Here is a 60965-nt window from a genome sequence, read left to right on the forward strand (position 1 = left end):
TTAAATATTATGTTTTATAGGTACATAGTTTATTATTTAAATTTACTATTTTTTGTTTATTAAATTAAAAAAAAGACTAACTAATACTACAACATTTAATAAAATAATTGGATTTGTTCCTTAGTTCGATAGATGGCAGCATTAGACATATTTATTTATTTGCTTTCAAGTACACATGAAATGCTAATCATTTATTTGCTTTCAAGTACACATGAAATGGTAACATGGATCCTTGTACGGATATCCCATTAACTCTCTCGCTATAAGTAATCATGTAAAGATTGTAAAGTATGCGTGTAGGAGGTGCAATGCAAGCACACATTACTCGCCCTTTGAGTTGATCAAAGGCGCCTGGACTTAAGGCATAATCTACACCAGAGAATTTTCGATGGGATTGGCAACCCCGGCGATGGCGGGGTGGTGTAGAGGTTGAAAACACGTGTTCGATTCCCGCCTTGGTCGCTTGGTGCCTATGGTACCTATTTCAGTTTTTAATTTATAGGAATATAAATAAAAAAATGATTTGTTCCTGATTTTAAATATAGATGGGTGAGTAAACCATTCAGCAAGTTAAAATTCAACAAACTGCCGTATTGGAAATAACCTGATTCACAATCTTTTGAACGATTTTAAAAATCCAACTTTAAAACAAGCATACTAGGTAAACTGTCATGATTTAAAAAAACATTATTTTAAAGTACATACATACGGTGCCACTTGATTAAACAACTGCGAAAAGCAGTATATGCCTAATAAGTATGTCAACATTTCAAAGGGCCTTATGTAATGAAAAAAACGTACAAAACACGTGCAAAAGAGGAAATTGCTTTCTTGTGTCTTATTGAATGTTATAAAAATGTGAGTGAGTTTAGTAAAACGTCCCACTTTGTCGGTTTTAGCAGGGACGGCTCACTCTGCGATTGTATCGCCGCGCTACAAGTACATGCTGGCGGCCGCGAGTTCGCGGCCTAATCAAGGGTGGCGCGTGTTCTCACGGAACGCACGTTCGCTCTTTCTATTGTTACTTTACGTCGCGAGTTTTTTTAAGGTTCATATGCGATGTCCACGTGTGGAATGGCTAATAATGCATAGTTAAATAGACATCATGAATAAAATAGGACAATCTTACACTGATCTTATTGATTAAGTCCCACGGAAAAGTTCAATAAGGCTTATGATGCTGAAGGCTTAAAGAGAAATATATAAATACTGTATATATACCTAGAAAGTACCCAAGACTTGAATATATAGTATAACATTTTATCTGAGAATTAATTCGTTTTAATCCATAGGCAACCCTATCATCCCACGCTGCGCACGTGCGGCTCGTTTCATTGTTAGAATTTTGTAGGCATTTAAAAAGGCGGCATTTCGTGGACATCAAAGCAGTGGGCCTTCTGTACTTGTACTATTATATATTCTGTGGTTCTAGTTACGGAGCTATGGGCAGTTTAGTGAAATATGGCAAAACCTACCGAAAATCGGTTTTCAATAAAAACTGATTAATAAGACTAATAAAGTTATTATTTTGATGCCGGTGCATAAATGTCAAATTTTAGCACCTTTTCAGGGCCTCAAAGTTTAGTGCCGACCCTCCCACTTTATCGGTTACATACAAAACCGTGGATATCATACTTGTTGACTGTTTTAGGGAAAAGTTCTTACTTTTTCAATGAGTAGTTGTAATATAACAAAACTTAGGCTATCTTTTGGTGAAAGAATTATGTCTGTACGCCCAATAGTTATTTTTTTAATGTATTCAAATATTGCAAAAGTGAAAAAGCGACAACTGCTTTACTTTGGGACGGCAAAAAACACACTTGTACTTTGAAGTTATGGAGTGATGGGTATCAAATAAATCGCCACACTTTAAGGATTTCAAATTAGTAAAAATCATGTATGTGACCTTGGCAATTTTAATACAAACAGTACTCTGAAGCTAAAAAGACAGAAATAGTTATATGGATCCCTTCAGACAAAAATATAACTTATTACATACTAGTGGCTCTGGGCTGAGCTGTGGGGCCGTTCAGGTATTAAGTAAGCATGGAGGGGTGGGGGTTTTTTGCTTTGCTTATTTTTAACATGGGAGGTAGGGGGGTGGGGTCTAGATGATGATTACGTAATATGTTTACATAAGCATGGGGATCGGGTAAGAGCTATGCTTACTTTTGCTGACTATGGTGTTGGAGGGGGGGGGGGGGGGGTGCTTTAAATAATTGTAATAAATCTACTTACGTCCTATTTGAAAGACTCCCGTAAACCTTCGCGATGTTATTAGAAAACGCAAAAGTGAAAACACTAAGTCCTTTATGAAAAAATCCAAAAACTGTCTCGACAATAACACTTTACTTTATCATAGAATCTGGTCACAAAATCCCATCAAAATAAATACAGAATAATAAACAGTTATATTTCGTCTATTTCGATATGAATAATACCCTAATACCTATTATAGAGTATACTGTATAGACTTTAAAAAACTCTTATTAATTAAAAATATATTATTATCAGAAACATTTTCATGGATACTAAACTCTCAGCGTGTGGCTACTAGACCGACAAAGTGGGTCACTAAACTTAAGTCGAAAATAAATTCAGTTCAAATTCGGTAAAAGTAGATCAAACAAACGACATTAGTATCAATGACTATTATGTTAATAATAAAAAACCTTTATTTAATATACCACACACATGTATTTCACTGAACAAGCACTAAAGTTTAGTAAACCGACAAAGTGAGACGCTTCCTACAGAAAATCACTAAACTTTATTTGCATAAAAAAGTACTTAATATTTGATGTTTTCATACTTTTTATGCTTGATCAGTGTGTTTTTAAGTAATCATAATTATGTTTTAAATTGATATACATAGGTAATTTGTATTTTTTTATAGTATAATTTTCAATTATATTTTTATTAACTTTTTAATTTAATGACTAACTAAGGGCATCCATAGAATTATTTCTACTTTTTTTAGCATGAGAATACATTTATAAATACAACTTTAATGATAAAACGGCATGTTGTGCTATAAATTTGGAAAAAATAGACATATTCACGTTTAGATATTTTTGTTTTGTTTTTATGTTTAAGTCTCCGTAACATTAAAACTATTATGATTACATACATGATTTAGGTAGTTTAGAAATCCCTAAAGTATGACGATTAATTTGATACCCACCACTCCATAACTTCACACTACAAGTGTGTTTTTTTTTACCATCACATACTTTAACCAACGTTTTCTCAATTCTCGGTTTTTCACTTTTGCAAACTTGAAGAATTAAAAAAAAACCTAGAGCACCTAGAGGCATGATTTTTTCACCAAAAGATAGCTTATGTTCCGTAATGTTAGGAACTAGTCGTAACTCCATATCGACAAAGTGGGATGTTTTGTCGTGCACGTAGTATCTTCTTAGTAGTTTGTGGTCGTGGCACTCGTGCACAAGCACAAATATTGATGACTCCCATGTTTTAGGTAAATACTTTAACTCTGGCAATAAATAATGTTGCCATAGGAAATTTTGTAATTAAAATGAAGTTCTTAACGTCTAATATATAATTTGTCTAAATTTGTGAAATGGGCATAATTATGCAATGCACATCTTCTACATAAAAAAGAATGTCAAGCCATCTTATACTAATATAATTTTAATACACAATAATACATCACATTTGTTATGAAGTTGTCACTTCACTCTGTCGTAGTAGTAGAAATTCTCATCTCATGGCAACACTTACTGTTTCGTTGAACGATGCGGTTAGGAGACGCTTTCTCAAGAATTATTAATTTTGTTTGATAATTACGCGCCTATTTTGGTGATAACGATTTCAGTGTTGTAAGAATTGTGTTAGTGGATTGTTTACAGTGAAAACCGTGAGTATTTTATTGCTTTTTACTAATTTACAACAAAAAAACTATCGTACGCCATTGCCGCCGCCCGCCATTCCTTCAATTATGTTTTTATCCAATTAATTCGTTGTAGTTTACCTTTATTGTTTTAAGCGACTAGTTAAATCTTATTAAACTTAATTGTATTATCTATTTTTATATCAATAAATACTATTTCAATGTTATGTGATATTATTTAGGTTAGGTATATCTACGAGTTGAAATCCAAACATTTCATTCGTATTACGGCAGCTCACATCGTTGAAGCGGATTTGAAATTCGATACTAAAGCCAACCTTGTAGTTTTGTGCATGTGGAGCTCTTATTTCGGCTTAGATACTCTATAATACCTAAATAAGCGGCGTGGTTTCTAAAATCAGTAGCTATAGATCTAGGAAGTAATTAATTTTCGAGTAGGAGTTTTTTTTACTGTTTCGCGGCCTTTAGATTCGCAAGCGACGTTGCTAAGATACATTAGTATTTAAATCCTGTGATAGGATTATCTGGGGGCACTTTTTTGCTATTACTAATGTGGCTTTGTCTTAATAGTCATTGTTTTTTTTAATGAAATAAATCATGAAGAAGGAATTTGAATGTTTATGGGTTACAAAGTTACCTGGAACTTACTATTGATTAATTTATTAAAGTGCAACTTTAAGCATGTTCTTTTTAAAGTTTAAAAAAGTTGAATAACAATAAAAAAATTAAATAAAGCCAACTAGATAGATTTTAGTTGGTTGACTGTATTTTTAGTTTAACAATGTGTACAAGAAAATATTACCAGGCATCCTGAAAAAAATACCATAAAAATCAACCAACAATAATCCAGAATTCATAATTTGAATTTTTATATAATCAGACCAGCTAATACTTTAACATAATGTCTAAAAACCAAATGTGACCTATGTTAATGGGTGGGCATGGCTCATAATTTCCCTAATAAAATTGTAAGACATGGAACTGATGCAGCGGCAGATAACGAAAATGTTCACTTATTTGGCTCATACATAAGGAGTGTACAAGTTTCTAATGGGTCGGCAACGCGCACGTGACACCCCTTGAGTTGCGTCCATAGGTTACGGTGACCGCTTTCCATCAGGCGGGCTGTATACCTGTTTGCCACCGACGTGGTATATAAAAAAAATACTTCTGTTCAATGACTCAAAAGCAGCTGACCTAGCTTAAGTCACAATTGTTGATGCTACATGGTGATCGTAATAAGAGATGCGCAAAACACTTTGGTGATCGTAATAAGAGATGCGCAAAACACTTTGGTGATCGTAATAAGAGATGCGCAAAACACTTAGGTGAAAAAATTTATTCATATCTTTCACTCGCATTGACACATCTCTAAGTCTGTCTCTCTTGTGCCACAGGGCGTTTTCCAAATTAAATCCCGAAAATCGAATTACACCTGATCTGCACGTGTTTGGGCTCATTCTACTCAGAATCACGAGCTAATTCGATCCCGACGATAAAAAAATGTGTCCCAAATTTTCCATACAAAATTCGAGTTTCCAATACGTCACGCTCGTAGTAAGTTCATACTAAAATCGTGACGTAAAAGGAAAAAATATTAGGACACTTTTTTTTATAACAGACAAAACAGCCAACGAGCTGAACAAAAAGCTCCTTCAAGAACAAGAAGAGAGTGAACAGGAGATTGAGCGTGTTGTAAGAACAAACACAACACTAAAAAATCAACTCGCCAACCAAGACATTGAGTATGAAGACTTGCAAGGGCAGCGCGATGAACTGCAGGCCATTGTCAACCGGTTCCAGCAATGCCAGGATATACACGAGCTGGCGTTACAACGCGTCCGGGACTTGCAACAGCAACTGGAGGAGTCGGAATCAAAACATATTTGCAAGTATTGCTCCGGCAACCCCGTGCCCGCTGACAATAATATGAGTATTTTTGCTGAATTAAATAGTTTTGATGTAGATTTAGTTCTTGATAGTACAGTGTCCTCTCCAATAATAGAAACTTTAGATATTAAAAATTCTGTGCAATTTGAGGACCACAGTGATGTTAGAGTTACATTGAAAGGTAACAATAAAATTAAAAAATACTTGAAATTGAACAGATTCATTAAGAAATCAAAGCTTTTGCTGAAACGTCATACTTCACTGTTTAAGACAGTGCAATCTAAATGTAAAAGTGTTTCCCTCAGCGAGGAACTTTTAAACTGTCAATATCAACTAGACAGGACAACTGAGGAGCTGAATCTCCGCTCCGATGAATTAAAAAAATTAGAATTAAAGTTGATAGACTTAACTAATAGGGATGAATTGTCAAGTAAAGCTTTACAGGAGTACATAGCCTTTATGAATAATGTTCTAGAACCGGGCAGCGGCTACAACCTGAGCTTCGAGTCACCACGGCCACCGACGCGCCCCGCCGCGCCGAGTTCGCCCGCGCTGCGTGCCGTCCTAGCCGCGCCGGGATCGCCCGCGCTGCGAGCGCTGTTCGCGTCGCGCCCGAGCCCCGCGCTCGAGCCCAGCAGAGACCTTCACCCCGTCTCGAGCTTCGGGGATCCTGCGCCAGTACCGGCTCAACCGCCATCGTCACCGCCGGGCGTCGTCGAGCGGGTTCCATCGCGACCGTCCATCGCCGGGCCGGCTCCATCGCCGCCGGCCCTCGTCTCGCCGGCCTCGTCGCCGCCCAGCCTAGCTACGCTGGCTCTGGCGCTGCTGACCTATGTCTCGCCCGCTCCGGCGCCGCCACCCCTCGTCTTGCCGCCGTCGCCCCGCCTCGCGCCGCCATCCTCCCCGCCGCCCCCGGCCGCCGCCGCGGCGTGCTCCCCGCCGCCGCCGCGCGCCGCCCGCGCCCGCGCCGTGCTGTACAGCGACGAGGCGGGCGCCGGGCTGGGCGCGCTGCTGGCGGAGCGCCTCCACCGGCGCGTCATCAACCACTGTCACCCGGGGGCCACCGTCGCGAGTTTGGTCGAGTGCATCTCTGCAGGCGAGTTTGACCGCGATTCGACGCTTATAGTTTTTGTAGGGAACAGTTTAGACTGTACTAAACGCGATATTTTAAATTTGTCCGCTACTCTGTCGGCGCTCGATCGGGGAGAGGTAGGGAAAATAATTATGTGTGCGCTCCCATACAGAAGGTCGAGAAAGGTGAATAAGAGAGTTTACCATTATAATTCTTTGTTGTACAATCTCTCAGTATATAGTAGTACGATTTCGTATTTTGATACGAATAAATTTATATATGATTTTGTAATGCCCTGTAACAGAACCTACCTACCGAAAAGATGTCTTGTGGATTGTGCTAACCTGTTAGCATATAATATTGAGGACTCCGTCGTATCTAGGGCGGCGTCTAGTAGTTTTACTTCGCGTAGCTCCTTATGTCTCGGTAGCGTGGGTTCCGAGACGGAGTCGCCTGGTGATTTGTATTTAAACTAACCGCTACGACAACGTCTGCACCGGCCGGCTCTGCTCGTATTGATGCTAGTATGCTTAGTGAAACCGAGTTATTAAATTTAGTTCACCAGAATATTCAAGGCTTTGCCAGCAAGGAACTCGAAATAGATTTGTTTTTACAGTCCTCGAATATTGACATTCTCTGTATAACCGAGCACTGGCTTAAAGGGCATGAATTTATGTTTAATTACAATAATCATAGTATAGTTAGTTATTTCTTCAGAAGATCCTGCATTCGCGGCGGGTCATTGATAATGGTTAAACATAGTATAAAAAGTAAAGAGCGTAGAGACATTGTTGACTTGTCTGTAGAACGCGTTATAGAACTTTCTTGTGTCGAGTTGGAACGATTTATTGTTGTATGCGTGTACAGGCCCCCATCGGCGGACTATAATGTATTTGAATCGGTTATAGATGAAGTCCTTAGTCGTGTTTTTAGAAGTCAGAAAACTATAGTTGTATGTGGCGATTTTAATATTAATTTGCTAGAAAATTCGCCTTTGTGTGGAAGGTTACTAAATACCTTTAAATCTTTTAATTTAGTAAATTTATTTTGTGAACCAACTAGAATCACGGCAACCAGTGCAACATGTATAGACAACATCTTCAGTAACGATATTGCGATTAGTAAATCTGTAATAAACACCTTGAGTTCTGACCACTGTGGACTAAAAGCCTCTTTTGGCGGGAAGATAGAGGATATTCCACAAGACACTGTGTGCAGACTGATTTCCGAAAGGCGCTTACAGTCATTCAATCGTAATATTAGGAACAACTTACCTTTTCTTTCATGTAACCGAGAGAACCCTGACTGTCTGAGTTCTGAGTTGTTTAACTGTATAAAAAAGGAATTTGATGCCTGCTTCATCCCCAAGAAGATGCAGGGCAAGGTCAAGGTTAAATTTAGCGACTGGGCTACGCCGGATATTCACGATAAGAGACGCCGGCTCTATGATTTGTATGATCTGCGAACAACTGATAAAAGGCCGGAATTTATAGAGTACGTAAAGAATTTCTCGAAATCTTTTAAAAGGATGTGTGTCGCCGCTAAAGCTGATTATTTATCCAAAAAGATCTTAAATTCCAGCGATAAAGTTAAAACTACATGGCAAGTGATCAGCAGTGAAACAGGAAAGCGTAAAATAAAAGAACGGCACTACAACCTACGAGTTGCTGATACTTTAGTAAGTTCCGACCGTGAAGTTGCAGATCACTTCGAGCGATTTTTCTCGAATATACCGGCAGAGACAACAAAGTCTCTTAACTCATCGCCAATTGTCGCTGAAGAAATGCTGCAAGCTAATGTAGAAGAATGTTCAGAAATATTCACATTTTCTTATGTTACTCCGACCATAGTTATTAAAACGTTCAGATCTTTAAATTTAAAGAAAACTGAAGATCTATGGGGCTTGTCAGTTAAAGTATTACACTCAATAGTAGAATCAATCGCACCCTATTTAGCTGAGATTTTCAACAGATGTATTGAAACTGGCATTTTTCCTGATATTATGAAACACAGCAAAATTATCCCGCTGTTTAAATCAGGAACGAAATCAGACCCGACCAACTTTAGACCTATTTCAATATTACCAGCGCTAAGTAAGGTCTTTGAGAAGCTTATTCTTAATCAACTGTTGTCTCACTTTAACAGAAATAAATTGCTTGACAATAATCAATTTGGTTTTACCAGAGGTCGTTCAACTACTGATGCCGGTGTGGTACTTCTAAAACACATCTTTGACGCCTGGGAAAGAGCTCAAGATGCTGTTGGAATTTTCTGTGATCTATCAAAGGCCTTTGATTGCGTTGATCACGAGAATTTAAAGAGAAAATTGAGCCACTATGGGGTTAAAGCTGCTGCCCTTGACCTTGTTTCATCGTACCTTTCCGACAGAACTCAGCGAGTTGTTATCAATGGGACTCAATCAGCAGGTTCACCGGTAGCACTTGGAGTGCCTCAAGGTTCAATTCTCGGTCCCTTCTTGTTCTTAGTATACATTAATGATCTACCGAAACTAGTGCAAGATAAACATGATATAGTGTTATTTGCTGACGACACTTCTCTTATATTCAAAGTTGACAGAAAGGAAAGCAGCTTCGATAACATCAACGATGCACTGTCTAGCATAACAGACTGGTTTACGGCGAATAACTTACTTCTAAACGCCAAGAAAACCAAGTGCATCAGATTTGCGCTTCCGAACGTTAAGCAGGTAAATAACAGTAAGATCCAAATGAAAGGTGAAACGCTGGAATTTGAAGATCGAACGGTTTTCCTTGGAGTCACTTTGGATTCAAAACTGCAATGGCATGCACATATAGCCACTTTAGCTGGCAAACTTAGTTCTGCAGCTTACGCAGTAAGGCGAATCAGACAACTAACAAACGTAGAGACGGCCAGGCTGGTATACTTTAGCTACTTCCACAGTGTTATGTCATATGGGATCCTGTTATGGGGAAAAGCTGCAGACATTCAGGCTATTTTTGTGCTGCAAAAACGAGCAGTCCGTTCAATCTACGGATTGGGCGGTCGAGCATCTTTAAGAGAAAAATTCAAAGAGGTGAACATTCTTACCGTTGCCTCTCAATACATATACGAAAATATTATGTATGTTCGGAAAAATATCCACGAATTCAAGCTTAACAGTGACATCCATAACTATAACACAAGGAACAAACATAAACTTGCTGTGACCGCCCACCGTCTCCGTAAGGTTGGTACGTCTTTCGTCGGGAACTGTACACGTTTTTATAACAAAGTACCAACCGATATAGTGGATTTGCCATTTGACAAATTTAAGGCACGCATTAAGCGTTTGTTGTTATGTAAGGCGTACTACACTGTGAAGGATTTTATAGATGATAGGGATGCCTTTAAGGTGGTTGCTTGTCAATAGATGAATGAAGTCGTATATATTTTTTCATTTTCTCTGCATTGTGTAATTAAGCATACTAGTGTTCAATTGACGTATGAGAACATATTCTCGTCTGATTATATTGTTTTTATTTAAGTTTAGTTGTGGACACTTGGAGACCTTATACATCTCCAAGATTATGTGTTTAATGTTTATCTTACTTTAATTTTATTGTATAAATCTATATTTCCTTCCTTTGTAACATACGAGCACAGAATATAGTGTCTTACAGCTATGTTTTATTATTTGAATATTTAATTTAGCCTGGCAGCTTGAACATGTCATGCACACTTAAAAGTCTTTGCTTCGGTGGCGTCGTTGATCGGGTCGCCACCTTCCCGAATAAAGGTTGAGGGAGGCGATGGCTGAGATACGCGTCATACTCGTGAACGGGTGCCGTCTGTGAAGACCGGTCTGTTTAAGCTTACTGGGGCTGTTATAACTTAGTAACTTTAATTCTAATTTTTATTAAATTAGGACACTTTGTTCGGTTGTCGTTTGTTTCCTTTCTTTTAGTGAATATTTTAAATATATGATTTTGACTCATGGAGACCATATACATCTCTAAGGAGAATTAGATTAAGTAGATATACATTTTATTTTTAGTTGTGACATTTAGAGTCATTTGCACCTCTAAAGTAATTTTAGACTTTTTTTTTTGTATTTGTACTTTTTATATTAAAATTTAGTGTAGTTCTTGGTTGTAATTCGACATTTAGAGACCTTCTACATCTCTAATTAATTGTATAGAGTTAACTTTAGTTAGAACTTAGAATTAGTATATAATAGTATCAATTGTAATTTTAACTCAATTTTAAATATTTTTTTAAATACCTATGTACTTGTGACGTGTAAAAGTGCCCCTGTGGCCTATTTGCTGAATAAATTATTTTGATTTTGATTTTGATTTTGATTTATCGTCGGGATCGAATCAGCTCGTGATTCTGAGTAGAATGAGCCCAGACACGTCCAGATCTGGTGAAATTCGATTTTCGGGATTTAATTTGGAAAACGCCCCACAACGTAATAGAGATCAGAGCAAGTTACAATATGCTTAAGGTGCATAAGTGATTGTGATTTTGGCTAGGTACCCCGGAATTCAAAACTCTGCCACAATCGACCCTAAAATTCACTCTTTACTTGCCCTAAAATATGCAAATACTCTTATCTTTACTATTATTACTACACTTTATAAAAGGCACTCCTTAAAGGAGCCCTAAATAACTTACACCCTTTTATCAGAGAGTGTAGTACGCTTATCAGTCACTAGTACCTGTTTATGTACTTAGTGATATAACTGCCTAAGGCACTGGTCCCACTAAAAGCGGTAAGCAATGAGCTATCGCGATAGAAATGAATAAAAGGTCCCCCGTGTAAATAAAAGAGACGTGATGATAGTGCGAGCGAGTTATAATTTGTCGTTAAGTGTTGAACTATAAATATCTCTCTCTCTCTCTTATTTACATGGGAGCGACTATCTTTTGTTTCTATTGCCAATAGCTTAATCGTTTTTGGAGGAACCAGTGCCTAAAGATTACTACTATTCACAATGACTTATCATTTGCCGTTGTAGACCAGTTGAATTGGGTCCCAAGTTTACACACAGTTTGAATGAATGAACGGGTCAAATATTAAGTATTCCGGAGAAGGCTGATAATTTGTTGTGTTGTGAATGTGTGTTATCTTTTGCAAACTGAGGTGTGATCTTTAATGAGGTTATCTCTTGTAGTCTGAATTATATTTAATTATGTCATTTATTGATAAAATATAGTAGGTGAGTAGGCTTTTTTAACTTAACAGATTTATGGCTAAGAACCTGCAAGATGGGTTAATTTTCTGTAGTATTAAAAGTGTGGCACTTTGCGCTGAAAGTGTTGAAAGTATGGTCGGCCAAGAAAGTGGTTTACCACTTTTCGAGTCTATTTTGAAGCACTTGTCGAAAAGTGATAAACCACTTTTTTGGCCGACTGTAACTTCTTTAGTATAGTGCATTTCATAAATAGGTACCAATTATTACTGTTAGCAATTTTTGAAGCCTTTTTTGATTGGGGCTTACTCACCATTATGACCCTTTTTACCCCTTATTAAAGAAAATACCTACATGGAAGGTTCATTTTTATCATCCTCTTAAAAATTTCACAAAATTATTTTGATTAATGAACAATTGATGAATCAAACATATGTCAATCAATCAAATGAATGGAATGTAGTAACTTCTAAAAAAATTTCAAGTAGATAATAAGTAGGTACTAAATAGGGGAAAAAAAAAGTTTTTTATTGTAAATATTATTTAATAAATTTAATTTCTTATTGACAATAATATTAATACCCAAACACATAGTGACATACCTTCACCAAACATACCACTTCATCACAACATAAATACCAACTTTAAATGTGACTGAATAAAGTTCACATTCGTCTAGTTACTTTACAAATCCTTTGTTAAGAGACTAGACACACTTCAGTGGGTTTCACGCATCAAGTGGTAGGGCCTGGCCTGTTCTCATTGCATACAAGCTTGTTAACCAGAATACGTGAAAATTCTACACTGAAACCCTTTATTTAGGTCAAAGAGGATCGAGTATTATAGAGAGTTACTGTCAAAGTAAAATGTGTAGGTCCTAATCACAGTGCATAGACTGCCATCTCTCGACAAATGCTTAAAACTTTTGAACCTCAGTTTTGACAATTTGGCCCATATTCTTAGCTTGATATTTGTTAAAATGTCAAATATTAATATTAGCGCTATCTAAAGGAGCGTACCCCAAAAGTGTATCGCCATTTCACCGTACCTTTTTCGGTATGGTTTTGAGGTACGTTTTTTTCTTAGACTTTATCTGTCTATACGGAGTTAAGTTACATATGTCTTGTCTTTGTTTAGGTGTAGCATGACAGGTAACTAACCAGAAAGATGTAAGAACTTAAAGGTCATTTTACCAATCATCTTTAGAAGCTTTAACAGAGATGAAGCCACTAGGAGAAGGCTTCAAACCAAGTATGAACTTAGGGTATATCACATTATACTGGTTGAATACAGACAGATGATCAGTCTTCTTTGTTTTGTAACGAAATGTTCTGCTTAAATGTTATGTTATGACTCTATAATAAAGAACCGAAGTATATTAATTACATATGGGTTGGGCTTTGGGCTATTTTTATGAGATAGATAAATAGGACAAAGACCAATTTTTATGCGCGTCATATTTATATCTAATTTTCGATTGACTTTCGTGTTTATATTTTAGCAGGCGTGAACTGATAGATAGATCATGTGTCGTTAATTTTAAGGTAATATAAATATTAATATTTAAATAGATACTGTTTCTAAAAGATATCCAGCACTTTTTACAGTGACGTATTTTGAGGTGACATGAAAATGGGGCATTATATTCTAGATTTTTTCATAAGTTCTGTGTTGTCATGTGGAGACGAGAGAACCAACTCGCTTTAACTAAGCACGTGAACGTATTCTACCAGTTTAGTGCTAAATAACCAACACAAAAGCATAAGACGTTAGTTCCTTGTGCCTCTAAAACTAGTATTTCAGTAGGCACACAGATTTCTCCACAAAGGTTCGCAAAGGTCAACCAACTCATACATAAAACATGCTATAGACTTGCAAATATCTCACACTAGGTATATTCGCAGTCTTCTGAAGAGATATTACCGTAAATACAGATGGACGTGTGGGTATTAAAAAAATCATAGGAAATCTTCGTTTTGAAAATCGAAAATTTTGATGCGACCAAAATTTATCCGCATTGAAGATTTAATAAGTTTTTAAAGCTTCATACGACTTAAATTGAACGGGATATAAAAAAAAAAAATTAAAAAAAAAACCGTGATTACCGTTTTGATTTTTATTGAGGTCCCGATATTTCGACGCAGTTGCATGCATCATAAAACTTACGGGACTTCAGAAATCTTTAACTCAAACTAGGTACTACTCGTATAGGTTTTCATTATTGTTTTAGAAAGTTATACGAAGTAATACTTAAACAGAACCCTTCTCTTTTTAGCTCGTTGTACTTCAATAGCTTTCGATTAGACTATAGCTTCTTGTAAAGTAATAATTCTAACATGTTTTAAGTTATAAATTGAAATAGATATCATACACGAAAGAAAAAACGACAAGGCCCACTGCCGCGTAAGCTGAAGACCCGGGTTCGATTCCCGGCTCGGCCACCAGTGGGCCTTGTCGTTTTTTCTTTCGTGTATGATATCTATTTCAATTTATAATTTATACTTGAAAAAAGAACAAATCAAAAAATATTCAATAAAATAATTTGATTTGTTCCCTAGTTGTATGTTTTAAGTTCGTATTTTCCTTTTAGAAATGGGTAGTAAAGTATTTATGAGTTTGAAGTACATTTGCAGCCTGCATAGGGTATTTTACTAGTCGTATTTCCTTATTCTTCGCCTACTATTCTTATTCCACAGTGCTGCAAATAATAGGCATAAGATAGAATAACTGCACTACACTGTATACCTTAGAGATAAATTAAGTTGACAGAGATTATGCAGTCTCGTTGTTGCAGACCGAGCCGTGCAAGTGTTATTTTAAATGTCAAAGTTCTTTGACATTATGAGTATGACGTTTTATTTAACTCTAGCATAGGTGATGATGTCAAAATTCGCTGTAAACTTGGCTTGGCACGACTCTAGGTATTCGCGATCTTTTAAACTTCTGAAGAGTCCAAGCGAGGAAACTTTTTAACACATGTCTGTGATGTCTGTGTCCTACCATTTTTTTCTTGAGAACTATTTTTAACCCCCGACGCAAAAACGAAGGTGTGTTAAGTTGATGATGTGTTTTTCTGTCTGTCTGTCTGTCCGTCTGTGTGTCTATCTGTTTGTCTGTCTGTGGCATCGTAGCTCCTGAACAGGTAAACCTATTTAGAAATCGAAATAAGATGTCCTAACCTATACCTAAACCTATTTAGATTTAGTTTTTTTGTTTGAAAGCTGAATTAGTCGGGAGTGTTCTTAGCCATGTTTCATGAAATCGGCCCTCTATGTCGCGATCGGAGGTTTTTTCAAAATTTAAATTTTGTGGTTAATTTAAATAATTTAACACAACAGAGGTCTGGCCTACAATTTTTGACCACCACACCACATTTTTTTACCACACAACGGTTCGGTAGATAAGTCTCTATACTCTACAGTTTACGATTCATATTTTACTATATTAGGAATTAATGTTATGAACATTAACGCACATATCGAAACTACTATTAGTTTGCAAACCACGTACTGTCAATACAGCACGTCTCAAATGTTTGAATAACGTGGCTAGCATGATTCTTCCTCCCTTATAATACTGGCCCATTGTTCTCCCAACGGTACCATCGTTTCTTCGTTTCAGCTTCAGAACGCATTAAATACGAACTACAGAGCCTCAATCATGAATTTTCGACGTGTTAAGTCGTTACTCGATAGCAAAAACTTTACTGAAGGTTCCGTCGATGAGATAGGCAGGCAAGCACGGTCGCGTGATAAGATAAACGATATATATTTCTAAGTTCGATATTAGTATTGTAGGAGGTAGGTCATAGCGAATGATATTCCGCTTTGTGTGGTAGGGCACAGCACAGCGGATATCATCTCGCTCGAATCTAGAACAGAGCCCAACTGGGGAAGTACCTCCGCCTTACAGAAGACCGCAGCCAAATAGCACTAGACCCTTCTCATACTGTTGTGTTCCTGCCGGTGAGTAAGGCTGCCAGAGCTCAACGAGGGTGCGGTGTGCTGGTGACGGAAGGATCTACGGAACTAATTTGTTCCGTCTATTGTCCTTTGAGTCGTCGGTAACCTGAACCCTCCTTGGAACTTGTACTCTTTTTTGCTGTGTACTTAACACAGCAAAATGGAGTGTACAAGCTTCTAATGGGTTGGCAACGCGCATGTGACGCTCCTTGAGTTGCAGGCGTTCATAGGTTACGGTGACCGCTTTCCATCAGGCGGACCGCTTGTTTGCCACCGACGTAGTAAAAGTATAAAGTTTATCTAACTAGTGTGCTACGTCCGTTTCTCTCTTTCTCAGCGAGAGTTCAACTCGTTTGATATGCCTAGGTTGAACTACACTACAACGCGATTGATAGACTGCACGTTTGGTTCACATTGGCGTCGCTGTGCGGGCACCATTATTGGTGAACGTGGCTTTTACAAGTCAATGTTTCCTAGTAGATCATGCTTGAGCTGCTAGTTTCCTGTGAACGGGCAGTGGGAGTGTTAGACCTTGAGGATTCTTAGGTCCACTAATATTGTGGTGAAGGGAGTTCAAACACAGTTTATTAGATAGTATATTGTGAACTTTATCACAAAGGAAAAAGGTATTTATGATCTTTGGAAAAATATGTAAGGTACAGCGGGATAATTACGACTGGGAGGGGGAGGGGGGGGGGGGGGGCAATACAACTGTAAATGAGCAAGTGTGTGTCTGTTTGTCCGTCTGTCACGATAAAATGGAGCGACGTATTGAAGTGATTTTTTAAGTGGAGATAGTTGAAGGGATGGAGAGTTACATACTTAAATAGCCTACTTTTTGTCTCTTTCTATGCCCCTCTTCCCTAAAATGGGGGGGTGGGAAATTTTTCGAGATATATTCCAATTGAACGCGAGCGAAGCCACGAGCAAAAGCTAGTAAAATATATAAATAATAATTACTTGTGCAGTAATAAAACATAGTAGAGGCTAAGGAAGGAAAAAATGTTTACCATGTGTTAAAGGATTGCTATCAGCACAATTTTGTCCTTGATTCGATTTGTAAACAAACATTTAATGCGCTATTTATGCGTTTTACTTATAAAATTATAAAATCATGATTCATAACATAATAGACCATAATATTTCGTCATCTTGTCCCGGCCGGCTTCGGCCTCAGCGACTGGCAATGCAATGAGTTGACATGCAGTGAGTGTGGTCGTACATTCTCTCATTCTCTGCGAAAATAGGCTACGTCAGCCATCTGAGACCTCATGACCGTCGCTCTCAATAACCAAACCCAGTCGCTGAGACCATAATATAACAATAAAACAACTAAGGTTTTAATGAAATGAAAAAGGTTTATTGCAGGCGTAATCCCATAGATTTGTTAGTAACACAAAAACTATCCCTACTCTATATCGCTTTAAATCCTTAAACTTGATTAACATTTGAGTAATCAAGGGCCCAACCAAGTAACTAAGGTATTGAGCTCGGCCACACAAGCGCGTTTTGATAACGTAAGCGGAGCGTCAGCGGAGCGCAACGATAGCGGTGCGCCGGACGAACGCTGGCGTTGCGCTCAGCGGACCGGCGGGAACTAACGAGCGCGGATTGCGAGCGGAATGCGCGCGGATTGCGAGCGGAATGCCCGCGGATTGCGAGCGGAACGTCCTCTATCATAGCGCTCCGCTATCGCTACGCTTAAATTAATTTCAAATCTCTACAAAAATATAACAAACGCAATATTTACTGTCGGACCATATCTTATCTAAAGATAATAAAAACTAATGTATTGGTCGATTGACTCGCTTGACATCTCTTTACTTGTCATTTCATTGCTCAATGACAGTCACGTCATGATATTAATATTCTGATTCTGACATGTTGTCGTAATTCTGATCTGTCAAAACTAAGGTACTCACTTGTTTTTGCGGGCAGAAAAAAGGAATATAGTAAAAACAGATCCCTTTGATGGCTTCTATGCTTAAAAAATGTTTGTTAAATCTTCGTGTGCTCCTTAAATTTAAGCATTCTATTTCGGATGATTCGTTTGCTTTACAGTCACCGGCATAAAGCAGCGATGATTTCTGTTACCTTGTCGCTTTTAGTTGTTTGACAATTTCGTAAGACATTTCAAACAAGACGTTAATGTGACAAGGTACAGAAATCATCACTTACTTATGCCGGTGACTACCCGGTAAATTTTATCCTTTGACTGTTTCGTTAAGCAATGTTGACTGTTATTCTGTAAATTAACTACATTCTTTGTCAACAGACAATTAACCCTTTGAACGACGCGGCGCGATATCGTGAGACTTATCAGAAGTTGATATTGGGCTGTCCGCGCGTCAATTGACGTCTTTGATGGTCAATGTGTTAACCAATTAGAATGAATATAGAGGATTTTCTAAAAATTCAGATTTCTAGTCAAGTTGCATTGGGCGCCATCTCTGGGCATAGGGTTAAAACATTTAGAAACTCCGTTTTGACAATGTGATGTGACCCGCCAGCCATCAAACGCACACCGCGTACATAGAGCATATTTTTTTTCTCTATGGTCCGTCCGATTAACTTTTATTTCAGTGCAGTAAAGTTTAAAACAGATAATTTAGCAGTTAAGATGGTATTGAACAAATGAACCGTATCCCTACGTGTATCGCTCTCCCTAAAATTAAAGCCACTAATGAAAGAGCTATTGTTGTGTTAGTGTAAAGTTCAGTGACTCGTGATATTTCAACTGATCATTGGACATCATAGTATTATAAGATTTATATGTCATGGGATTGGAAATAGTCAGACTCAGGCTAACTATCCACTTAGCCTGACAGAGAAGTGCCACCTTTAGGCCTGATTTAGACGGCGTGCGAACTCGCATGCGATTTTAGTTACATTGCGGGATGTTGAGGTTACAGACACTTTTGCACAGCCATCAAATACCGCAATGTAATAAAACTCGTATGCGAGTTCTCGTACCGTCTAAATGGGCCCTTAGGGTGGAAATAATTGTATCAGGTTTAGTGTTAATAGGTTCCAAGCAAACATTCGAGTTAGAATCCGAAGTTAACTCGAATTTTTCGAGTTAACTTCGGATGGAAAATACCTTATTGTACAGTCGACTACAAAGATGTAGTCTGTGGTGATGGTGATGTTTACATTCTTCTGCGGCTCAAGCCCATTCATTACTTTGTGCTAATGTTAAGAAATGTAATAATTCATTTGAATTTAGTCAAGTAGACTCTGTAAATATTGTTAAAACATTCAAGTCACTCAATTTAAAGAAAACGGAAGACTTATGGGGAACATCAGTTAAAGTAATTAGTCATGTCATAGATATAATAGCACCTTACTTGGCCGTAATATATAATATTTCAATTTCACAAGGCACCTTTCCAGATCTTATGAAATGTAGCAAAGTCATACCGCTTTTTAAATCGGGTGATTCGAGTGATATAACCAATTTCCGTCCCATATCAATACTTCCTGTACTAAGTAAAGTCTTTGAGAAGCTAATGTTAAATGATCTACTGGGACACTTCAACAGACATAGATTACTTACAAGCAAACAGTTCGGTTTCACAAGGGGCCGTTCCACGACCGATGCTGCTTCGGTACTCATTAAACATATATATAATTTTTGGGAAAATTCTTGTGATGCAATTGGCATATTTTGTGATCTTTCAAAAGCCTTTGATTGTGTGGATCATGGAACGCTCATTTTGAAATTAGAACACTATGGTTTGTCTATAAATGCCCTAAACTTTATGTCTTCTTACCTTAGCAATAGAACACAAACAGTAGTTGTTAACAAAACTCGCTCTAGCGGGACTGTAGTCCAATTAGGAGTGCCACAAGGCTCAATTTTAGGTCCATTCCTGTTTTTGGTTTATATAAATGATTTGCCATGTATAGTGAAAAACTTTTGTGAAATAGTACTTTTTGCTGATGATACATCACTGCTTTTTAATGTTGACCGAAAATCTACGGATTACAATGTAATTAATAGCACGTTAGCTGATGTACTGCAGTGGTTTACTGTCAACAATTTACTTCTTAATTCTAAGAAAACCAAATGTATTCGATTTTCTCTGCCGAATGTTAAACCAATCGATACAAAAATACTTTTGAATGATGAATGCTTAGAGATGGTAGATACAACACTGTTTCTTGGTTTAACATTGGACAAAAATCTACAATGGAGTCCTCATATAAAGAAACTAGCAAGCAAATTAAGTTCAGCCGCATACGCCGTTAGGAGAATCAGGCAACTGACTAATGTTGAGACAGCTCGCCTAGTGTATCATAGTTATTTTCACAGTGTAATGTCATACGGTATTCTGGTTTGGGGCAAAGCAGCTGACATACAGACTATCTTTGTATTACAAAAGAGAGCCATTCGTTCTATTTACAACTTAGGAACACGTGAATCAGTAAGAGAACTCTTCAAAGAAATTAATATCTTAACTGTAGCTTCCCAATACATTTATGATAGTATAATTTATGTTGTTAAGAATTTAGACTGTTTCACTAAGAATTCTGATATCCATAATTATAACACTAGAAACAAAAATAAGCTTGCCATAAAGAAGTTTCGTGTCCGTAAAGTACAGAAGTCATTTGTTGGGCAATGCATTCATTTTTATAATAAGTTACCTGACACTGCTTTGAGATTACCCCTCCCAGCTCTTAAGAACTACTTAAAAAAATCATTGATGTTAAAGGCTTATTACAGAGTCGAGGACTATTTGACAGACAAACATGCATGGCCCGAACCAGAAACTACAAAAAACGAATAGCAATTAAAATAATTGTATTATGTATAGAGGACACAGTTCAGATAAGAAAGCACATCAAATATTTTATATTTTATGTTGTGTAGGTAAATTACATATTTAATGATATTGAGATTCATATTATGTTTTTCTTCTATGACAATTTGATATGTTTTCTCTGAAGAAGAACGACGTATTATTAAGCAATAATATAATTTATTGAAATTGATTTCCATAGAGTACCTAGTCTGTTCATATTCTTTGATGAATACTTTTGCATGTTAAATTGTATGTTGTTATTTAATGCATGTTAATTATAAGATGTAATGTTTTGAAAAGAAGTTGCCCGCCGAGTTTATTGCCGGTCCCATAGTGGATACCCCCCTCCCAACTGAGGGGGGACTGAAATCTTCTCGAGGCTGAGGCGTAGGGTTAGAGCCGGCGTAGCTTTATTTGACGTTCATATGCGCATTGTAATATGCCTACTTGAAAAATAAATATTTCATTTTCATTTCATTTTCATTTTCAAGACATGTATCCATTTTTGCACCTTATTACATTGCAATAAGGTAAAAATGTGTATACATCTCTTTGTAGTCGACCGTACAAATAATAATTGGTTAAATAGGCATTCAAAAATATTTCGAATACCTACCTGAAACGGACTTTAGTATTTGTTTGAATACATCTGATTCTCTTCTCTCCCTTCCTTGCTACTAATGAAATAGCTGTAGAGAGCAAAGTGCATTGACCCGAAGTTCAGCCGACATGACGAATTGTTAAAATGGATGACTTTATCATTGTTGATTTATTATCTATTTATCTCTAGGAGGAACTAGTTTGTGTCGACATTGTAGCTTAGTATTGATAAAAGAGTGTGGGGAACTCCTTATTTTGAGCATGGCACGGGCACATGTCTGATGCGAAGAGATGAAAGTCATGTGACAAGAAAGTTGAAGAAGGTATTACGAATGAATACGGAAGGAAGAAACGGGAGTAGTTATAGTTTCGGAAACTAAGTCCACCTATTTCATTCATTAAAAAGAAAAAAATCATCATCGTGCAGTCAGCAGCAGAAGTTGCGTAGCGGGCAAGGTGTTCAAAATGAACTTGACACGATCTTACTTTTAAGACAATAAGAGCGTGTTAGGATCATTGTGAACACCTTGCCCGCTACCGAACTTCTGCTGTTGACTGTACCACGAACTCAGAAAATATAATAGTTAACCAGTTACTACACCGAATCTTATTAAAAATACATTAAGCTTCAATTACATGGTGATATTGCTCGCTTGTCAGAAATAAAAAGAATAGTAACGTATAAAAAGTTATTATGAAGAAGATGAGCTATCATGATACGATAAAAATGCCGAGTCATTAGGGCCTTCACACACTTCCAGAGCAGAAGGTTTAAAATATAATCTAGCTTGACCTCTGATGATTGATAGCATTGATACGAATATAAAGATCATAAAACCTGGATAAGACCTAAAAATATTTGAGAAATTGTATACGTCGCTACTTGTCAAAACAACCATCCATCTACTCTTGTCATGTTGACAGTCATATCTTTTACCAAGACGTGAGAATAAATAGCTAAAAATTTATAGCCAGATGGAACTATTGTTAGAATGACTCGGTTTTACATTAACTTCTTAAATTGCTTCTATTTCTGTAAGCCGTTCGGGTTTTGTGGTAAACAGTTGAATGTCACGGTCTTCCAATTTTTGATCATTTAAGTTTATACAAGTATATACAAGGTTTCAACAATAATCCAAGAGCAAAAAACACTGAGCTAGTGAAATTTTTAAAATGAAAATTAAAATTTTCTACACTTAACGTGCTTAGCTACTTTTTTATTTTTCGCTGACTGTATAAGAGTCACTTCAGCCACTATAGCCGAGTGTGTAAATTGTGTAATCCTATTATAATATTATCCCCTTTTTGAGAAGTATAATTTAGGTACTAGCTTTTGCCCGCGACTTCACTCGCGTTAGAAAGAGTCAAAAAGTAACCTATGTCAATTTCCATCCCTTCAACTATCTCCACTTAAAAAATCACGTCAATTCGTCGCACCGTTTTGTCGTCAAAGACGGACAAACAAACAGACACACACTTTCCCATTTATAAATTTTATAATATTAGTACGGATTTCCCTTTCTTTTCCTTTGGACCTTACATCATTTTCCTCAGTCTATTAAGCCTACCTACTCCCACCTAACTAATTAGTAACTAATTATAATAAGTTTGTTTTAGAACTTATTATAATTAGTAACTAATTATAATAAGTTTTGGGTGTTAATCACATTTCACAGTTTGTTTAATCCCTTTTAGTTACTATCTATCACAGTCGTTTTTTTGCCAGCCACAATTTTTTTCCTCGCTTACAGTTTTTGTCAATCCCACAAAAATGTTATTAATAATGAAAAATGGTTTGATAGGATTATAAATATGGAATATGTACCATTATGCTAAACAAAAAACTTCGCCATCGCCACTCCAAACAAAACCTTTCTATATAACAAACATACTTCATCCAATTGCCAAGTTCATTCTCAAGAGAGCCGCTTCACTCGAGAAATCTCGATTTCTAATAGGCTAAGCCTACTTGACAACCTGTCTTCCGTACTCGCTTCTATTTATATGTTCATAATACTATAGCCCTTGGCGATAATGTGCTTGCAGCTGGCTGTGGTACAAGTGATAAGAGGTGTTTCCATGAGCTACATACATACATACTATCACGCCTGTATCCCATGAAGGGGTAAGCAGAGCACATGAAACTACTCAAGTTTCAGTGCCACTCTTGGTAAAAAGGGGTTGAAAGAAATCGAAAATGTGACATTGCAGTGACAGGTTGCCAGCCTCTCGCCTACGTCACTATTTAACCCATTTTCCATGAGCTGTTAGGAATAATTTCCTATGAAGGGCCTAAATCTCTTCGAACGATCTTTATCTGTCTTTAGATCCTTTAGTTCCGTAGGATGGAATACATAACATACGGAAATTACGGAATAATGGCACTATCAGCTTCAAAAGTGCATGGAGAAATTATGAAGGAATTCATTGATAAATTCGCCTTGCACTTTTGCAGCGGATAGTACATTTCGTCACTACTTTTAAAAAAACTTGTATCTTCGTCTGTCAATGAAAAGAAAATTGTAGTAAGTATGTATGGAATGCATATAAACTTACAGCGTTTTAACTTTGAGAAACAGCGTGAGATACGAGATTTTTTTTAAAGTAGTGACGATTTAATGCATAAATATCATGTACAAACTGATTCAAATCAGTTATACTTGAATTGAATGAAGTTTGGAAAAAGCGTATGAGAACGGAGTCGGGAATTAATGATGGATATCGGAATCGGACCTTCCAGACTCTCAACAACTGAACTGAAGGAATTAAATGACCGAACTAGTTGAGCTGCTGTTCGGAGCAATCGCAAAGCGATTGAGTGACATAACTTGACATAAGTAATTCCACTGTTTTAAAGTTATCGCGTAGCTACACTGGGTTGCCCCCTCATTGCAAACAATAAAGGAAAGCAATTGTTTGCATAAAGTAAACCCGTCTAGCTACACTGTGAATGGGACTGGGCCGGACGCATGTGCCGCATGTCATAATTTCCAAACGACCTGTGTTCCAGTACCGAATGGACACCAAACATAGTGCGCCGTGACGGCAGACCGCGAAGGAGATGGCGATGGCGGCACGATCTTGACGTCTTTCGAAAAGATTGGCCAAACAAACAGTTACGCTTTGAAGAAAGAGAGGGAGGCCTTTGTCCAGCAGTGGGATAGAGCAGGCTAACAACTTAATAAATCGTTTGCATTGCAACTCACTTGTTCTGGCACTCAGTATCTGAAATAGCTCGCCGCCTCTACTCTAAACCTCCTCTACCACCATTAGTTGTCAATGTGTGCGTGGGAGTTCGTTCACCCGCGGCAACGAGTGTTACGAGTACGCACACTTCTACTAATTGTTTTTGTTATAAGCAACATGATAATACATCATTCTAATGGGTTATAAAAACTGGAGTGCTTGAAGAAGTTGAATTTAGATCGAGAAAAAATATTTTGGATAATTTCAAAAGAATTTGGAGCTAATTTTAATGTGCTATAGATTCATGGAATTTAATTTTAGAGAAAGTAGGGAAATTTCATTCATCCCTTTTTATTAAACTCTGGATTCTTCTGTGTAAATGAGGATGTATATTTTACTAGTTTTTATTAACTTACAATATTACTGTCGGTAAAACATTAGGATTACATTTACGTAATTGTTGCATCTTCTAGTCTATGTAGTTCACTTCACATTGAAATGATGTATTTGAGTCAAAGAGGATCAAATATTATAGAGAGTTACTGTCAAAGTAAAATGTGTAATCACAGTGCATAGACACTATAGACAGCCATCTCTCGACACAAGCTTATAACTTGAACCTCAGTTTTGACAATTTGGCCCATATTCTTAGCTTGATACGAGTATGTGTTAAAATGTCAAATATTAATACTAGCGCCATCTAGCCGAGCGTCCCCCAAAGGTGTATCGCCATCTAGGTCACCATACCTTTTTCTGTATGGTTTTGAGGTACGTTTTTTTTTCTTAGACTTTATCTGTCTATATGGAGTTACATATGTCTTTGATTTGAATTAAAAACGAAAACTTTTACCAATTTATTCTGAAATCAGACATAACAAAATATTTAAAATAATAATGTAGTCAGCGGATCCACGTTGAATTAGCTTCTTTTGATTGTTTTCTACATTCTTCGACAAGTGTCTTAATTACTTTCGTATCACATTTAAGTATCGCTGACATTAACCTTGACCAAAAAATCTGTTATCTTATACAGACACAGTTCGGTGCATTGTTTACATTCCTACGTTAATTTAAGACATTTTATTTTGTAACCTTTCTTTATTTCCTAAACATATATTATACTAGCTTTTGCCCGCGGCTTCGCTCGCGTTAGAAAGAGACAAAAAGTAGCCTATGTCACTCTCGATCCCTTCAACTATCTCTTGACTGATCTTTCAAAAGCCTTTGATTGTGTGGATCATGGAACGCTCATTTTGAAATTAGAACACTATGGTTTGTCTATAAATGCCCTAAACTTTATGTCTTCTTACCTTAGCAATAGAACACAAACAGTAGTTGTTAATAAAACTCGCTCTAGCGGGACTGTTGTCCAATTAGGAGTGCCACAAGGCTCAATTTTAGGTCCATTCCTGTTTTTGGTTTATATAAATGATTTGCCATGTATAGTAAAAAACTTTTGTGAAATAGTACTTTTTGCTGATGATACATCACTGCTTTTTAATGTTGACCGAAAATCTACGGATTACAATGTAATAAATAGCACGTTAGCTGATGTACTGCAGTGGTTTACTGTCAACAATTTACTTCTTAATTCTAAGAAAACCAAATGTATTCGATTCTCTCTGCCGAATGTTAAACCAATCGATACAAAAATACTTTTGAATGATGAATGCTTAGAGATGGTAGATACAACACTGTTCCTTGGCTTAACATTGGACAAAAATCTACAATGGAGTCCTCATATAAGGAAACTAGCAAGCAAATTAAGTTCAGCCGCATACGCCGTTAGGAGAATCAGGCAACTGACTAATGTTGAGACAGCTCGCCTAGTGTATCATAGTTATTTTCACAGTGTAATGTCATACGGTATTCTGGTTTGGGGCAAAGCAGCTGACATACAGACTATCTTTGTATTACAAAAGAGAGCCATTCGTTCTATTTACAACTTAGGAACACGTGAATCAGTAAGAGAACTCTTCAAAGAAATTAATATCTTAACTGTAGCTTCCCAATACATTTATGATAGTATAATTTATGTTGTTAAGAATTTAGACTGTTTCACTAAGAATTCTGATATCCATAATTATAACACTAGAAACAAAAATAAGCTTGCCATAAAGAAGTTTCGTGTCCGTAAAGTACAGAAGTCATTTGTTGGGCAATGCATTCATTTTTATAATAAGTTACCTGACACTGCTTTGAGATTACCCCTCCCAGCTCTTAAGAACTACTTAAAAAAATCATTGATGTTAAAGGCTTATTACAGAGTCGAGGACTATTTGACAGACAAACATGCATGGCCCGAACCAGAAACTACAAAAAACGAATAGCAATTAAAATAATTGTATTATGTATAGAGGACACAGTTCAGATAAGAAAGCACATCAAATATTTTATATTTTATGTTGTGTAGGTAAATTACATATTTAATGACATTGAGATTCATATTATCTTTTTCTTCTGTGACAATTTGATATGTTTTCTCTGAAGAAGAACGACGTATTATTAAGCAATAATATAATTTATTGAAATTAATTTCCATAGAATACCTAGTCTGTTCATATTCTTTGATGAATACTTTTGCAGGTTAAATTGTATCTTGTTATTTAATGCATGTTAGTTATAAGATGTAATGTTTTGAAAAGAAGTTGCCCGCCGAGTTTCTTGCCGGTCCCATAGTGGATACCCCCCTCCCAACTGAGGGGGGACCGAAATCTTCTCGAGGCTGAGGCGTAGGGTTAGAGCCGGCGTAGCTTTATTTGACGTTCATATGCGCATTGTAATATGCCTACTTGAAAAATAAATATTTCATTTCATTTCATTTCATTCATTTCATTTCATTTCATTTCATTTCATTCCACTTAAAAAATCCCGTCAATTCGTCGCTCCGTTTTGCCGTGAAATACGGACAAACAAACAGACCCACACACTTTCCCATTTATAATATTATAGTATGGACTAATTACAATACTGGTAGAATATCCAAATCTTTGTGCGCCTATAACATTAGAGATTTAGATGATTTTCATCATTCAAAGCTTTGTGTGTGTGTGGGGGGGAGTGATTGAGATCATTAGGTTAATATGGGCTATACAAATCCCCATCTACCCTATTTTATCCTCGTATGCCGTATGTACTATACCACCCCCTTTCTTCCCGTGGGTGTCGTAACTAGAAGGCGACTGGGATATGGGTTAAATTGTGGCGTAGGCGAAAGGCTGGCAACCTGTCACTGCAATGTCACAGTTTCGTTATTCTTTCAACCCCTTATTTGCCAAGAGTGGCACTGAAACTTGAGTAGTTTCATGTGCTCTGCCTACCTCTTCATTTGATACAGGCGTGATTGTGTATGTATGCCGTATGTCTACCCTTTTGTGTACCTTTTTGACTGCCCTTGTTTTTTCTTAAACAAAATTAGAATGCTATTTGAGAAAGTCTTTTTGTGCAATTTCGATGGTATTTCCTTAATCATAACTGAAACATATCGTAATTTGTACCAATGCCATACAAAATCATTCTGATTTACACTAAACTGGAACAAATACTCATATTTCCTGATTTATCGTGAGAATTCCACGGTCAACACCTGCGGTATCGAATACCGTTAGCATGCAACTCGTTGCTTGAATCACTAAGTCTATTCGTTATCAACTATCCAGCTGAGCAGCTATGCAAAGCAATCCAGTTGTCAAAACTGTCCGTATAGGAATGTTGTCCGGTGCAAGTATTTTTGATTAATGAGTTGATATAGATACATACTAGGAACCATAATTATAATATTCTAGATGGATAAATAATAGGGACAGGTAACTTCTTAAGCCCTGTAGTCATTCTAAGGGCCGATTTACCTACACGGCGCGAGAGCTCGCATGCGATTTTAGTTACATTGCCGATTGTTGAGGTAAATTCAGCACATCAATAAATTAATTAGGTATATACCAGAAGAAAAAAATATCGTACAGGAATAATGTTTGTTGTAAGATTTTTTTTTATAAATCAGTTTAAATATTTTGATCCATAGGCTATAATTAAATTAAGCAACTCTATCAGCCCTTTCGTTACTCTCTTTCCGTCTTTTAAACAAACTGCACCAATTTACATCAGTAAAAACCGAAAACATAAGACCGTGTCGGGGTCAGTTACCGTGCAGTTGTTGACTTAGACTACATCAAAATATTGGGTTTAAACAATGGTTAACAACTACACATTAAGTACCTACTATTTTAGTTACATCCACTATATTCGTTAGAACAAAAAGTTAACTAATCATTATTGGAGCCCAACTTGACAATAAGACAAAAAAAACATGTAGATTAATAGTATTGGTAGTTGTATAACCAATATACATAGTTTTTTATGCAATCAAAATACGGCAGGCAAGCATGGCCGCGTGGTAAACGATATAACGTGAGGCCGTTCTTTTCACGTTCTGTTCTTTTGTAAGTGCGATAGGGAAGCACCGATGCGATAGTCTATCTCACTAGTGAGCTACTCCCGCAGGTCTCGCGGAGTATACTTTTAACGGGGTCCCTGTATTCTGTAGGATTGTAAGCATATCTGATGACATATGTGCATGCTTTGGCCACAGCATTGTAGATGTTTGTTGCGGCGCTTGTAGGTTTACACAAAACGTGAGTCTGCAGGGGGTGGTAGCGCTCCACGAATCCTTTTCTGTTTTAGATTTTCTAGCCAGTTACTATCATGTTGCGATATACCGACACAGTGCAATTCCCGTTAAGTTTGTACATTTGGATCACGTCTCCGATTTTGATAAAAATTGGTAGGCTGATAAAGTCCATGATGCTGAGCAAGATCCACTAGGTTTCCCAAAATGTCCTATGTAGTTTGTATGAAACCTTCCTTTTTTGTTACCAGATTTCTATACATTTTCGGTACCAAAAAAGGAAAGTTTCATACAATCAACCTAGGACATTTTGGGAAACCTAGTGGATCTTGCTCAGCATCATGGACTCTATCAGCCTACCAATTTTTATCCAAATCGGAGACGTAATCCAAACGTACAAACTTAACGGGAATTGCTGACATAACGCCATTCAGGTCTCATATCGGCACGTTTCTCGCAACCGTTGACGTAGCCTGGATACCAAAACTGTTCATGTCCCGCTTACAGGAATCCCTAAAACGTAGAGCGAGACGTCCGATAGGTCTCTTTGTGCCCGCTATTTGACCTAACAACATATGTATCAATGTTGAATTTATTGCTAAAGAAATTGAATTAACAACTGAATAGTTGTATTCGAATGAATATGACCGAAAAAAAAACCACGCTGTGGTACGAGTACTGTCGTAGCAGCACGTGATCACTTGATCAGTTTATGTCAATAAAAAACTCATCAATTATTATTAATAAATAAAGACTGCTGTTGATAGGCTAGTTTCCTACTAGTCAAATCAGCTTCTTTTTAAGAAATGTCAAAACGATTTGCTAATATGAAATTACTATGAAATACTGAGGAGTGACGTCACGGTCAATTCATTTACTTTACATCTTTCTCTTTGACTTATTAAATAGAAATTATGTTTAAACATAACTACTGTCCATATTATTCTTCTAATTATGTGGTGTTTTATTTCGTGCACTGCATAAAATATTTTATTTTAAGTATAGGAAACTAGCCTATTATTAACCCGTATGTAAATTAGCAAAAACTTAATTGTAACTAATGTAGTTATGGTATGGTTACTAAGGGGGTTAAAACTTATCCTTGGTCACAGGTGAAATGAGTCAAATGGTGACACGACAGCGGACGGGTGGGGATGAAAAAGAAAAGGTACCCTATACTTATCAGCTTATCAACAATTGTGATATACCTAATCAAAAGCTACAGTCTGTTACTAATAAGGACAATACTAATCCCATTTTTATTGAACGTTTTGTCAGGTAGTAACTTTTGTTTGAATACGTCACAATATCATAGATGATTAACTAAAAAACTAGATAACTCATAGCAAATACTCATCTTCTTATCATTCATTAACCTTAAATCTTCAAAGCTTTATACCTGCTTGGGGCACTGATAACGGTTACAGAAACTTTAGTCAATTGTCTTATATTTCTGTCTTTCGCTCTAAAAGAAACGTCTTTAGAGTGACAGAGAAAAATGCTACGAATTTAGATATTTCCGGTTATAGACATCATAAGCATTGGTCCCATAAAAAGCGCGCAAGCGATGAGCTATCGGTGATAGAAAATTAGAAACGAACAAAAGATAGTCGCTCCCGTGTAAATAAAAGAGACGCGATGATAGCGTGAGCGTCTCCGAGCGATGAACTACTAATCGCTCGCTCTCTCTTTTATTTGTACGGAACTATCTTTTGTTTCTTTTTACCGGCAATAGCTTATCGCTTACTCGTTTTTGGTGGTGCCATAAGTTCACGAAAGCTTGACCAGACTAGTCAAGTTTATCGGAGTGAAGAGTAAAACGTGGTGTTTTATTTGACAGTGTTGTTTCACTCGTATCTTGCTTCAAATGAATTTATACTATCCAGAGTCTTTCCTATCAACGATTCTTTTCGTGAGTTTTCTTCTGAATTTAATTGTAGTGTAACGGCCCAGCCACGACATTGGTCTAAGCGCGACAGCGGTGAGCGGCAGCCATACGTGCGAATGAAAAATCCCATCGCTGTGTCTCGCTCCAATGTATGGCTGCGCTCACCGCTGTCGCGTTTAGACGAATGTCGTGGCTAAGCCGTAAGAGCGGATTCGCCCGTCCGATCCGAAGAATGACGGAAACAAATCGGATGACGGAGATCGGATGTAATGCGTAAAGATTTTATGAGCATTTCTTTTTTTTTTGCCAATAAATTTTTTTTTATTGTTTTAGGGAATTTTAAGTCAATTGTACTCAGAATCACGAGTACTCTCAATCTCACTACTGGGAGACAAAAAGTGTCCCAGAATTTCCATACATTTTTGTTACTTTCCTCTTTTGTTACCCCATACAACATGTATGGAAAATGGTAACAAAATAAGAAAAAAATCGTATAGGAAAATTTTTTTAACTACTAGGATTGAAAAAGCTAGTGATTCTGAGTAGAAATTGCTTTTTTTTTTTCAAAAATATCACATTTCATAAAAGTGGCAAAAAAATACAACTTTGCCCCCTTGTATAACAAATAACTATTATTTTGGAGTGCAAAAAGCAGCGTGATTTCTATAATTTTTCTACTTCTACATCTATACTTTGCTTACACTATAACTCATACGGTGATAGTTTCGACATGGGAGCCCATTGTGCTTCATTCGCTCCGCACTAATATAATTACAGATCACGTAGCCAACATGCCAATCGTTAACGCTCTATAGCGAACTAAACGCAACTGTCACTGTCCCTCTTATTTGGAAGAGTGATAGAGGCACGTAGCGTTTCGTTGATGTAGAGCAAGCGATTTTCACCTCACATCATCCATTCCCACAGATATTTTTACCATCATCTCATGTAAAACGGTTGTGGGCTGTGTCTGAATTACTTGTAAACATTTGTAACTAATAAAGTACTAATTATAATAATAAAATTAGTACTGAGAACATATTTATCATTATCACTTATGTTGTTGATTCAACTTCTAAAAAACATTTTTTTACTTTGACAGCGATCAACAGACAGCCCTGTGAAAGATATGAAAAAGAAAATGGCGGCCAACGCTGAAAAGGAAAAGAACGCCGCCGATCAAGCCACAAGCAAACCTGCAGACAAACCCACAGATAAATCAGAAAAATCTGCAGATAAACCGACAGAAAAACCTGCTGAGAAAGCAGCGGATAAACCTAAAGCCGCCGAAAAACAGGCTGATAAGAAAGATAAAGCTTCTGAGAAGGAGAAAGCTGTAGAGAAGAAGGATAAACCTGCTGAGAAGAAAGAGGGACCGAGTGAGAAGAAGAAGGAGGAGAATGGGAAGGCGAATGGGGAGAGCAGTGGAAAGGTGAGTTTTTTACTTGTATAAATAAAATAAATATAAATATTGGGGACACCTTACACAGATCAACTTAGCCACAAACTAAGCAAAGCTTGTACTATGGGTGCTAAGCGACGATATACATATTTAAATAGATAAATACATACGGTAGACAACTAATCCCAAGATTTGGCGTAGGCACCAGTTTTACGAAAGCGACTGCCATCTGACCTTCCAACCCGAAGAGTAACTAGGCCTTATTGAAATTAGTCCGGTTTCCTCACAATGTCCTTCACTGAAAAGCGACTGGCAAATATCAAATGACATTTCGCACATAAGTTCCGAAAAACTCATTGGTACGAGCCGGGGTTCGAACCCGCGACCTCCGATTCGAAAGTCGCATGCTCTTACCGCTAGGCCACCCTCCTTTCTGTTGTGTTTATAATATGTAATTTGTCTTGCCTGTGTTGACGAATAAATGTTCTATTCTATTCCAGACAGAGAAAGCAGCAGCAAACGGCCGCCCCAAACAGAACGGCGGCACCACAAACGGCACGGTGAGTCCCGACTCGGACTCCATATCCGATGCGGACGAGACGGAGCAGTTCCCAGAACTGGCGTATGATGATTCTGATGTGGAGTGGGAGCCTGGCATGGACTGTCCTAGCAGGAGTTTAACTAGGCGAGAGCAGGTAACAGATTCGTTCTGAAATGGATCTTAGTCGGCGCGTTGAGACATACACCAACAGCAAATGGAATAACAGAACGATTCAACAGAGACTTCGTTGAGAGATGCTGCAGCTGAACTAGGTAAGGACGGGTGTTACATTCTGAAGTTTTCAGAGAGCTTATGATGACTCCGATGTGGAGTGGGAGCCTGGCATGGACTGTCCTAGATCGAGTATCGAGTTTGACTAGGCGAGAACAGGTAAAAGCTATGTTCTGAACCCGACGCATTAAGACCCACCCATTTGCTGTTGGTGTATGCACCAACAGCAAATGGGATAACAGAACGACTCAATAGAAGCTTCGTTGAGACCGACTTCGAATTAACTAGGTGATAACAGATTAGTTTCATTCTCAACTGGACTTTTCTCTTTGATTCTGTGTCAGATGTGGAATAAGTAGAACCCACACTGCTCATCCACGAGGTCATCGGTTTTTGACATCACGACTGCAGCTGACAGGAAAATTTAAAACCCGGTTATGTAGGTGAGGACACAGCTCAAATCTCAAATGATCCAGTAATAGTCTCCAGCAATTTTCGGTCACAGTTGTGACCCGTGTTGTGATGAGTTAAGAATTTCACCACCCCCTTTCTTCAGAGCAGAGATCAGACAACTGGGCCTCATTCTAGCAACATAAGGTTCATTATTCTGAAAACGTCATACAAATGACGCCCAACTGTCCGATCTTTGGATATGAATTTAGTTTGGGCGAGAGGCTGGCAACCTGTCACTGCAATGTCGCAATTTCATTTTCTTCCAACCCCTTAATTGCCAGAAGTTGCACTGAAATTTGACTAGTTTCATATTGATTAACACTGAACAGTCCCATGTAACCATAATTAACTCCCCGATTGGTACTAATGTGTGAATATTGGTGAAGGTGAAGGCGACGCGCACTCCCGAGACGCCGCGCCCGGCCTCCGACAAGCAGGACACTGATGAAGTGAGTCTCATCCCTGCTTGCTTGATTGTACTATCATCTAATTGTCCCGGAGCTGTAAGTTTCTCTTTTTGACACATGACAACGTCCACAAAACGTAAACTCGCGCGACCTAATGAGATTTAAAATGAAATTTCTAAAATTTCCCTTACTTAAACATAATCTAACACATGTTACATTTTTGCGGATCTTCGTTAGTGAGTATTTTACGATATTAATTTATCACGCAGCATTTACTTACTATGTCATTTATCATTCATTTTTATTTTTAAACTAGTGCTGTGGCAATCTGTCATTTCGATTCAAATGACATTTCAGTAAGTTGATAGAAATCGTATATTTGTTTAAGCGCCTCCTTGTACAAAGGGGCTAATCGATTCAACCAATTCGTAAATAATCGCTAGATTTGGCAAACAATACGTCTTAGCCACATCGCAACATACTTCAAAACAAATGTGTCAAAAATGAGAACTTACAGCTCCGGGACAATAACTATCCTGTCCTACTTTACAACTGGTCATATCAAAAACGAGTAAGCGATGAGCTATCGGCTATAGAAACGAAAAACCGGCCAAGAGCGTGTCGGGCCACGCTCAGTGTAGGGTTCCGTAGTTTTCCGTATTTTTCTCAAAAACTACTGAACCTATCAAGTTCAAAACAATTTTCCTAGAAAGTCTTTATAAAGTTATACTTTTGTGATTTTTTTCATATTTTTTAAACATATGGTTCAAAAGTTAGACGGGGAACACACTTTTTTTTCCTTTAGCAGCGATTATTTCCGAAAATATTAATATTATTAAAAAATTATTTTAGTAAACCCTTATTCGTTTTTAAATACCTATCCAACAATATATCACACGTTGGGGTTGGAATGAAAAAAAAAAAAATCAGTCCCCTCCCCACTTTACATGTAGGGGGGGTACCTTAACAAAACATTTTTTTCCTTTTACCACTTTGTCGGCGTGATTGATATACATATTGGTACCAAATTTCAGCTTTCTAGTGCTAACGGTCACTGAGATTATCCGCGGACGGACGGACGGACGGACAGACATGGCGAAACTATAAGGGTTCCTAGTTGACTACGGAACCCTAAAAAGATAGTCGCTCCCGTGTAAATAAAAGAGAGAGCGAGCGATTTGCTCGCGCTATCGTCGCGTTTTATTTAGCGATCTTTTCTATCGTCGATAACTCATCGCTTACGGCCCGGCCACGACATTGGTCTAGGCGCGACAGCGGTGAGCGGCAGCCATACGTGCGAATGAAAAGTCCCATCGCTGTGTCTCGCTCCAATGTATGGCCGCCGCTCACCGCTGTCGCGCTTAGACCAATGTCGTGGCTGAGCCGTTACAGTTTGCTTTTGTTGGAATCAGTGCCTTAGAGACTGATATATTTGCTAACGTTCATCTAATACCGCTACATCTCCCTCACACGAATATGCCAGTGTGAGCAGATTAATAAAGTTATTAGTACTGGCGAATACACTTGTGGTACAAGCTACTAATCACTCAAATATAGCTCTAATATAGTTGGACAGCAAATATGCGCACGATTGTAGTCTAAATTATTGAAGCTGCATTCTATTCTAATAAGGACTATAAATAAGTATAGACGACTAGCTTTTGCCCGCGACTTCGCTCGCGTTAGAAAGAGACAAAAAGTAGTCTATGTTACTCTCCATCCCTTCAACTATCTCCACCAAAAACATCAGGTCAATTCGTCGCTCCGTTTTTCCGTGAAAGACGGACAAACAAACAGACACACACTTTCCCATTTATAATATTAGTATGGATAAACGTGTATTTAGATCTGCGAATTCTTTGGAACTTTTGTATGAAAAGCATGTCATTTTACACTTTTTTAATCGTGCTACGTAGTAGTATTGAGACAACCCATATTCAAACATCTTAATATCTTATTTCTTTAAATACCCCGGTACAAGAATGACTAACACCACAGTATAAGGAATATTCAGTAGTTAATCTCCGGCAGGTAGATGCGGGCGGTCTCTACTGCGCAAGGTCACGCAGGGTTGAACAAAATTACTATAAAGTTAATCAATCAACTTCGTACAAAGTAAGTTGTTGTTATCTAATAGGTACTACATATTAGGTAACTGTAAGTATTAGTACCTATAACAATACCACACCAGTCAATATTGAATACACAAAAAAATATTATTCATATATTAGTCTCATAAGCGCAATACTAGATTGTGTAACGATCCCGAGCAAAATGAGATATTCACGGGGACGGCTTTTCACATCACGTATGTGGTAATTTATATGTTATACTTAGATATTATTTAAAACAAAAACGCACTTTCTACTACGTACCATTCAAGTAGGTACGTGTTTTTTTCTTAAATACTGACGGAATAGTATTTACATAAAATGTCTGAATAGATGGTTCCACAATATTTAAGTAGGTACCAAACTTTCGAGATAAGATAGATCGCATCATCTACCTAAATAAAAAACAAGTATTTGGTTGCAAAGTAATTAATGTCGTTATAGGTAAATCCTTATTGATTTTAATGCATCACTATATCTCACTTTTACCTAACGCTGCAAAAATATAAGTATAAAAACCACTTACTTTTCTGGAAGTCTAGGAATTGTGAAGAATTTTATATCCGGATTTTTAGAACTGTTCTCCATACATCCATAAACACTACAGTAACGAAATGACCTCGGCACTGACGTCATTTTCACACACACATCAAAACAGCGCGCAAACGCGGCCCCGACTGTCCAGCCCAATAATTACCAGTTTCGCATGTTTTCGCTGCATGCGAGGGGAGGGAGGGGGACACACCGCGCGGCGTGAAGTTTGTAAGAAGAGTTATTACTGGTTTATACTGTGCTAACACTACGAAAGAAAATATAACTCAGAATCTCGGAAAGAAAATTTCCAATATTCGCAAAAACAGTTATGCATCATCATAAGGTCACAGCCTAGCACCTAAACACACAACTCAAGATTTAAATAAATTATTCGCAATACCATTGTCTTTGACCCACTTCAAATGTGCACTGTTTTGATTACTCAAGTGAAAAGTTCGCGTCTCAAGGATAGTTGTGTTTGATTATGAATATGCAATTTTATGATCTTGAGCTAAAAGTGTATGGCAAAAAATTAATGACACGGGAAAATGTTTGTTTACCAAAAAATATGAATATATTTACTAACATGGTCAAACGTTCAAATAATAATAAGTATTACATTAGCATAGATTGCTAATGATATTTCTTAGGGGGCGTCACAAGCCTTCGGAAATTGTAAGATACTTGGAATTTTTGACCCTCGCCACCGTGACCAAATGGCCGAGCGGTTTAGGTGTCCTCCCGGTAAACAGGACGCTGGTTCGAATCCAGCTCTGGACACTTGCGAGGCTTTAGTCTTTGTAAATGACATTTATCTCAGTTTATTTATGTTTATTGTGAGTTCTCTATAATTCATTGTCCCATCAAAAAACTGTTTGTGGCGTTTCCTAGATAAAAGGCTTTGTAGTATGGACATAAGGACGATTTGACAGTTTAATAGATTGAATCAAATCTCGTCTTAAGTGTAAGCTATAAGTGGTCCATTTTATTTGAAAACTTCACATATTTAAGATTCTAACATTCCTGCTTGCTAACTTTTTGAAACACTCTACAGACCACACACTTAACTTATTTTAACATATCTCTAATCATTTCTATAATTTCAGTCAAAGGAAAAAGTTCTGAAACTCACCGAATCAGGCAAAGAGACTCCTAAAGAAAAGAAATCAGATGCCAAAACGGATGCTAAATCGGACGGAAAATCGAAAGCGGATGCTAAAAAAGCAGAAACGCCAAAGAAGGATGAAAGTAAGGCGGATGCTAAGAAGGATGTGACTAAAGCGGATGCTAAAAAAGCAGAGACGCCAAAGAAGGATGAAAAGGCGGATGCTAAGAAGGATGCGACTAAAGCGGATGCCAAGAAGGATGTGAAGGAATCTCCTAAGAAGGGGAAGGAGGATAAATCGGAAAAGGTGGAAGTTGAAGTGGTTGTGGAGATTGAGAATAATGGAGGTTAGTGAAATAAGGTTGTAAAAGTAAAATATATTTTTCATCACACCCGCACTTTAAATGTGCTATTGCACGCAGGCGGAGCGTGAGTTATAGAAAAATCGTTCTCCCAGGGGAATAATGAAATTTCTTGTACCGTCTTTACGTCGAAACTTTTTTACATCTATTTACATTGCGAGTGTGATGAAAAACATTGTGTGTAACAACTAGGGGAGTATGAATATTACTAACTCGAGTATTTAAATCGCTCCGGCAAGCCGTCGCGATTTAACTTACTCTCGTAAGTAATATTCGACTTCCTCCCCTTGTTGCACAATGTACTATTAAAGATTCCATTGACACTTCGCTGGAACACTAGGGCATTTACGCCAAAAAATTTAACTTTTTTTTTAAATAGGTAAATTTAATGTTTTTCCTACTCAGAATCACGAGCCCTTTCGATCCTACTAGATAAAAAAAAAGTGTCCAAAATTTAATTTATCCTCTTCGTTACCATTTTTCAAACACTTTGTACAGCGGTTACAAAGTGGAAAGTATGGAAATAAAAAAAAATTATAATCATTTTTTTTCTCTTGTTTTTTGTCCTGGATGAAAAAGGGGTCGTGATTCTGAGTAGGAGAAACATAAAATTTACCTTTGGAAAAATAATTGTGGTGATTGTTCTCGCGAAAATGCCCACCAGTCTTCTGTGACCACGGCCAGCGCAACCTGGCCGAAATAATGATAATTTATTGCGTCCCTAAGTGACCTTAGTATGGGTTAGCACATTGTTACTGGTGAATTCTCAATATAACTTGAGACTCCAGTGCCGTTACAAGATGTAATAGTCTGTCGGTAGATGGCGCTAGACGTCACCCTAAGACGTGTAAAAAAGGAAAGGCATGGAAAGATTTGCGAAGTCCGGCGTGGCTTCCGTAGCTCAATTGGTAAGAGCATTGCACGGATTGCAAAAATGGTGCAGGTTCAAGTCCCGCCGGAAGCGTAAATTTATCCATTTTTTGCTTTAATATAAAAATGTTTAGAATCGTTAGCAGACGTTTCTGCTTAATAAAAATTACCTAAGTGACTGGTCTGTAACAAACTACTTATAGATTAGACTTTATGGGAACCAGAGACCCGTAGAATTCGCTGAGGTGGTTTGATTATGATAGTGCAATATCGTCCTCCTTGCGTTATCCCGGCATTTGCCACGGCTCATGCCTGGGGTCCGCTTTGACAACTAATCCCAAGATTTGGCGTAGGCACTAGTTTTTACGAAAGCGACTGCCATCTGACTTTTCAACCCAAAGGGTAAATTAGACCTTATTGGAATTAGTCCGGTTTCCTCACGATGTTTTCCTTCACCGAAAAGCGACTGGTAAATATTGAATGACATTTCGCACATAAATTCCGAAAAACTCATTGGTGCGAGCCAGGGTTCGGACCCGCGTAAACCTCTTTCCCTTCCTCTAGATAAGAGAGGGGGCAGAAGGAGGGAGTCCCACACACCCCCCCATCAAGGCCTTCCCGCGGCTGGGGGGACGGTGCATAACGCATTCCTCACTCCGACAAAAAAAAAGGGTTCGAATCCGCGACCTCCGGAACGAAAGTCGCACATACTTGCCGCTAAGCCACCAGCGCTTCGATAGTGCAATATCAAATACAGATGTAGTGGGAAAACATTCGTATTAGTCATGCTAGTTCAATGTCAGCATCTTGTATTGACACTGACTGAAATAGCATGACACGTTCGTACGTTTCCGTAACAATTTACATTTTATATTTTTGAGTACTACTTTTTATTGTTTGGTTTGAAAGAACTCAATACTAAAAGATACACGTATTTTTTTATTTTTCCAAAAAACTGCCATTTTAATGAGAAAATCCCTTCTTATTACTACTTCGAGCAGAAAGAGCGTAAGTTCAATGTCGTCCTTATGTCAAGACACAGCTTTATGACGTCACATGTGTTGTTTCATACACTTAAGAAAACGACACTTTAAACTATTTTTAAGATTTTTTTATACTAAAAACACGAAAAAAAAAATTATGTGATCTACAAGCGTATATCTCGAAATGGTTTTCGATTTAGGGACATTGAAAATTTTGAAACGTCAATTCGAAGGCAAATCTTTTTGCACTACATCTGTACATACTTTAAATCTAATATTTCGTTTTACAGATGCGGCAGAAGAATCCCGCAAACCAGACACAAACTTCTCCAAATCACGCGTCAAGGTGTCGCCATATCGCCGCAGTATGCGCATCGCAGACCAGACCACTAGTTCCACCACTGCCAACTATACTGGTAAGAACTCATCATCATTCCCTTGCCCTTTTCCCATTATTTGGGGTCGGCGCAGCAGATCATCTTCCTCCATTCCTCTCTATCAGCCGTCATTTCCATACTAATATACCTTTCACTCTCATATCATTGTTCACACATTCCATCCATCTTTTCTTAGGCACAGAGAACCTCCTATAGAGTAGCAATCTTGTATATTTTGTTCGCGATACGAGTCACCAGTGTTTGGGGTGCGAGGAGCGGGCGGGGAATGTGTTAAGCGCGCTGTGATTGGCCGTTTCAAGGACGGCGGGCAGTCGCGCCAGATGAAAAGGGACAGAAGTATGACTGTCCCTCTACTGACGCGTAAGTGGCCAATGTAAGTTGACCTATGCCGGCTCTGAATAAATTATAAATATGACTTATTTGTGGAATGTAATGCCGTCTGTTTTTAAATTTGAGCTTCTTGTTACCTTTCCACACCATTTCACACTACAGGTGGACATCTTTAAGGCATCAAAATACCCTTTTCCAATTTTTTAGTGCGAAAAACACGCTGCTTTCGGGTCTGTTACTTGCTCGATACTGATCGGGCACGGCGAGCGCCCGCGCTTATATCAGTGCAAATACTAGGAAGGCTGGCGACCGCGAGTCGTCTTGTAATGGATGTCTATAGGGGTTGGTCTGTGTTTCTTAGGTCTTCCACTACCATTCCCGCTCTCCGCTGAAAGCGCCGCCCACCCCCTCTCGGTTACCTCACAGTCACCGCCTGTCAAAAACACGAACAGTCAACCTGTCATATTTCACTCATATAAGCATAGTACGCGTTCACCTACACGAGCTGTGTGCTAGGAATGCGCCTCTTTCAATATATTTGATCGCCAGTGGCCGAGGTGTGACCATTGTATCCATCCATCTTCATATTTACTACTCGTTTTATAACACAACTACTGTTATACTGGTAAGAACTGTTATACAATAATAATTAAGTCTTGTTGCGATGAGTGTAAGTCCGTTTCCACAATTCGATCCGATGTCGGAAGGATTTCAATGGAAAAAATCCAAGATGGTGCCTGTAATATATGGGATATCGGTCCTACATCCGATATCGGATCGGATAATATGAAAACGCACTAAGGTTCACGTAGCGTGTTGTAGAAATAGCAAAATCTATCAAAGTAGAAGTAAAAAGGTCTTTAAATTATAGTTACAAATCTCTCCGATGGCGGTAGGGGACCACCAAGGGAATGACATGAAAATAAGACGTTATAGACTTAGGTCTTAGTGAAATATGCTGTCAACCTCGGAGTAGGACAAACGTTACGATAAATCATTGATGGAATCAGACCTTAGTATAAGGACGACTCAGTAATAATTCTTCTAACAAATTTTGCGCCGCGCTGTTTGTCCTTGAATGGCGCTCTGCGCGAGCGCGGTGCATTTATTTATTTATTTATCAAGAAGATAACACAGAAACATACATGAAAAATAACTACAATAAAATGTTGGTTACATGTTTGAATACAGATGTTTTCTTAAAAGTATCTCGCTGTGAACACAAAATACCATAACAGAAGTTATATTATAGCTAGTTGCAGAGAGTACATGCGGAACTGGATGATGCCGGTCGCGTCAGTACGCGCCGCGCTGCGTGGCGCTACCAAGGTCGCAGAGAGGCAAATACCGATCGCTGAAGATTAACTACTGAGTCGTCCTTATACTGTGTTCAGACGTTACTTTGCGGGAATCCATGATAATCAAAATCAAGAAAAGTTATTTTACTATTTTTTTATCCTTTCAGGCAACAACACAACAATGGAAATGGATATAACAGAGACCTCTTCCTTCATGGACGAGACCATGGACGACAGCTATCTGAGCGGCCTCCGCGCCATCAAGGGCCGCCGCTCCTACAAACTGCTTAAGGATATGCCACCGAGAAGTGCCAACAGGAGTGTGCGCTCTGTCACTAGCATTACCACAGGTATTGTAAATAATAATCGCCGACCGGTCTGGCCTAGCGTGTAAGGACCCTGCCTGCTACGCCGCGTTCGGGGACGTTTATTTGTGTGATTAGCACAGATATTTGTTCCTGAGTCGTGGATGTTTTCTATGTATGTAAGTATTTGTATATGCCTTCGTGAGCTTACCGTGGGACTCAGTCGATGTGTGTAAGAAAGTCCAATAATATTTATAAATTATACTAGAGAATAGAGAAAAACTGTCTATTTCATGAGAGGGAATTTCGAAGGCCGAGTTAGTCGAGGACTATTATCACATTATGATAATAACAGTCCTCGTTCCTCCTCGTCTTCGTCCTCGACAAATAAATGTGCCAATCCGCGGCAAGAGTGACACGAGTCATGATTTTATGTCATTTATTTATTTATTTTATTTATTTTATTTGTCATGTTCCATTTATTCACGATGTAAGTTCAAGTGTTAATGTATCTCTAAATAAGTGTTACTTTCCCGATATATGCATAGATCCTTTCATTTGCAGCTGTAGTTCAAATAAATACTCAATGAAGTCGTGACTAACGTTACTTTTACGTGGATTCACCCAAATGACAATTTTCGATCTAAATCTAAAGTTATCCTCAGTTAAGGAGCCTTTTGAGGGACCTAAAGATATAGACCATAGTGTTACTAAGAAAAATTTACAATTACATTCTGAGTATAATTTCCTATCCATACTAATATTATAAATGGGAAAGTGTGTGTCTCTGTTTGTTTGTCCGTCTTTCACGGCAAGACTAGGCGACGAATTGACGTGATTTTTTGAGTGGAGATAGTTGAAGGGATGGAGAGTGACATAGGCTAATTTTTGTCTCTTTCTAACGCGAGCGAAGCCGCGGGCAAAAGCTAGTATCTTATAAGTCTTTAAACTTTATTTCTCATTCCAGTATCGGAAACATCAACCCGCCCCACCGCCCCCGTGGTGGGCCGCAAGCGCAAGCCGGAGCCCGACGACAATATCTCCGTGGCCAGCGAGGCGCGCGAGGACGACAGCCCGCTGGGGAAACGTCAGAGGCTCTTGGAGAGGCTCGCGCGCCCCTTCAGGAGGACCGTGCTCATGCCTGCGAGGAGGAATGCTGACGTGAGTCTTACAATTATCTATACAAGTATCTATGCAAGGCTATGCAATCAGTGTTGTCAGCGTGACGACACTGATTGTCGCATGTGTGGCGAAGAGGAAGAGACTGTCAGACATCTAATGTGTGAATGTCACGCCCTCGCCAGACAAAGAATGAAGAACTTTGGAGCAGGTTACCTGGTACCAAAGGACTTCAGAGAGCTACCCGTGAGCCTCATTATCCGATACATGGTGGAGAAGCTCCTGAATAGCTGAACTTAGGATCGTAGGGGGTAATTGCACAAAAGATCCCGATTGGTCGAAATGTATCCGTAAGGGCCCCCGCATTTAAGATAAGATAGGATAAGAGCTATGTAAGGTCAGGTGGCAGTCACTTTTGTAAAAAAGCGCCAAATCTTAGTATTAATTGTCAAAGCGGGCCCCAGACTCTCATGAGCCGTGGCAAATGCCGGGATAACGCAAGGAGGATTATTCCGCTTCCTATTATTTGTGGTACTCAAAAAGTCATTTGTCCTCAGATCGTGGGCATCAACACAGACCTGCCACTAACAGCTCCCGTGGCGTCCACGTCCAGCTTCGACCCCGAGGCGCTCAAGCCTGCGCCTGCGCCCACAGACATACAAGCCGCGCCCGCGGCAGCGCCCGCTGCTGAGGACTCCAAACGGTGCGTCATCATGTAAACTGCTACTATCTATTACAATTTACACAATTGTCTAAACAGTGTCTTATACAAACATGATTTTAATTTGAGTCGTTCTTTCTCGGAAAAACGGTAAAAACGACCCAAAGATGTTCCGTAAAAACTCCCAGAATCAATGAAAAACCCTTTCTGTGTGGGTTTACATTGTCTGTTTTTAAAAATATTTGTGTTAGACATTTGTGAAATGATTTATTTACGAATCTGAGAACTATTGAACTAAAACTAGACTAATAACGGTGGCGCGTATTTATTCAGTTGCAAGAAATCAAGAATACACTTCAAACGAATAAGTTATAGCTTTTATAATCGTATACCGGCTGAAACAAACTCTATTGAAAAAAAATCAAAGACCTATAGCAAGTTCTTAAAAAAATACAATTTTTTAAAAGATTGCCAAGACACACAACACCTCAAAACTTGCTGGCATCCACAGACTACAAGGACTGCATAAAAAGTACCCAACAATAGAAACTTATCTAAAAAATTTGTATCAAAAAATTATTAACTTATGATTATGAATTTTCTAAGTTTTTATTTCATTAGTTCTCTGATCCATTTAAACAGCGCTGCTCTGGGTTCTATGTAGATCATTAGAATGATACAATTTATATTTAATCATAATCAATATAACTTCGAATAATCACTATGTTTCATTATTACCTACTTATAATAGAATTATGTTTTGTACTGTCCCATTATAATTGATTTCTATATGTAATTATAATCATTGTTATATACAGTCAAGGTAATATAGATGTAGGCAAAATGTCAAGAATATGGATACACAACTTTATCCATAATTATAAATGGGAAAGTGTGTGTGTCTTGTTTGTTTGTCCGTCTTTCACGGCAAAACGGAGCGACGAATTGACGGTTGAGGTTACTTTTTGTTTCTCACCCCCCCCCCCCCCCCTCTTTCTTCCCAAGGGGGTGGGGGGTAGTATCTTATACGTTAATGTTTGGGATACATATTTTAGGCACTTTGTCCTCATCTATGTATATTTAATGACTTGATTATACGCCCAGAGCTCGTCAGTCAAAAAATATGTAATGATAGAAATCTATAATTTTCATTGTAAATAGTTCAAATTTAGATTAGATCACGTATAGTATATGAAACAATGAAATATATGTATTAAGAAATGTATTTGAGCTGCCTTTAGGCTTTGTATACGTATTTGTTGAAAGAAACAAACTATCTAACCTTCAAATCTTCAAGAAAAGAGCGTACACCCATCTGAAAGGCCGGCAACGCACCTCCAACACCTCTGGTGTTTCGGGTGTCCATGGGCGGCAGTGATCGATTACCATCAGGAGACCTGTCTGCTCGTTTGCCTCCTATCCCATGAAAAAAAAATCTAAAAGTTTGTAAAATTAGTGTTAAAACCACTATATCTTTAAAAATTCGTTTGCTAAACATCGACAGTTATCTAAAAGAATAATTAAAATAAGAATCAATGTACAACTTTTAATAAAAAGTGTGTAGATGATTTTAGTTACCGTAGTTCCCTTGTGACGATGGGCTAAGAATTTCACTATCTCCTTTCCTGTGCCTAGTGCAGAAGTCGACTGTGGGATATAGGTTCAATTGTGTGGCACCCTGTCAAGCCAAGAGTGGTGCTGAATCTTGATTACTTTCATGTACTCTTATTTATGTAGTTAGAACCAGGTTGCACGATTTTTTCTGACTATACCTAAAGGCCGCTCAAATAACATTGATTGCAATTTGATATTGCAATTATAAAACTGAGCAATACATTGTAAGAACAATAGACTTGTTCAAACAGTAATTATGTGAAAGACAAAGAAATTAAGAAAATATTTAGTTGTTGGTAGATTAGGTGAAATATATTGCTTATTGCCTTCAGCAATGTAGGGTACAACCGGATTGTTATATCTGACTTGGGCGGTAATGCGTACTTTTCAGGCCTGCAACGAATTTATGTATGCCAAAGAATGCCTTAATACATTGATTATGAGTAAAAGATAATGTAATGTTTTGGTCTGTGTGATTTTCGTAAATGAATTTATTGCTTACAGTTATCCCTTAAATGCATAGTGATGTATATATGCATTATGCATTTTTGTCTCTATTGACAGCATGTCAAAGTTTAAGTTTGAATAAATCTGTGTCAAAATCATGCATTTAGGGTTATTCTACTCCTAATTAGGGATGTTACGAATATTTGCATTCGCATTCGCATATGCGAATGATTCGCATTCTTTTAAACATTTGCATTGACATTCGCATTCGCTTCAAACGATGCGAATGTTTTGCGAATGCGAATGTGTGCAAGTCGCAGCTTGTTCCTCGCCCGCGCCGGCCGCTCCAATTGCTACTTGTCGACTGTCGACTCGCGCATGCGCAGATAGCTCAAATTCGTACGGCGTGAAGTTCGTACTCGGCATTTTGACCAATAGTAAGCATTTTAAATTTTTTACCTAGCGGGTTGTTGGTGATTGCTTGGTTTTTATTTTGGTTTTTTATGAAATTCAGCGATATTCGCATTCGCACATTCGCATTCTGAATATTCGCATTCGCATTCGCGAATGTGACACATGCGACATTCGTGACATCCCTACTCCTAATGTATATGTACTTTAAACGTTTGTTATTTTAGAAATTACTACAGCAAGGAAATCGCAAAAAAAAACACACCCATTGTGAAAGTTGGTGATGCCTTATATGTTATAGAAACGTTGCTATGATGGTTAGTGTAGGAAGGGAACAGTGGCTAGGTAGAAAATACCCTTGTTCCTCGTAGATGGGTGAATCAACTTTTTCTTGCTTTTTGCAAGAATTACCCTTACTTATTATTAGGTCTACTTTTGTGATTTTTAACCTTACCATCGTGAATAAAGATCCTTATTTCACGTATACCAATTAGGGAAAAATTTAAAAACGATTCATTTTTAATTAAAACAATATGTGACCCAGTGGAAGAGACACTTTTTTCATACAAAAGTGAGGGACAGCTATGTCCACTGGGTCACTGCTCGAAACAAAGTTATAAAATAGGAAATCCTATAATAACATTGTTGTATTGCGTAGCTAGTATATTTGTCTTTAATATAATAAGTATACATTAATTAGACTAAATCCCAATTAAATTTTCTGACCACATGTAGTCGAAGTATGCGAAATTTTGCTGGCAAAGAAAAGTTAATTCACCCAGATAACCAAGTTTGATAACTGGTTTTGTATGAGGAAAAATAATTCTTAGCTAACTGGGTTATGAAATATGATTTTTGTTTCCTTCATAGAAAACCATTATTATTCTTCATATCAACCACGAGGAACAAGGGAGAAAATAGCCGTGTACAATGACTCAAGCTAACAGCTTGAACCGCTGTACACCTACTTTATATATGTCGCAGTAAGATAGATAAAGCCGTTCTATAGTTATAACCCTAGGAATATAATTATACGTCGTAACATAGTTAAACGAAAGCGATTAATTGCTATCTTACTAGGAATATAACTATAATACTAAACTAGTTTAGTCATATAGTTATATGACTGGATTCAGTTTAGTGAAATGATTGTAGGCAGGAGTGCAGCGGTGCGGCGGAGGTATAGTTATAACCCTAGGGATATAAGGGAGCGATTAAGAACCATCTTACTAGGAGTATAATTATAATACGGTATTTAAAATTGCAAACGGGACTTAATCGCGTATTACTATGTATTAAGTCCCGTTTGCAATTTTAAATATGTGTAAAAATCGTGAAAGTTTAAATCAGTGTTTTATAATACGTATAGCGGGACGATTTGGAATAACAACACCGTCACTGACGTTAGAACAAAGTTTATTTTGTATCGATCCGAACATAGTACACAAGAGTTGAAGAGTTTTGGTCTATATCCCGGTCAATATAAGTCTAATAGTACACAAGGTTTGGTTACTAAACAAACGAATCCAAGCTATATTAGTTAAAACGTAACAGTTAGGGCATGCTCCCGGTATTTCCCGGGAAATCCCGGTAATTTAATCGCGGTAAGCAAATTTAAACCCAACATTCAAAATGACAAGGTTGTAATTAGGTACGAGTTCAATTTGTTATGACTTATGATAAACATTAAGATTAAACTGACAAACAACGTCAAACTCGTAACGGAAAAAGTATCGTCCAAGTAACCAGCCAGTATTAATACCCCTAAATACTGAAAAAGGTAAGCAACCTCTAGCAATGCGATATACACAATGTCGCATTACGAATACAATAGAATGGGCACGTAAAAAATAACTAATAATACAAATTAAACAAAAAATATTACCCCCATCAAGATATAGCTCAATCGATTCTACTCTCGATTCTGAACAAACTGATTTCAGGTTTTTAGTGTTAAGTGAAACACGGTGTATAACTATATTACTTAACTTAATCCAGTGATATAATTATATAACTAAACTAGTAACGTATTATAATTATATTCCTAGTAAGATGGTAAGGAATCGCTTTCGTTTAGCTATGTTACGGCATATAATTATATCCCTAGGGTTATAACTATACCTCCGCCGCACCGCCGCACTCCTGCCTACAATCATTTCACTAAACTGGATCCAGTCATATAACTATATGACTAAACTAGTTTAGTATTATAGTTATATTCCTAGTAAGATAGCAATTAATCGCTTTCGTTTAACTATGTTACGACGTATAATTATATTCCTAGGGTTATAACTATATAACGGATTTATCTATCTTACTGCGACATATATATATATAGTCCTCCACATCGATTTCGATGACGGCGACCTCAGCAGTCAAGATTTTTCCCTCTTGTGAGCCTACCTTACTGAGCCACTGTACCCACCTTGACACAAATATTAAAGATTCTTGTATAATATGAGTGTATTGCGATATGTATTACGTTTAGGCCTGTAAATATTATATTATCGCCCAACCCAGACCCGTCGTGTACTTAGTACACAGTTTTATACGCGATGTTTTTACTCCTTGACTCGAGGGACGTGCTATGAACTGAAAACAACATACTATCATCATGAAATAGTACATTACGATACAAGTGCTTAAAAAAGGAAGTTCGAATTTCCTTTTCGCACGTGTATCGTACGACGTTTTTCAGTACAGATGAGCCTCCAAGGTTTCGACCTAGCATATAAACCACTTCTCGCACTAGGGCGAAAAAAAACACCATCTGTACTGAAATAGTACATTACGATACAAGTGCGTAAAAAAGGAAGTTCGAAACGAGTGGCGATAAATTAAAATACGACCGAAGGGAGTGTTTTAAATCGACACGAGTTACGAATTTCCTTTTCACACGTGTATCGTACGACGTTTTCAGTACAGATGAGCCTCCGAAGTTTCGACCTGGCATATAATGAACCACTTCTCGCACTAGTGCGTAAAAAAACACCATCTGTACTGAAAAACACATTTTTTTTTCTCTAAAGCGCCACCAAAAGCAAGTAAACGAACAAAATATAGTCGCTCCCGTGTAAATAAAAGAGAGAGCGAGCGTAAATCGCTCCTTTCCGTATAAAGTGTTCCTGCCAGTGAGTAAGGCTGCCAGAGCTCAACGAGGGTGTGGTGTGCTGGCGACGAAAGGACATACAGAACTAATTTGTTCCGTCAGAATCAGAATATTTATTGGTAAAAACAATTTTACATGTCAACATCTTAGAAAAGGTACATAACATACCTATTAATAAATATTTACAAAATTATATCGTTATTATGTATCAGAAGGTACAGTGATTACATTATTATTATTATATTTATTTATATACCTACTTATGTGGATCAATGAATTCCTGGTATGTATTTGTCTATTGTCTTTTGAGTCGTCGGCAACCCGAACCCTTAGAACTTGCACACTCCTTTTTTCTGTGTACTTAACACAGCAGAAGGGAGTATACAAGTTTCTTAATGGGTTGGCAACGCGCATGTGGCACTCCTTGAGTTGCAGGCGTCCATAGGTTACGGTGACCGCTTTCCATCAGGCGGACCGTATGCTTCTTTGCCACCGACGTAGTATAAAATGCGTCTGTTGCCATTGACGGATTATCGACGAGCCACAACACTTGAAAATTGAAAATATAGGAGCAAAGTTTGATATCATACAGAAAATTTGAATTTCGCGCCATTTTAGTGCCAATATGTGCTTGGTTTTAGATTCTATGGTCAGCAGGCCTAGCACGTGATGACCGCGAGTATGTCGCCGCGAGATAGACTACCTGTCCTTATGTTATTAATACAATTAGATAAAGACGTGTTATCTATCTCGCGGCGACATACTCCCGCGGCCATCATGTGCTAGGCATACAGGTGACGTTTTACATAATTATCCTACGGGAATTCAAAAACGTCATAAATGAATTACTCTAGGAGTCAGTCAAATGAACAATAGAACACAAAACGATGTCTTTTGTTCTTAAATTGACGCTAGTAATGCCGAGCTATTATGACTTATGAGTCATTTCTCTGACATATTGCTTATTAAATAGAGGAAAACCGTAAAAATCATAGCCACTAGATTTTCCTAAGGCGTATTAAATCATAGTCGCATACAATATACATTTACCTACTAAGTAAAGAACATTAAATTAATATCCCACCTTAATATGTACTGTCATTCATCGTCATAAATAAAAAATAAAAAAATCATCATCATCATTGCTAGAAAAGTACCGCAAATATCATTAGTGGGGAATATCCCAAAATATGTCGGTTGGTTGGTGTCACACCTAATGTCAAATGAATTAATAATAAATCGACGTTTCTCAGTTTTAAAATTATTATAGAAATTAATTAGTTTATAATGACGTTTATGATAACTATTTCATAATGACGCATTATAACACTAGTGTAAGTTTATGAAACGATTGAGAAGAGTTTCTTAATAACACATCCTTTGAGTGTTTTATTGTCTAGTTTACAGTTACAAATACTGTTGTATGTACAAAATATGTTTAAAAAAATACCTACTTGCCAAAAAAACTGCCTTCAAAGTTACTCACAGCGAATAATTATCTTGGTTCATAGCACGTCCTATTTGAGTAATAAGATCACTGTACATAGTATGATTAGATTTCCATACTCTGTTAGGTCATGATAAATAATACTTAGACTAGAATAATTATCGTCACTACTTTAAAAAAAACTTGTATCTTCTTCTGTCAATGAAAAGAAAAATGTAATAAGTATGTATGAAATGCATATAGACTTACTGCGTTTTAACTTTGAGGAGCAGTGTGAGATACGAGATTTTTTCAAAGTAGTGACGATATATTACTAATGGGGCATATCACGAGAATGTCGCTTACAACGTGCAATTCTTCTTATACATCTGAAGACGCTTAGGAAGCGCAGTTGTGTCTGATAACCTTTCATGACTTGGTTGGCAGTATTTTATAACAAGGCAAAAGCATGTCGTAAGCGACTTTCTCGTGGAATGCACCTAATAATAGACAACGTTTTGAATCGTTGTACTGAACTGTAGTCCAGTCAATGAAGTAAAGTTTTGACTAGAGTATTATTTGTTATGGTCCCGTCACAGTTTTTATCACTTAACATTGAATATAGTTCCCGTAACAAATCGTGTTCGGAATCATTTATTTTTGTGCATTTTTACAATAAACGTATAGAAATTATTGGTTTGGGTTTTCATTGTTGTCTTATAATATACTAGCCTTTAAAATCGACTGCCAAAACTGGGAGAAGCGGATGGAGTGGCGAAAGTGCGTTGGAGATGGTCGCAAGTTCGTCGATGAGACCTGGTTTGCGGCACTTGCTGGCAAATGGGAAAGAAGACACCATAGCGAAACGTCGCAATCGGTTGCAAGCTTCCCTTGTCAGCTGTGTGGCAAAATATGTCGCTCTCGCATAGGTCTCTTTAGTCATCAAAAGCGATGTCTCGTCCGAGAGACATCGCTTTTGACCACGAATCGTCTGAAATAGACGCTAAGGCCAGTATATAATACGAGTATACCTATCTATGGACGAATTCGAACAATGCAATTAACATGTCGCAGCTATTTAGATTCGAAAGTGGCGATTTTTTAATGGAAAAATATGTCATTCGAGACAAATCAGTGTGATACCTAATCGGTTGTGTATTAAAAGCATTGTCGGAGTTAGGCTGTAATAACTTCCCGGGTGATAACTCTTAAAGTGGTAAAGAGCGATGAACCAGAATAAAGAATATTTGATTCGTTTTAATTTAAAAAAAATACTGACTACATACTTGTAGTCAGTATTTTTTTTAAATTAACCCTTTGACCGATTGATCATAGTCTGCATAATATTTAGCATATGTATGGCAAAGACGTCATAGTTATTAGTGACAAAATATTACATCACAAAGTTTAGCCAGCATTTACTTAAATGTTTTAAACGCTACTTTTAATGAGTCTATAAAAATCGTCGGTGACGTGTTTGGACTCATTCTTAACAAAATCAAGAGCTGATTCGATCCCGAAAAAAAATCCTCTTTTTTCCTTTACGTCACGAGTTTAGTATGAACTTACTATGAGCGTGACGTATTGGATTTGAAAATTTAGAAACTGGATTTTTTTATGGAAATTTTGGGACACATTTTTTTATCCTCGGGATCGAATCAGCTCGTGATTTTGAGAAGAATGAGCCCAAACACGTCCGATCTGGTGTTATTCGATATTCGGGTTTTGTTTTAAAAACACCCAGTAACAAAATAGTTATTTGTTATACAAGTGGGCAAAGTTGTATTTTAACGCCGAGTGTGGAATTGAAAAACTACAAGTAACAAAACTTTTCCCCTCACTATAGCGAGGAAACTACAACGCAAAAAATGCGTTTATCACTGCTTCCAGTATTTCCACAGGTGGTAAATCATCTTTATTACTAAGTAGATTCACCTACTTTTATCAATTTTAAAGCAGTTAATTTGACTTTATTCAAGGTCAAATTACTTTACCCACTAGTGGATAAATGCGTTTTTACCCGCTGGTATTAAAAAACAAAACACGTGTTTCTGAGCTAGTGAGGGGAAAAATTAGTTATGGTTTGGCCTCCAACACAAGAGCCGCTTTTCCCGAGTCGATATCACGTAGGTCTACCTCCGCTCTAACTAAACTTGAGCTGGTAATGTGGTCTGCTTACCCCCTTGGAAATGCAGGCGTGAATCGAAAACGTCAAATATCAAGGTACTAGGGTTTGATGATTTGATCCCGTATGTATAAATACCTAACACTAAATCGTGCAATAAATTATACAAATAACGTGCCAGCATTTCGAAATATTTCCAAATCAAATGTATTTTTTAAGCAAAGGATTCGATTACAACAATATTTTACGCTAATATATTTTGAGACCTTTAATCGCTAAATTATTCTTTCTCAATCGTCAAGCGTGAATATAAAAGTGGCTGGGTTCCGCATCCTCAATATTTCATTTATACTCTGTCAAACAAGTCTGTCAGTGAATAAGAACAAAGAAAACTGTATGCATCCTTTTCTTTAGGGTGCTGGAGAAAAGGATACCTATAGTTTTCTTAGTTCTTATTTACTGACAGACTAGTTTGACAGAGTATATGTATAATTATTAAGATGTGTCGTCTCTGTGCCGCCTGTAGATACAGTGGCGTCCTCATTAGGGGAATGTTTTGTATCAAACTAAATAATCATAATTATGTAGGTTTAGTAAAATGTTCCACTTTGTCGGTTACCATTAAGGCGAGATTTACTTGTATCTTTATATGAATAAACTGACAAAGCGGCTTTATAGCAATCGACTAAGTGGGACGTTTTCACGTGCACTCTCACACATACTGAAATAAATATCGTACAATTCATACTCGTACACCAAAGAAAAAGCGACCGAGTCCACCGGTGACCGAGTTGGGAATAGAACCCTTCTGGTGGTGCGTCTTCATTCGACACCTCTGGTGGGGTGTGAGTGGCCCCTTCCGAGAACCCTTCTTCAGCCTACGCGCGGGTAACGTCCTTACTACTGGACCACCAGACAGCCGCGGTACCCGTCGAAAATTCTGCGAAACATTATCTTGTCTCTGGGTACGTAGTCGAATGGCACGAACGCTCACGAAGCGAAACGCTCGTAGATATCTATCTCTATCGCTCTTGCGTAAGTATTGGAGCGACAGCGAGACTATACGTTTCGCGGCGTTTCGTTTCGCATTGCAGAAATGCCATTCGGTTACGGCACCTGTAAGGCTTGTTAGCTTGGAAAGAAAGAATGTGAATGTGTAGAAACTGAAATTAGTGGCTTTCTTAAATATTTATCTACATTTCGATAACTAAAGTAAGAGAAATGAGAAATAAACCGGCTTAAGCGCAGAACCCACGATAAAAAAACAAAACAATCAACTGTGTAAGTATCCTCAACGGATTATTCCACAGAGGCCCATGACACCACAGTGTACACCAATAACCAGTTCCCAAACCTTATATCACCGGCTAACCGACGACAGTATCTAAATATTTTTTTTTATTAGGGTTCACCAACAGTGGCAACAATAACTTAATATAAAGAAACCACTTTAATTATTATTATTTATTTAACCAACTTTCATTTAAGGTGCATTATTAGGGTAATTCCGAATGACAGAAATGCTCGGGTAATTTCGAAAGGGTAATCTTGATATGATGGAAATAATGGTGATTTTTATGCGACTTTCGAAATTAGACGACCTTCCGACCGAATTCCGAAGAATTACCCTAATGCACCTTACAGATAATCTGGGCATGCAAGTTAGTGATTATAAACACTTAAAACTAACAATAAGTATTGCAATTCAGCGAGGAAATGCTGCCAGCATCTTGGGTACTATGCCTCACCCCTCTTTAGACTTAGATTTTTTTAGTTTTCTTTTTAATTGCCTAGTTTATGATATTTATTGTATGGAATTTTAATTTAAGTGTTTTAAATAAATAAACTAAACCAAAAAAAAAAAACAATACCTCACTACGCTTAATGGGCTCAATGTCAGGTGCTTTTTCTAATGTCTTTAGATTTGCATTTGATTTGCATGAAAAATTGATTTTACCCTACATTTTCAGCGATTTACTTTTCCATTGACTTCAGGCGAATGAAGGTCAAGACGTTAATATTGTCTTCGGTTAGCGCGATAGTAGCTCATGAAATATATACAGTGTGATACCACCATGCGGGCATTGATCAGCAATTCCCGTCAACTTTGTACAAAAATTAAGGGAAAAGTTAAATTTGTTTTTATTAATTCCTATTTTGTTACCAAGATTTTGTTGATGAATTGAGATTTTATTAAGTTTTATTTCGTCATTAAGGTTCTCTAGTATCTATATTTTCTTAATTATAACAATTATCCTGTATATATCTTACGAAAGTCGAATTATATTACTAAATGTTGGTAACAAAATAGGATCAATTAAAATTTGCTGACGTGGCATTGTACAAAGTTGACGGGAATTGCTGTGATTATGATTTATAATAAAACTTTAGCTTTTGCCCGCAGCTTCACTCGCGTTAAATTCGAAAATTGTACAAAATTCGCTCCGTTTTGCCGTGAAAGACGGACAAACAGACCTACACACTTCTCCATTATAGTTATTTGTTATACAAGGGGGCAAAGTTGTATTTTAACGCCGAGTGTGGAATTGAAAAAACGAGCAAGTGAAAGGATTCTATAGTTGAACCACGAGCGAAGCGAGTGGTTCGAGAATAGAATCCTGAACTTGCGAGTTTTTTAACACACGAGAAGTAAAATACATTTGCACCCGAGTGTAACACAAAACTTTTCCCCTCACTATAGCGAGGAAACTACAACGCAAAAAATGCGTTTAATCACTGCTTCCAGTAGTTCCACAGGTGGTAAATCATCTTTTTTACTAGATTCACCTGCTTTTATCAATTTTAAAGGTTAATTTGACTTTATTCAAGGTCAAATTACTTTACCCACTAGTGGATAAAATGCGTTTTTACCCGCTGGTATTAAATAACAAAACACGTGTTTCCGAGCTAGTTAGGGGAAAATAATATTATAGTATGTACTATAGTATGGATGATTTATTAGCAATTTAGCAATCGTTTGCGTGTGTTAGCTAATCATAAGTTATTTAAATTAACTGCAAAATTCATTTTTAGAAATCCGCACATTCACTGTCAGGTACTTCGTGCACTTTGTGGTTGTCATTAATACCCCCATCGCTCATTAGAGCTGCCCTTATTTGGCAGTGGAAAACTTTGAAAAAAATGGCCCAACTACAATAGTCTACGTTAACGATTGGCCACTCTACTCACCCATCTCTGCCCAGCCATAAACGTCAACTACATGAGTAACAACAGTAGGCCTAGCACATGATGGCCGCGGGAGTATGTCGCCGCGAGATAGACTACCTGTCCTTATGTCATTAATACAATTAGACAAAGACGTGTCATCTATCTCGCGGCGACATACTCCCGCGGCCATCATGTGCTAGGCCTACAGTAACATAACGCAGCCCGCATCTCGTGTCGTCCCCGTGTCGTACTATATAACGCAGCAGCGGCCATCACCGCTCGACTCGACCGGTCGCAGCGAGCAGTCGGCGGTGGACCGTCGCTCTAACTAAACACATGTAAGTCTTTATTCGATTAAGTTGACCGATTTGTTTGACAACTTGGGCCTACCGCGGACGACGAAGTTTTGCGATAATTACGCTTCGATACAGTGAAAAGATGATCGCAATTTAGGAGTTCGCGGTAGCGCCTTTGGTTTTATGGTCAAAAGTTGTTTTTCATATTTACCGATGAGTTGATTGATTTGTTTGACAACTGGCCTACCGCGAGTTACTAAGTTTTGGGATTGACATTATAATTTTATTACATGTACTTACTATGATATTTAAAGCAAAAAGATTCCCGTAATTTAGGAGTTTGTGGCCTTTGGTGATATGGTCAAGATTGGTTATCTCGGTTCTGTTTTTGCCATGGATGAATTTTTTTTAATAATGTGCAGAAAGTTAGCTAGCTATTACTAGCTCTAACAATATACAATATTCGTAATTAATTTCTATATGTAACGTTACTGCTCGAAATTTTAAAGATGTCCGAACAATACGAAATTTTATACGAAATTGCTCATAAGAAATGAATTAATTTTCGGTAACTTGAAGTTTTACCTAACATTTTAATCACATATAAATCGTAGAAGAATATTACATAAACATTCTTCTTAAATTAAGTATACCTTGTTGCATTTTCAATGACTTCATAGTTTACCGTATGGACAACTATAACACCATTTAACCGTCATGGGTGTCATGTCACAAGCTGTGATAAAACAAGTCGAATATTACTTAAGATCACCCGGAAGAAGCGCTACCTGCTATTGTATATCTGCTAATATAAAAGTTATACAATACAAACTTACAATATAAATATTATTGTCATTGCACAAAGCAAAATGGCGGTGTACTAACACTAAAAGAAAACAATCGTTTTATCAACTAACGAGAGATAGGAGGAAGTGTAACCCTACCACGAGTTGGGCCATTTTTTTCAAAGTTGTCCACCCCACTTTTTTGGTAACATGGGTATTTTTTACGCGATTCATACTCAGAATCGAGAGCTCTTTCGATCCTGATAGGAGAAAAAAAATGTCCCAAGATTTCCATACATTTTTTCGAACCTTCCATTCCGTTACCGCCATACAAAATGTATGAAAAAATGGTAACGGAATGGGAAAAAACCTTGGGACACTTTTTTTCTCCTATTAGGATTGAAAGAGCTCGCGATTCTGAGTGGAAAACACATAAAAATTTCCAAATCCAAAAAAAAAGTGGGGTGGACAACTTTGAAAAAAATGGCCCAGTTGGACGCTAAAATTTATGTAACTTAGTCTCTACAGGGTGTAAATCTAATACGGGTGAATTTTTTAACGATGTTTAGTATATATATTTTTAAATTAAGGGAAAAATGGAAAAATTCACACCTGCGGCTCCGGCTGTAATATCGCTCGCAGACGTTTCTGCATGATAAAAAACAAATTTAGTGTTTAGTATAGTTTTAGTTTGGGGAGGCCTTTGAATCTTTCTGCGTTTTCACATTATCCGATCCGATATCGGATGTCGGACCAATATTCCATTCATGACAGATGCCATATTGGATTCTATCCATTGAAATCCTTCCGACATCCGATATCGGATCGGATAGTGTGAAAACGGACTTAAAGACACGCAGATAAATAACAAAATATTTATCAGCAATAGAGGCTTAATAAATAAATAAATAAAAGTATACTTTAGAGGATACTTTTACTTATAATTAAAATTTTATCCATAAAGTAATTAGGCCATCACTGTAATGCAAACACACTTTTAAAAGCTTTTGAAAGCTCTGTATTTTCCGTTGACAGTGACAGACATACAGTTTTTTTAGTCACCTGCAATAACTTACTTTGGGACCAATCCCGAAATTTCATATATTCTGGTTGTCGAAAATACATAAATAAGTGAGTTTTCACATTATCCGATCCGATATCGGATGTCAGCCCGATATCCCATATATTTACGCCGCCATCTTTGATTTTTTCCTTTGAAATCCTTCCTAATTCCGATATCGGATCGGATAATGTGAAAACGCGCTAAGACTTATAAGTACCTACATACCTAATACGGACTTAGAACAAACACTTATTTGAACAGATTCTGAAGGGTCATTGTCCGAGGTACAAAACCAATTGGATGTGTTTACCGGAATATTTTTGCATGAAATTATAATAATCTTGCGCAGCCTCTTTTGCGAAAATTCTAAAGTTTTGTTCTTAATTTTGTATTGTAGATGTTCTACACCTAGGTAATAATGATTATTGTAACATAATTATAATTACACATTTGTAGGCTAATTTGTACCTATTTTATACGTAATTTATTTCTCAGGTAAAGAATCAAATTTAACACTGATCTGAAAAAAAAAATACACAATTTTCCAAATAGGTATTCAAGTTTCTTGGACCTACAAAATAAAGGTTCGTTATAAATCTATACATTTTAACACGCTTTTTTTGAAAAGGACGTTGTTTACACGTCCAACATACATTATAGTATTTATGCAACTGGTGTTTAAGTGAGGTCAAAAAAGACGGCTTCGCCTCAAATTGTTAATAAAGACGACACGAGTATTTTTGACTCAGTTAAACACCGTTGCATAATACTTTTTCTAAGACCATGCACTTAATTTTTCATAGTTTTCAAGAATAACTTTCGTGAAATTCGCACTGTTAAATCTTTCTTACTATTATTTGCTATTATCTACAAAGTGTTATTAAAAAGTTTAGGTTTTTACTCGTCAGTTTAATATTTCTTACAAGTACGAGTGTAAACAACCGGTGTGTACCGGTGTCATAATTACATTGAAATTTGACGTTATAAGTGTCTAAATCTTTACTAACTTGTCCTATCCTGGCCCCGTAGGCGAATGGTAGGTACTTCTGCGACGCCAAACGCCGGCGAAATGCAGTTTGGCTCTGTCGCGCCAATACGCAAGAGCGATAGAGATAGATTACATTTCTGCGGCGTTAGGCGTCGCAGAAATGCCATACGGATACGGAACCTGGAATGATTGAACTTTAGATACGTTGTTACCAAAAGTTGTTGGTTCAATGACCACCGCGTTATGTAAATGACATAACTGCACTATGTAATAATATAACCGGTTGGTCTGGTATTGTTTGTCTACATTGCCAAATAACCATAACTGGTTAGGCTTTCTTCTCTTTTGTCAATCAGTTCTTACAGATAAACTAGCGACCCGCCCTACATTCCACGACTCTTCACTTTCCAAATAGACTCTATAATAAAAAGTTTTACTTACCGCCACCAAGTGTTGCCAATCAAAAAACCAAAAAAAATTACAGTGTCATTTTTTGACTTTGTCATATTATTTATTTACATTTTGCCATAATTTTGCTATGAAAGCCTACTCGATTTAAATAACAGTTTTTATTGATGTTTTGTGCTTTGTGTAAGTAATTTAATTATTTGGTGAACATGTAATTTCTATAGACTTATTCGAGGGTAGATGACTTTTTAAACCGTTTAGTAAACTGTCGTGCCTTGTGTGTTTTTCATTTCGATTTCTTAAAAGTGCTATTTTATTTGTGACGAAGTTTATATTAAAATTAAGAAGTTTAAATTAAATGAAAGACCTGTGATTAGTGCAATTGACATGGGTTATTGGATAATAAATTAAAAAGTGCGCCTATTACCACCGCCAGATATTTCGCAAATACAGGTATCGAAAAAAATACCTTTTCCCCTCACTAGCTCGGAAACACGTGTTTTGTCCTTTAATACCAGCGGGTAAAAACGCATTTTATCCACTAGTGGGTAAAGTAATTTGACCTTGAATAAAGTCAAATTAACTGCTTTAAAGTTGATAAAAGTAGGTGAATCTAGTAATAAACATGATTTACCACCTGTGGAACTACTGGCAGCAGTGATAAACGCATTTTTTGTGTTGTAGTTTCCTCGCTATAGTGAGGGGAAAAGTTTTGTGTTACACTCGGGTGCAAATGTATTTTACTTCTCGTGTGTTAAAAAACTCGCAAGTTCAGGATTCTATTCTCGAACCACTCGCTTCGCTCGTGGTTCAACTATAGAATCCTTTCACTTGCTCGTTTTTCAATTCCACACTCGGCGTTAAAATACAACTTTGCCCCCTTGTATAACAAATAACTATTACTTATCCATACTTAATATTATACATGGGAATAAAGTGTGTGTCTGTTTGTTTG

The 60965-nt window shown here is 37.5% G+C and overlaps 2 protein-coding genes across 8 annotated transcripts in view; both read left to right on the top strand.

Moving 5' to 3' along the window:
- The first annotated feature begins 3728 nt into the window (after positions 1–3728).
- LOC125238322 (cylicin-2-like) lies at positions 3729–46389 on the top strand. 5 transcript variants are annotated; one of them, XM_048145624.1, is made up of 10 exons: positions 3729–3880; positions 30285–30340; positions 32163–32492; positions 32963–33022; positions 34074–34136; positions 37846–38191; positions 40350–40475; positions 42253–42435; positions 43358–43551; positions 44067–46389. In XM_048145624.1, exons 2-10 carry the CDS (start codon positions 30290–30292, stop codon positions 44226–44228), a joined length of 1515 nt encoding a protein of 504 aa, XP_048001581.1. In that variant the 5' UTR covers positions 3729–3880; positions 30285–30289; the 3' UTR covers positions 44229–46389. The 5 variants fall into 5 exon arrangements, with proteins under 5 accessions (XP_048001581.1, XP_048001579.1, XP_048001582.1 ...); XM_048145621.1 differs by having other exon boundaries at positions 3730–3880; positions 32963–33157; XM_048145622.1 differs by lacking the exon at positions 34074–34136 and having other exon boundaries at positions 32963–33157.
- Positions 46390–56682: 10293 nt separating this feature from the next.
- Positions 56683–60965, top strand: part of LOC125238310 (aminopeptidase N-like) — a 35263-nt gene continuing 30980 nt past the window's right edge. For 2 of the 3 annotated variants that reach the window (XM_048145602.1, XM_048145603.1), the window contains exon 1: positions 56684–56808. The gene's annotated coding sequence lies outside the window, so the exon portion shown is untranslated. Of the gene's footprint in view, positions 56809–60965 lie in introns of all 3 variants that reach the window. The other variant, XM_048145601.1, reaches the window with a different exon arrangement.

This window comes from Leguminivora glycinivorella, chromosome 23, assembly GCF_023078275.1.
Source record: "Leguminivora glycinivorella isolate SPB_JAAS2020 chromosome 23, LegGlyc_1.1, whole genome shotgun sequence".
NCBI lineage: Eukaryota > Metazoa > Arthropoda > Insecta > Lepidoptera > Tortricidae > Leguminivora > Leguminivora glycinivorella.

Coding starts and splice junctions, on each gene's coding strand:
- LOC125238322 (XM_048145621.1), top strand. CDS start 30,290: ATGAGTCAAATGGTGACACGACAGCGGACGGGTGGGGATGAAAAAGAA. Junction 42,436..43,357: donor TGTCACTAGCATTACCACAG/GTATTGTAAATA, acceptor TTCTCATTCCAG/TATCGGAAACATCAACCCGC. Junction 43,552..44,066: donor CTGCGAGGAGGAATGCTGAC/GTGAGTCTTACA, acceptor ATTTGTCCTCAG/ATCGTGGGCATCAACACAGA.